The 72089-nt window shown below is 42.1% G+C and overlaps 3 protein-coding genes across 3 annotated transcripts; 1 reads left to right on the top strand and 2 right to left on the bottom strand.

Moving 5' to 3' along the window:
- Positions 1-12325: 12325 nt before the first annotated feature.
- On the bottom strand, positions 12326-32354 carry LOC146577595 (protein NLRC3-like). The gene is made up of 10 exons (XM_085268230.1): positions 32228-32354; positions 31966-32115; positions 31740-31853; positions 28436-28512; positions 26528-28319; positions 24841-25017; positions 22019-22195; positions 18648-18824; positions 16105-16278; positions 12326-15429 (listed from the first exon to the last, which is right to left on the bottom strand). Exons 1-10 carry the CDS (start codon positions 32314-32316, stop codon positions 15417-15419), a joined length of 2940 nt encoding a protein of 979 aa, XP_085124356.1. The 5' UTR covers positions 32317-32354; the 3' UTR covers positions 12326-15416.
- A 17611-nt stretch (positions 32355-49965) lies between these two features.
- Positions 49966-53887, top strand: LOC146577596 (neuroligin-2-like). Its single transcript, XM_085267682.1, has 4 exons — positions 49966-50004; positions 51639-51919; positions 52445-52753; positions 53059-53887. Exons 1-4 carry the CDS (start codon positions 49966-49968, stop codon positions 53885-53887), a joined length of 1458 nt encoding a protein of 485 aa, XP_085123808.1.
- A 5128-nt stretch (positions 53888-59015) lies between these two features.
- Positions 59016-61982, bottom strand: LOC146577597 (uncharacterized). Its single transcript, XM_085268334.1, has 6 exons — positions 61456-61982; positions 61268-61339; positions 61049-61167; positions 60885-60945; positions 60676-60770; positions 59016-60565 (listed from the first exon to the last, which is right to left on the bottom strand). Exons 1-6 carry the CDS (start codon positions 61489-61491, stop codon positions 59044-59046), a joined length of 1905 nt encoding a protein of 634 aa, XP_085124460.1. The 5' UTR covers positions 61492-61982; the 3' UTR covers positions 59016-59043.
- Between the last annotated feature and the right edge of the window lie 10107 nt (positions 61983-72089).

Raw genomic sequence — 72089 nt, forward strand, 5'->3', positions numbered from 1 at the left:
CTAATAATCTAATGTTGTTATCTACTGACCTTCTAGTGATTCAGAATTGGTCTAAAACATTCAGAATGTCCCAATGTCCTCCTGGGTCTCAGGAGGACATTGTGTCTATCTTACTTTTAAATTGCTGACTATTTCAAGAAAGCACCCAAACGACGGGGACCAGTGTTTATCATTACATATCTCCATTTTGAGTGTGGCAAGTCTATCATTCCCCTGTTATTCATAGACCTCAGTGGAGGTTTTTGTTTTTTTGTTTTTTTTACCTCTATAAAAGTTAATTGACTCTTTACAGTGACCTGCTATGGTTAATAATAACCTGCTCCGTCATGAGTGGAATCAAACCTTTTCTTCACTTTAGCATTTAACATTCCCAACCATATAATATGATACATTAATCGAACTACAGCTACTAAAAACACAATTTTCTTAATGCAAACATCAGTAACTCAAAATTAGCAACCAAAGGGTTCAGTCTGCAGTTCACACTCATGTGAAGCTACAGCCTCCCCCCTTAGTCTCTATCATCCTTCTGTTCTTGCAAAAACAAAACAAAGCAAGACAAAACATCCACCCTTCTTTTACAGGCTGGGTGAATTGTTGTGGACATTCACTAATCCTAAAGTCGGTACCGTTTTTGTCTCAATATCAAGTCAGTTAAACTTTTAGTCGTCAGTCCGTCACAGTCCAGTCACATGCATACATCCACACACATTCGTACCAGATATTGCTGATAATGGAGTCTCACGCGCAACCTATTCGAGCCTCCATCACCAGCAAGATGACGTCATCATTTTGAAGGAAACAGTTCCTTGTTTTTGGACTGGATTGACTCGCTGCAATCCTTTTAGGCTCGGGACTTCTCATTCGATCAGTGTCCCATATAAGTGAATTTCTCCCAAGCTCATTATAATCATGGAGAAAAATACTTTGCGACTGTTTTCAGTAAGAATATTTTATAGCGCTTTAAAGTTCAATCTCTCAGGCCTGGATTAAAGAGCTGATTTGTTAAATCAGGAACTCACAAAATACCAAAATATCACCACCGGTGGATCATACAGTGGGGCAAAAAAGTATTTAGTCAGCCACCGATTGTGCAAGTTCCCCCACTTAAAATGATGACAGAGGTCAGTAATTTGCACCAGAGGTACACTTCAACTGTGAGAGACAGAATGTGAAAAAAAAATCCATGAATTCACATGGTAGGATTTGTAAAGAATTTATTCGTAAATCAGGGTGGAAAATAAGTATTTGGTCAATAACAAAAATACAACTCAATACTCACCAAATACCAAACAGGTAAGGTGTAATTGAGCCATAGTGCTTGGTCTCTTTGTCCGATGTAAATCAATTGCAGTTAGAGGCTACATTAATTTTCTTTCTGTAAGCACTTATTGAAATTATCTGAGCACATTACAAGTACATATTTGCTTACTCTGTATGCTCAAATGTGACCCGTTATAGCCAACAGAAAAAAAAGCGGAGGCCCGAAAAACAGGTGGGGGTCCTCCACCACCACCACTCACAGAGGCTGAGCAGTTGGCTTCCACATTTGTGATAATGTTGGCAGCATCACATATGATCTTCACAGTGCAGAGAACACAAATTAGCATCCATTACTATAATGAAATGATTTGTTAGTTTGAAATGCTACAGGGAACTATGTACCTGTACATTAATGCTGTGGAAAGACTTCCTGTTCACATAGTCTCCTTCATTTACTGAAGGAGCAATGATTGGAATGTGAGTGCCATCTATACAGCCAATCATGCCTGGGAACCGTGAAAATAAATGTAAAATTTAAGTAGTAGTTCAAGTATCACCACATCATGAATTAAATTTTGTTCATCCTGATACCTGCAATTTTGTGGCATCCCTCTTTGATAAATCTTGTGGGTCTATGACCGGGGAACACCACAAACCAGTACAGGAGACGTTTCAGTGCAACTGTAACATTCCTGACTGCCCGACAGACGGTAGCCTTGGAAACGTGCTCAGCGTCACCAATATTATACAGAAAGCTCCCGTTTGCAAAAAACCGAAGTGCAATACAAATAATATGTACAGAACTGAGAGAATGTCCATGATGTGTCACATGAGCAATATTAGGCCTGAGGATGTTATTCAAATAACTTATAGATTGTGCTGAAAAACGGTAACGTTCACACAGGAAATCATCAGGAAATGATAAAATGTCCGAACGCGCTCTAATCACTCTCTCCCGGCGGAGAGCTCTGCAGAGAATTTGGGCTTCAACATCTACTGGCTCTTCAAGGAAGGAGCACGCCATGTCTGACACTTCCTACAGTCAGGTTTCCGACACAGAGGCGGAGAACGTCAGGGTTAGTTGAAGTAAATCTGCTAGGGAGCAGGTTAGCTTCACGGAGTGTGTCGTCATAGTAACTCACTCAGGATTAATCTAAACTCGCTTTGTGAAACCGAAAACCCAGAGTTTTCGTTAACTCAGGGTATACTTACTCAGAGTTTGCACTAAACCGGCTTCCTGAAATAGGGCCCAGATCTAAATCCAATCAAGAATCTGTGGCAAAATCTGAAAACTGCTGTTCACAAACGCTGCCCATCTAATCTGACTGAGCTGGAGCTGTTTTGCAAAGAAGAATGGGCAAAGATTTCAGTCTGTAGATGTGCAAAGCTGGTAGAGACATAAGGCAAACCGGATTATAAGGAGCACTGTCGATTTCCAGAAAAATCAAAGGACTGATTTTTAGAGTGCCTTATTTTCCGAAAAGCACAGTAATAACATAATAACAACGGCCCGCTAGCATGCTCTTGGTTGCTGAGGGCTATGCTGTGGCTGAGCTGCAAGATTAACTCTGCAAAACCAACTTTCATCAAGTAACAGGGCTCTAGAGTGCAACCAATTTGGTCGCAAATGCGAATCCGTGTAAATGAGAGCAGGTACACTGATTCCACACAAAGACGTAAACACAGAACGGACCGACGCATCAGAATCAACTTTGTCTTTCTCGGCTTTCTCACCCGACGGCTCGTAGACGGACACGCTGTCGGAGCTTAGCGATCCTGATGCGTCCGGTCCGCGCTGCGATTACGTCTTCTTGCGCTGATTCTGAGCTGCAGGTTTTGTCTCTCCAACCAAAATTCACAGAGCCAGCAGCAAAAGAAGCAGCAAACTGCGCTTCACATTTGATCAATGTCATTAATTTTGCTGTTTTGCTTCCACGACTATTAAAATCACACTCCATGCACAGCTAGCTCTCTCTCTATCTGTCTCTGTACTTCAAGAACAGTTTCCCGTCTCCAATCTCTGTTTTCTGTATTATTCATGCGCTTATTACCCACCAGTCTACCGTTGTTTTTTCCCTGCTAATATTAGCATCACACGGCACAGCTTCTGTATCACGTGGTATAAGGCTCCGCCCTTGTCATTTGTTGAGCAGGAAGAGTGAGCACTTGGTTTCATGCAGAGTACGTCCCGGATCAAAATGCGGTACAATCGTCGTCGTCTTTTTCTTTTTCTTTCTTTTAAATCGTCATTTGGAAATGAGATCGCAAATAAGTTTGAATCGAGATCGCGATTTTCTAACGATTAATCGTGCAGCCCTAATCCTATTAGTCGACTAATCGCAAAAATAATCGGTGACTAGTCGACTATCAAAATAATCGTTTGTGGCAGCCCTAATGCACACAGGGAAAAGTTAGAGAGGAAAAGAGAGAGCAGGAAATTACTCTTACTCTTAGGACGTATATGGCCCAACAGGCCTCGCGATACAGATGAGCTACATCCTCCTGGAAAGCAGCTGCCAATACAGTCTCCCCCATCTGCTGGAAGGCAGATGCTTCAAAACAGAGTGAGAAGTAAAGAGAGAGGGAAGGAACTCAAACAAATTAACACTATATTTTATCTTTAATAATCATATATATTGCTTTACCAAAACAGCTTGTTTTTGTGTTTTTTAAATTACCATCTCTCTTAAACCAACTTGAATTGAACAGTGAGCACAGCCACTAAGTTCTATGTAACAAAAATACAGGGATGGAAATAAAGAAATAAAGAACCTTGAACCTTGATGGGAGGGAGGGAGACGGTACCTGCACTGACGTTTAAAAAGAAGGAATAGGAGGAGGAGGGGTGGAGGGGTGGAGCTCTCCGACAGGGGGAAAACTGAGATTTCAGTAAAGCTCAGTCCAAAGCACTTTCCTAATGATTTCCCTGTAACATTAGTCCTCGAGGTCCCCGTCACAGCAGACTACTGTGAGTGCCACCAGACAGTTAATGAGACAAAAACGAGACGCTCTTACAGCCAGGAGGATGCTTCCAGATGACGCTTGATTAATTTGATTGATTATCTGTGAATAAGTCTTGAGCCTCTCCTCAGTTCTTTATATTTTGCCTGTACTGAGCCAGATGTTCTTCTTCTTCCTTTCTTTAGACTTTCTGAAGGTCATTTAAAGTTTTTCTTTGGACATTAACTGCTTTTTCACCCATTTTCAGTCCAGTCTTTGTACCTGATCGCTTTCAGAGCGATATTTTTGTTTTTTGGGGGGGTTAAACCACTTAACCTAACTCAAGGGGACAAACCCGAGTTGTCAAATACAATACAAAACACACAACTTAGCAAAGAACCAATTTTAAATTTTATCTTTAGGGACTTTGTTACTAGCAACCTGTCACAGAAACACACTATTTAAACGAAGCACTGAAACTTGCACATATTTATTACAGATGCACTGAAGCTAATCGAGATATTTGCTGTCAGTCTGTGGCTGCGATTAAACACTTTACTGGAAACTTTATTAACTAGTAACTTCATCAGTCATGACAGATGATAGGTTTGTAGCTTGAACCTATTCGCTGGAACGTTGAAGACAATATAATTACACAGCAAAGCAAGACACAAGGCACCAAAGTTCTCTGGTTTACTCATGCATGAGGGAGACCTGCCTAGAGCCAAGTGTCGTCCCACCACTTGACCTCCATCAGACTCTCAGCCAGGCTCCCCATAGCACTCCTTTTATTGTGGTTACATGAATATGCATAGGTTCATTAACATATGACGTCTACATACACACAAAGAGTACCTTGCCTGTGTGTGTGTGTGTGTGTGTGTACTGCTGATCAAAGGGTCAAACATCCTTGGTCAGGAAGAGGGTAGCCTCCCCCTCACCCTAGATGGTTCACCCTAGATAACACGGTGAGGAAGTCCTGCAGTTCATCTAAACAAAGAGCACTTAGACTAGAACAGACGCAACTACGTTAATCTTACCATAAAACAATAAGACACGGTACGACCTCTCATGCTCCCAGAGTGCTGTCTAATACACACAAAGTTTGCAGACTATCAAGGATCAAACCCTCTACCAATCTACAACTAATTACAAAACTCTAAGCATATATAAGTAAATATTTCTAAGCATAAATAACAATCAACAATACAAATCTAACAACAGAAGCTAATATTTCTGTGCTAACATCGTTTAAACAGTAACAGCTTTACTCCAATATAAGCTAACGTTTACACCGTAACTTTAAGCTAGCACCATAAAGACGGTAAAACGCGTAATAATATCTACAAATGCATCTTAAAGCTGTTATATTAGCACTCGGTGTATTACTAACATAACCACATTAACATTACTGACACTCGCAGACTTTTAATAGTCATTCTATAAATGCTGTCCGTTTAAATCAGTGGTGTCGAACTCCAAGCCTCGAGGGCCGGTGTCCTGCAGGTTTTAGATCTCACCCTGGGTCAACACACCTGAATCAAATGATTAGTTCATTACCAGGCCTCTGCAGAACTTCAAAACATGTTGAGGAGGTAATTTAGTGATTTAAATCAGCTGTGTTGGATCAAGGACACATCTAAAACCTGCAGGACACCGGCCCTCGAGGCTTGGAGTTCGACACCTGTGGTTTAAATGGTCTTACCTGTACACACTGCATATCCACCGGATTCCAGCCAGAGTGGATTCTGGAGTCTTCCACGCTCCTGTTAGTGATCCTCCATCTGGATGGATGATAACAACCTTCTGAACAATCTAGCAGGAGATGGCCCATATCTATGGGACTGATTTGTGCTAATAACGCCCATTGTATGGACTGATAACAGCCGAGCGGGTGAATAAAGTCACCCAGTCGCTAGCTGTGCCATTACCCAGCATACATCACTCCCTCCATAAATGCAATAAACGATACAAAAGCATCGTTCTACCTGTTTTTCAGGTAGTTGTTTACATTATATAATTTATATAATGCGTGGGGGTGGCTTACTGGGCTTAAGCCCGGGTTGTTTTGTCAGAAGCCCGGGGTCTTTTGGAGTGTAATTTTTTCATAGTTAGATGCCTGGCTGACAAGTGTATAAAACAAAAAGTACACACAATATTCGAAGCACATAGTGCACACTGTGGGAATTTAGGACTGTGCGTGAATCCCCCCTGATATTGGTATAGAATATTCTTTATTGTCATTGTCACAAGTACAATGAAATTGAAAGATGTCTCCGGTCAGTGCAACATCACGAAAGATAAATACTTAAAAACTATAATAGATATGATATAAAAGATAGAAATACATATAAAATACAGTGTTCTCATACAGTAAATACACCCAAGCAATCCAGGCCTAAGGCCCCATACAGACACTCAACATACGACCTAGTTGATATATCACTCAAACAATCAATCACTCAATCAATTTGTTAGCGCATCCAACAAAACATGTCTGAAAGCATTCCAACATCAAGGGCACAAATGACAACAGGGGCAATGAAAGTCATCTACTTTTAGTAGCATTGAGACATGATATTGCAATTGGGTAGAAATTGTGTTTGAGTCTGTTAGTCCTTGTGTATGTTGTTCTATACCGTTTACCTGAAGGCAGCAGTTCGAACATGGAGTGTCCAGGGTGTGAGGTGTCCTTTATGATGTTATGGGCTCTTTTGAGGCAGCGGGAACTGTGTAGGTCTTTCAGTTTGAGGAGAGGGCAGCCGATTGTCCTTTGGGCAGCGTTGATTACTCCCTGGAGTGCTTTCCTCTGAGCCACTGTGCAGCTAGCGTACCATATGCCTATGCAGTACGTTAGTATGCTTTCGATGGAGGCTCTGTAGAAAGACACCAGCAGTCTCTGTGTGATGTTGTTCTTCCTAAGCACTCTCAGAAAGTACAGTCTCTGTTGTGTCTTTTTCAGTAGCTCAGAGGTATTCACACTCCAGGATAGGTTTCCCTCTATGCTGACTCCCAAGAAGCGGAAGTCTGCCACCCTCTCCACATAGTCGTCGCTGATGATTAGTGGTTGGATTTCTGTCTTGTGTCTTCTGTAGTCAATTATGAGTTCTTTGGTCTTTTTCGTGTTTAGGAGAAGGTTGTTATCCTTGCACCATGAAGACAGCCGCTCCACCTCATCTCTGTAGGCAGACTCATCTCCCCCAGATATGAGCCCCACCACAGTAGTGTCATCTGCGAACTTTACAATGGTGTTGCTCTGGTGGGCGGGGGTGCAGTCGTGTGTGTAAAGCGAGTAGAGCAGTGGACTAAGCACGCAGCCCTGTGGCGACCCAGTGCTTAGATTTAGGGCTGGAGATGTGTAACGTCCCACTCTCACTCTCTGTCTGCAGTCGGTGAGGAAGCTATTGATCCACTTACAGGTGCTGTGAGGAAGCCCTAGGTCTTTTAGCTTGGCGTCCAGTTTGTATGGAAGAATGGTATTAAATGCCGAGCTATAATCCACAAAGAGCATACGCACATAGCTTCCTTGCCTCCCCAGATGTGTTAATGCTACATTGAGTGCTGTTGCTATGGCGTCCTCTGTCGATCGGTTTGCTCTGTAGGCAAACTGGTGTGGGTCAAGGCTGCTGGGTAGGGCTGCTGTGATGTGGTAACGCACAAGTTTCAAGTATGATCCGAGCTCAGGCACTAAGCGACTGAGCGAGGGGGCAGCTGCTGCCAGCAGTGAGTGCGCTGTTGGAGAAACGGAGCCAGCCATACTAAGGAGAGCTGAAGTTTGACCAGGTACCAAAGCAAATCATTCGCACCGTACAAATGATGTAAATATGACGGTGCATCACGAAAGATTGATATGAAACTGATCACTTGACCAATATTACGTTAATTGCTTTTCAAGTAAATCAACAAATGGCGAAATGAAAAGCTGAACAAGTGCTATTTTTTTAGAGAGTCTTAGCTTACGTGTGTTTATTTCATATTTTCAGGTCTTACCCTCCCCGACTAAATCGGTTTCAGTTATGTACTGAAATATAAGAATGGACATTAGAGGCTTCTTTCAAAGAAAAAACTTGTAAATGTTATTTTATATATTATGCTTTGTATGTTGTTCAGTATATTTCTATGCAAAACAAGAGGGATTTCAATACACAGCAGGATATTCACATTTGTAACCAGATATTTACATACACTTTAGGGAGAAAACATAAAACATTTTTACTGTACAACATCAATTTAGAGTAAACTTTTGTTTTAGATAAATATTGAAATATCTTTTGAATTAGTTAAATGTCAGAATAAAGAGAGACAGAGCAAACGCGCTCCTTTATGGACCCTCAAAGTGGCCCGCATACGCAAAAGCAGACGTCACACACAACGCGCTCTGTTTAGATCCAGACCAAACAGCATTGTTTGACTGATGGCCTTAATATAAAGACTTGTTTCAGACTTTACGTTGTCCAATTTTGCTTTAAGTTATTTTGTTATTTATATATGGCCTAATAATGATCCTTATTGTTGTTTTAGAGAGGAGCGGTGCTTCAAAGGATAGTTGCAGATTTCTGTCAGAATCTGCAGATTATACAGTACAAATAAAATGTTCACGTTGTCTTCCCAACAGTTTCACTAATATCTGCACGGGATGCACACGAAGCGCTCGTGTGTTCTCAATGTCTTCTCCAGCTCTGATAATTGGCATATGTTTTGTGTCAGTGAAATAAAAGACGGATTTAAGGTGACATGACCATTCAAACAGCAGTTGCTTTCTAAAACATCAGATATGTATCGGATTAAGTACCACATACGAAAGTGACCCAGATCGGATTTGAAAATATCAGATTTTGGCTGTTTTTACACCGTCATACCATGATTGGATATGGGTCGCATACGGTCAAAAAAGTCGGATTTGATGCGTTTTCGCGTGCAGTGTGAACGTAGCCAGAGCCTCCACATGTTCTCACTCTAATTTGCACCTCATGAAGGAATTTATGATTGCACTAATTTGAATGTTCGGGAGAAAATCAAACGCATTTTACTCACAGTACCCTACAAACGTCACTGCTGTTTAGTTTTCTGTCTTCATTTATGTTGGAAGTGATAGCAGAGCTGTACGTTTGAATTTGTTTCAGAAATCCCTCATTTAGATGGAAGCTAGCGAGCTAACTTCCTGCTAATTTCTAACTCTGTTAAATGTCATATATTCCGTTTCATTTTCATGGATGCCTGGATGATAAACTCAATTGTTACACATGGTAGAGCAGAACGCTGATCATTTTATTACAGATGAAAGACTTTAGACAGTTTTTCAACTCTCAGTGATGCCACAGTGATCCTGTGATTTATGGACGTGCAGCGGAGTTTGAGCCCAGACACAACTAGTGACATCAGACTTAAAGACCGGATAAAGAGTGATATGAACATATCTATAACTTACGGGAATGAAAATGTCTGGAGCACACCAACAGATACTAACTAGACAATCCTGTATACTCCAACCCAATGCCATATAATACCAATAAATTTAATGTTGGAGGGGTGTACATGATTTTTTTTTTTAAATTTTACTTCATGAGTGGCACTGGCTAATCTCTCTTGAACTTTGACCATACAGTTTTAAAAATGTTCAAATACATAAATAAAGTGAATGCAAAAAGTTGCACAAATCTGGCACTAACTTATCTCACAGTTAGCTGGTACTCTGGCTTTCATACTTAGTGCTCAGCTAAACCTTAAGGGTGTTTTCGCACCTGTCATTTGTTTACTCAGCTCATGGGTTTGTAAGCTTGTAGTGTTTTTCTATGGTTTCATTTGACATAGAAAAAACTCCAAGTGAACTAAAAATGCATGACTACAAACCGCATTAGAACATTTAATGTGCTTATTGATCAGATGTGTCTGTGGCAGCAGCGACATATTAAATACAGGAAGAAGGTTCTTTGTTCTCAAAGTTGCAATTGGATTGCATCACATTCCCACTATAAACGCTGGAGTTTGTTTTGAACCGGACAAACATCACCTTCTCCAAAGGGTCTTGGTGCAGTTGTTTTTGTGTGATTACGGCGTTCGCACTTACACAAGTTAACTGCTTCAAAGGGGGGAAAAATTTAGTTTGTTATCAATGGACTAAACACATCTAAAATTGTGTTAAAATTTCTTCAGGAGAATTTCTAAGGCACTATGTGTTTTGTGGGCAGTTTATTTACGTAACAAAAACAAGTCACATGTTCTCATTGTTCTCAACAGCTATCTGTTGGTATTGAAGCTGTGACAGTGCATTAGTCAGCCTGTCAGAGTGCATGATACGGAAGTGTAGAGCTGCCACCCAGGCAAAAGAAAAATACAAGTGTATCACGTTATAACGTGAAAGGTTTATTGTTCTAACAAGATACTTTTCCTGTTTGTACAATATACTTTTCACGTTTGAACAACATAATATCACGTTATTACAATATACATAATTATCACCTTCGTACAATATAATATTTATATTGTACGAACGTGATCCTATATTGTACGAACGTGATAATTATGCCTCTCACCCTATGACAGCTGGGATAGGCTCCAGCGCCCCCCGCGACCCCGAAAAGGATAAGCGGAAGCGAATGGATGGATGGATGGATGGTTTTAATCGTGACCGTTTGAAAGTCAGAGCTAGGTCTGCACCACCACCTGCTACATCCGCCATCTTTCACTCTTTCACTCTTGCTATTGATGCTTGATGTTTCATTCGAAGAAGATTTTAGATTCGGAAATTAGACCTATGAAGCTGTTCACAAAATGTTGTATGAATTGAGTGGACTGATGCAAATATTGAGTGGACCTTTTCTAATATTGCATCTGTTCTTTCCCATAGAAGGTCTATGGATATTAATATATTTCATAAATTAATTATGTACATTTTTTAATTAATTACTGAAATAATTAATTCATTAGTGATGTATGTATTTAATACAACCATAAAATTATTGCTAGTTTAAGTAAAATCAATTTAAGACATTAATATTAAAGGTTAAATTATGATAATGAATACATGCAACTATAACTGATGACATAAAAATTAGGATTTTTTAACATGCCAAGTGCTGACTCACTTGTCATGTTACTCTCAAATGTTTTCCCTAATAACAAGAACATAATTACACTTTAGCCACAAGAGGGCAGCAGCATTAATATAAGTCACATGTATATAAAGGTACAGTGATTATATTACAGTGATTTTGACAAAAACAAAACAGAAGCTGATGGCAGTGTGTTTTTCCATGACAGAATAATTACGCACACCCCACTTTGCAGTTATTTATTTGTAAAAAATGTTTGGAATCACTTATGATTTTCGTTCCACTTTGTGTTGGTCTTTCACGTGGAATTCCAATAAAACTGATTCATGTTTGTGCTGTAATGTGACAAAATGTGGGAAAGTTCAGGGGGGCCAAATACTTTTGCAGCCACTGTAAAGTTCACTGTCAGTAACATCATAGCACCACCCAGCTGTATAGAAACTCCGTCATGCTAGCTAGTAGCAGTACGAGTTATTGTAACTGACTGTAAAAAGTCAGCACAAGGAAAATAAACTGCACCTAAACTTGGTTTATATCTGACCCAGACAGACTGCAGGTCATAACTTCTTACCTGAAGTTCAGTTCACCTGACACTCGGACCGGCGGCCGCCTCGGGTCTCTCCTCCTCCTCCCTCATCTTCCCTCATCCACCTGCTGCCTCTGTGGAAGCTCCGCCACAGCCACCACCAAACAACTGACTTATTTTTAGAAATCAACCAGCATCCAGCCAATCCACCACCTCTCATTGTTTATACCGTTACAAAAAATAAAAAAAACATAAAAAAACATCATCGGTTCATAAAAACGAAAAATCACCATCAGTATGCCCGATGGCCAGTCCAGCTATGGTCGTGCCATCAGTTAACCCTTCAAGTGGCAGCTGTGACACGCGTGCCCAGGGTTGCCGACCCCTGCTCTAAAGCATCTGATTTGGATTCCTGAGATCAAATATATTTTCCTTTGGCTTTGTTTTCTTCTCATTTGTGGCTTTAATGTAGTGTTACATCCTGTTTGTTTGCTTCCATCTGTATACATATCCAGATTCACTGTTATGTTTCTTTTTTTTTTTTTCAATATATTTTTATTGATTTTATAATTGAGCAGTATACAACTATCACCTTCAAAAGAACACAATAGAAGGTGGACGGCAAGTCAACAAGGTGGTAATACAGCATACATAAATGTTAAGACAGAGTATATTTCACTTAAGTTTATCAGGCTAATGACTGGTTGCCAAATCTTATAAAACACACTCTCTCGGTTAGACAAGGTAAACCTGATTTTCTCCAGATGGAGTACATTTCCAAATTCTCTCAACCACATTTCAAAGGTAGGAGGTTTATCAGACTTCCAGCAGAGAAGTATCAGCTTTCTAGCCACAAGTGTGGTCATTGACACAACCTGCGTCTCTGTCTTGTCTCTTGCCCATCCCGGTTCAGACACCCCAAACAATGCTGCAAAGGGGGTACATGGGACCTCCCTGCCAATGGCCTTGGTCAGAAAATCAAACAAATGATTCCAAAAAAGCTGTAGTTTTTGGCATTGAAAGAAAAGGTGAGATAAAGTTCCTCGACCACTTGAACACTTAACACAGAGGGCTGAAACGTTCTTATATATTTTTTCCACTTTAGTGGGAGAAAAATGCAACCTATACACAACCTTAAATTAGATCAGACAATGTCTAGCATTTATAGAACTACAATATATATTCTTAATGCACTCTTGCCAGAGATCATCAGTAACATCCACCCCCAGTTCTTCCTGCCACTGCTCCCTAAAAGTATTAGATGAAGGACTGTATATCTAGTAAGGCCCTGTAAAAGCGAGACACAGCACCTCTAGTATAGGGCTCAACTGATATGAAGCTGTCAAGCACTGAGTTTCGAGGAATCAAATTGTATTGTGGAATAGATGCTTTGATGAAATGTCTTAATTGTAAAAATCTGAAAAAATGTGAATTTGGAAGATTAAATTTCACCCTCAATTGCTGAAAAGATGGAAAATGTCCATCAATGTGAATATCTTTGAGAGAACAAATCCCTCTTCCCTGCCATGTCACAAACATGATGTCCTCCAGCCCAGGCCTGAAGGCATGATTGTTACATATTGGAGCATCCAAATACATTTTAGGAGCCTTTACTGTGCCCAATAGTTGGTTCCAGACCTTAATTGAATTTTGAATCACAGGATTTCTGCCATATAGTGTATTCTTCACTTTTATCGGGCTATTAAGCAGGGCTGGAAGACAAGTTGGTCTACAAGACAGGTGTTCCATCATCAACCATGAAGGTTGTCCTTCCAAATCAGCACCTGGAGTACACCTTCGCCAAAATGAAAAAATATTTAAGTGTGCAGCCATATAATATAATCTAAAATTTGGGACCACAAGTCTTATGTTTAACAAGATGCTTTTTGGAAATTCTAGGAACCTTACCCGACCAAACAAAGGAGGATACAATAGATTCCAGCTTTTTAAAATATGACTGGGGAATGCACACTGGGATTGACTGAAAGATGTACAAAAATCTGGGCAAAACTACCATTTTGATGGCATTAATCCGCCCTACCATGGAAATTGGCAATGTGATCCAAAACTCAATATTCTTCTCCAATTGATTAACTTTTCTATCCCAATTTTGCTTTAAAAGTTGTGACACGTTACATGTGACTGTGATACCGAGACATTCAAACTTATCTAGCGCTATTCTAAATGGAGTATTATGCAGATAAGCCATGTCCACCCCATCCGACAGAGGCATAAGTTCACTTTTCGTCCAATTTATCTTATACCCTGAGAGAGAGCCAAATTCGTTAATAAGCTGCAATAGTGGACTGATCGAGGTCTTAGGTTTTGATATGAATAAGACTACGTCATCAGCATAAGTGGAGAACTTATGAGGAATACCCTGATGTATAATCGGTAGTATATCAGAACTTAGCCGTATACGAGCTGCTAAAGGTTCTAGGGCCAGGGCAAAAATAAAAGGAGAAATGGGATCTCCCTTTTCGCGTGCCCCTGTGCAATCGAAAAGGGTTTGATACATCATTATTAGTCCTTACCGAGGCCATAGGTCCTTTGTACAAAATTCTAATCCAATTGATAAAAGAATCACCAAATCCAAATTTGCATAATACAGTAAACTTATACGGCCACCCGACCTGATCAAAAGCTTTTTCAGCATCCAAAGCTATTACCACAGAATCATCTGAACACCTAGCAGAACTATATATAAGATTAAATAATCTACGCAAATTAAAATAAATGTAGCGGTTCGGGATAAACCCTGTCACTGTTATGTTTCTATTCTTACATTGCTGTGTGATCACTGTTCCCTCTGCTGACTGATGTGACCTTTTGTATCTCACACTGATACTTGTCATATTTGTATCTGCGCCTAAAAGATAAAAAGTTTTCCACGCTAAAACACAGCTCCACCTCCTGCAGTTCTCCCTCTGAACCACTAGATGTCTCTGTTATCTAAATGAAGACGTGCAGCACAGCAACCACAGCAGCGCTCAGATCACACGTGTCCTGTTATTATGTATAAAAGCATGAAACAGGTGAGACAGGTGGGATCAATATTAATGTTGTGGAAATATATGAAAAAGCAACAGAAGAGTGAAAACATTTCCTGTTTCTAGAAAGATCTTTCAGCTCACAGCTGCTCACAGACTGTATTTACAAGTGACAAACTGCAACTCTACAGTACATCTACAGTATATATCAAATATATTCTGTATTCAAATCTATTGAGTGATGTTTGAAAGTCTTTCCAGGTGAGTTTGATCCAGGAGGGTCTGAAGCCAGAGTCAGACAGAGACTGTGCAGAGACTGTAGAAGGACAGAGCAGCAGCAGAGCAGTCCAGATACACTGATGATCCTCTGTCAGATCCAGAGGGACACACAGGGATGATGCTGGACTCTACATTGTGTCTGACAGTGGAGCTGTTCTCAGAGCAGTTCACTCTGCAGCACTGACAGTCATCTGCACTTCTTCTCATTCCTCTGTCAGTCAGTGCTGGATGAAGCTCTCCTCTCCACCTCCCAGTAACATGGCCCAGTCAGAGCATCTCTACACACAAGCTGCTGCTGCTTCAACCTCTCTGGATCATCAGGACACAGCTCCTCCTCTCTCAGCACACACACCGTCCTGTTTACCATCACCAGCTCCACCTGCAGAGAGAAGAAGGAAGAGCAGAGGAGATAAACGAGTGTTTCCAGAGACTCTTCATCAGCTGTCAGTCAGTGATGCAGCACATCCAGTATAAAGAGCAGCAGGGACTTCAGTGCTGGGACTGTACTAGGACTCATTGTTGCTTCACTTTTTCTAATCTTTGGATTTTTATTGAAGTTGATGAAAATGTTTTTCCCTCCTAGTTTGAGTTTGGACTTTCATTCATTAGAAGAACCTTGGTGTGTCCACTCTGAGCTCTGTAGGAACCCCAACAACAAGCCCAACAATCCAGATGGACGGTTCCAGCTGTTAACTGGAGGAATTCCATCCAAACATCTGCTCTCACTAAATTCTTCCTCACCTACAGACTGTGTTCTTCACTGCTTTAAACTTGGAAATGAATGCAGTCATTGGTCTGCGTGCTGCTTTGTTCAGAGAGCTGATTGGCTGTTGACACTGTTTGATCAGAGCGTGTCAGTTGTTACTATGGTGACCATAAAGGTCAGAAACAGGAAGTGTTTGTGTCCAATCCTGAAGCCTGTCACCATTCTCCTCTCACAGCTTCACTGAGAAGCTGCAGCTTTACAGGAAACACTGGATCTTTGTTTCATACTGACTGTGTTTAGTACAATACTGCTGACAGCACCACCCACTCACTCCATCACTCTACTGACCCCAGAGTCTCCAGTCTGTAGTCTGGACTCTGCTGAAGATCAGACAGCTGCTTCACATCTGGATCCTTCAGCTTGTTTCCTCTCAGCTCCAGCTCTCTCAGATGGGAGGGGTTGGACTTCAGTGCTGCTGCCAGATAATCACAGCTGATCTTTGACAAACCACAGTCGACCAATCTGTATAAAGAATGAAAGATGTAAGTTTATTAGACAAAGTGTGAGCTTGAAATCATTCAGTGTTTCATCATCTGTTCAGAGCTGAAGAAGGTTCAGAATGTAGAAGTTTAGAAAATGGAAACTCCAAACAGCTGAAGCCAACAGGAAGCAGCTTCAAACAGGAAACTGTGCAGAGTTTCAGACTATATGTCCTGATGCAGCCAGTTGGATTTTGGAGATTTGAATCTCTGTTCTGTGACTAAGTCCTTGAATCATTTCTTCCAGTTGGTCCAACAAGACAGACTAAGTGTTGGACATGTGTTGTGGCTCCATTAGGGGAGCTTCTAAATGTGATGTGATGGCCCCTCTGGGTCTGTCAGGTCACAGCACTGGAGAGAGCTCAAACTGGGCACACAGTTGTTCCAGTCTGGACCAAAGACTCTATACTGGGACTGAGGGACTGCTTTGACTGCACCCACTGGGACGTTTTAACGGCTCATGTTCTCACTTAGATCATCGATTTCTACTTACATTTCTTTCTGGGAAAAATGGGGATTACTTTGAAAACAGGAAGTATTTTCCCCAATAAGCAGCCCTGGATTAGTAAATCACTCCAACATGTTCTCAGGCAGAAGAAGCTGTCTTGTTATGAGGGAGAGAAGAAAAAGATTGAGGCACAGAAACTTGTTGAAAGAGAGATAAAGCAGCTAAAATCAGGTGTAAAAGTAAAGCAGAGGATGAGCTGAATAAAGGACACTCAAGGCTGGCTTGGAAAGGAATGAAGTCCATGGTGGGGATGCAGAACAAGGAGCAAAGATGAATGTGATGCTGAATCAGCAGAAGACTTGGACTCATTTGATTCCAGCTTTGATATCATTGATTTCAATGAAGAGCTTTGTGATTGTAGCAAAGGGCTGGTAGCTCTGAGAGTCCCACTGATGAGGTGTTTGTGTGGAAATCTCTTAGTGGGACCAAAGAGAGAAAAAGCCCTGGTCCTGATGCTGTGGGAGGGAAATGATTGAAGTGTGCTGTGAGGAACTGACTGGGAGATTTTCACACATTTTCCAGTCCTCCTTGGAACAACAGGAAGTTCCCAGCATATGGAAACAAAGGTTAAGTGTCCTATGGCACTCAGTGATGATGGTGCTGTGGCCCCACCACGTCCACGTCTTTGTAAAGGAACTAACTGTCATCTGAAGCTTCAAATGGGACTAAGACTTCCTCCACTAGGTGGCAGTGTCTGATGAGAAAGTGTTAGTGGAGCTGGCCTGGAGTCAGAAACAGGAAGATGCAGGATTTGGGCTGAAATGGGGAAAAGTGGTTCGCACTAGTGCCTTAAAGCAAGAAGGTTGTAGGTTGAAGCTTGTTGGCCTTTCTGTGGAGGTTGGATGTTCTCCCACAGTCCAATGAAATGCTGCTTAGGTTCATTGGTGCTTCTAAATTGGCTGTAGGTGTGGATGTGAGAGAGTGCTTCTCTGTGTCTCTCTGTTGGCCCTGTGATGGACTGCTCACCTGTGCAGGTGGACCACGCCTCTTGCCCTATGACAGCTAGGGCACAGGCTGCAGCCCTGTGAGCCTAAGATGAATAAACAGTTAGCAAAAATGATCCATAGTTGGCCTGAAATCCCCCAGTTAGCAGTTTGGTAGATAGCTATGACATGCTAATCCCATCCAGCAGCTGTATTCTACCTGTAAGCTGATCCCTGCTGAGCCAAAGCACTTTTTCATATACAAATTACAACCTTTAATAGAAACCTATTGGTCAGCATCTTATTAGCCTGCTGTTAGCTTCATTCCACAGAAAACTGAGAGAAACTAACAGAGTTGATAAAGAATAAAGAGAAATGTGCTGATTTAAAGCCTTTGAAGTGCTTCAGATGATCTCTGTCCACTTCTGTCCACTCATTCATTCATGTAAGCTTTCTAATGCAGCTTTGATCTTCACAGTCTGCTTCATGAAACTCATTCTAACCCTGAATGTCAGAGTGTTCCTCCTTCTCTTTCCCATCATTCATGCTGGCAGTGGAGGAGATTTGGATGTTGGACTGTGTTTTGGATGATGTGTGTATGTTTGTGTTGGACTGCTGTCTGTAAAGCAAACGCACATTTTGCTTTGGATTTCAGTGTCAGACAGACTTTAAGGTGGAATGAAGAGTTGGAGAGTTTCACAGTGAATTATCCAGTGGAGGATTTTTCTTCTTCTTTGAAGGTTTGAAATGTGAACATTGTTCTGCTGCAGTCAATGGACTAAACCAGAGAAGAAGAAAACAGACTTTACCATGAAGATCCTCAGTGTGGATCAGTATAATATCAGCCTGATGTCTGCAGTTTAGTGTCAGCACAACTTTCACATCATATTCATCTCAGCACAACTAAACATGCTGACTGACCTCAGAGTTTCAAGTCCACATCCTGGACTCTCCAGGAAACCACACAGATGCTTCACTCCTGAATCCTGCAGCTTGTTGTTGCAGCTCAGGTCCAGCTCTCTCAGGTGGGAGGGGTTGGACTTCAGTGCTGCTGCCAGATAATCACAGCTGATCTCTGACAAACCACAGCCCCACAATCTGTATAAAGAATGAAAGATGTAAGTTTATTAGACAAAGTGTGAGCTTGAAATCATTCAGTGTTTCATCATCTGTTCAGAGCTGAAGAAGGTTCAGAATGTAGAAGTTTAGAAAATGGAAACTCCAAACAGCTGACAGAGTTCATACGCCTTTGTCAGGGTCAAATTCAAGCAAGACCATGTGAAAATTAAAACACATCATCCTAGGTGAACTTAAACACCTTTGTTCCCCTTTTGTTAAGACATAGAAAAGTACACCACACAAAAATACTGCAAAAGGAAACGGTCGCCTTATATACATAGTGTATAAACTCAAAATGCACATTTCACTTCAAATTAAGATTAAGGCTTTGAACAGATCACATAGTCCAGTTCAACATATAAGACTTTAAGAATGCACAAGCATCTACTTAAAATCTATTTAATTTATCATCCATGATATTATTTTGTACAATTCCAATGTATTTTGTTCATCTCCCTTAAATAAACAGGCAGTCTTAAAGTATGAAATATTCATATACAAACACATATAAATGTGTGTACTGTCTCAGTGGCTGATAGTACCCCACAGGCCTCAGTGTGAGCTTGAAGACATTTATAATGTTTAAGTAGTTTAATGTGCAGGTGCTGACGATAAACACATTTTGAATGAAAGCCGGGGAACTTTGGTAGCACAGAAACAAGTGGCTATTCTTTGTGACTATATGGATCACTCACAATACCATTATTTCACACAAAGGCACCAAATTAATACTCAAAAAAGCTGCAGCAATACACACAAATATAAACAGTACTTGGTGACAACTTTGCTTTTAGCCTTTAACCCTTCTTGACTACTTTTGATGTGGCCTCTATATTTTACCTTTAAAAACAGTTTATCTTGCCAATCTGTTATTTTCTCATTTTGACCAACTGTATCAGCACAATTTATCTAAATTCAGACAAAATTTAAAATACAAGTAGAAAGTGATATTTTGACTGTAAAAACCACACACATGTTTAACGAATCATCTTCATAACTTGAAATGCAAATAGAGATTGTACACTTTTAAAAATACGCACACGTTTTGCAAACAACAAAGTTATATGGTACTATTTACCAAAAAATGCAGCCAAGGCTCAGACGTTTTTCATATAATCATTTCAAACTATTTACAGAACAATCAGGTGTCAAACAATAGTTTGTGTCACTCTAACACATATGAGAACAGCACAGGGATAAACCTGCAGGTCTGACAGCAGGTGTGTCACTCAGCGTTTACACTGCAATCTGCCTTTGTTGGCTTTAAGGCAGCAACTGTGACGATCACTAGTAGAACTGACACACAAAACAAAACAACAGCTACACACTAAATACACAAGACAACAAACTAACTTGAGACCAAACACGGTAAACGTCACAAATCTCTCACGTATCAAAACTCTCTCTCTCTTTCGCTCACTCGCTCTCTCTTGCCGGTCACTCCTAAAACTTCCCCCTTTTGCTAAACAACCAAATGTCATGTTTCCATATCATTTTTGATTGGTCGACATGGTACATTTTCCCACCTATAGGGCTTTGGAGCGTGATGTCACGGGAGATGGGCCATGCCCCCTTCCGCCATGACAGTAGGCCAGCCAAAGGATACCATTTCAGCTATGGATCGTACGTGTTGTGTTGTCGGTTGCAACGTTAGATCACACGATCGTGAAGGCAAGAAGCTGGATAACGGGCTCTCTTTTCATCGTTTTCCATCCTGGAGGCAACGTGAGGGATCCCATGTATCCGATATTACTAAACAAAGACGTCAGGCTTGGATTGCAGCGGTGAGACGAGCGGATATCGAGTTCTCTGCAATCCCCAGCTTTTTGTTGGTTTGCTCACGGCATTTTCTTTCCGGTGAGTTCTAAATTAATTCATATCACTCTTGAAAGGCTTTTAGTGTGATTTTCAACGTGCTGAGGTCATAGATAATGAGATAAAACATGCTAATGCGTGATGCTGCAGAACCACATCATGTCGACTGAGTAGCTTATGATTTGGCATTATTGCAGGCAAACCAGCATATGAAATGGATGTAACAAATCCAGACTGGGAACCAACACTGCACATGGGGCATGACGACATACCTGTATCAGACTCGGACCGGCACTCAAGGCGTACGCAACGGAAGCGAAAAGGAGCACCCATCGGAGGTAAACAACCCCCCCCCCCCTCTAAAAACATACTAAATTGCTATCACTGTACACTAATCCGCACATAACTTCCAGATGAATCACACACCTGTCATTGGAATATTGGTGTACATTTACCTTATGTCTAATTTTATCTTACAGGCTTTCGTTATGCAGCTGCAGAGTCTGAAGGTGTGCCCCGTGCAGAAGTGATTGATGAAGATCTGACAGAAGACCAACAGCAAAATCACAATGTCATGGAGGCAGTGGACAGCAGTTGTGTTGGACAAGTGGAGGTTGAGGTAGCAGCTGCAAATGTGGATATACTGAAGAAATGTAAACCTTTTAAAATGATGACAGATTACAAACTCTCAGCTGTGTCTGTAATCAAACCTCTGTAACTTTGCTTCCCTTCAGCAGCATCAGCTCATGTTCACATGTTGATTCATGGTTTGCTTCAGTTTTTGATGGACTGCAGAATATTTTGAAGGTTATCTGCTATAAAAAGCCAGAACAGGAAAATCTGCTTCATGTGTTTCTGTTTGATCCTCAGTGACTTTGACACAAAGGCCTCTGCTGTGATGATCACACCTCTGATCAAGTCTCACAGTGTCAGCTTTGTTTTTATACATATGGATATGTGCTGATAAATGATCAGAGTTATAATATTTCCCACTGCCTGCTGTGTGCCGTGACCTTTGACCTGCTAAAGACAGTCAGCTGTGGATTATTCATTGTTGTGTCTGATACTTAGAACTGTGGGGAAGAACACTACACAGTTAATCAGGGTCCCCTCTCTCTGAATCAGGGAAGGTGGGCAGGCCGCGTGTGGGCCGCGGGCCATACGTTGAGTCTCACTGTTTGAAATGTGAACATTGTTCTGCTGCAGTCAATGGACTAAACCAGAGAAGAAGAAAACAGACTTTACCATGAAGATCCTCAGTGTGGATCAGTATAATATCAGCCTGATGTCTGCAGTTTAGTGTCAGCACAACTTTCACATCATATTCATCTCAGCACAACTAAAACATGCTGACTGACCTCAGAGTTTCAAGTCCACATCCTGGACTCTCCAGGAAACCACACAGATGCTTCACTGCTGAATCCTGCAGCTTGTTGTTGAAGCTCAGCTCCAGCTCTCTCAGATGGGAGGGGTTGGACTTCAGTGCTGCTGCCAGATAATCACAGCTGATCTCTGACAAACCACAGCCCCACAATCTGTATAAAGAATGAAAGATGTAAGTTTATTAGACAAAGTGTGAGCTTGAAATCATTCAGTGTTTCATCATCTGTTCAGAGCTGAAGAAGGTTCAGAATGTAGAAGTTTAGAAAATGGAAACTCCAAACAGCTGAAGCCAACAGGAAGCAGCTTCAAACAAACACAACAAGAGAAAAAACTCTGAATGTTTCACATTAAAGTCGTACATTTATCATAAAAACAGGACAAAGACTTGAAAAAGTCGTGTTTTTCCTTCCAGGAACCACAAGGCTTCACTTTTAAAGGTGAAGTGTGAAAGAAATGGACATATTTGAAGTCCAACACCTTTTTCCAGTCACATTATTAAAGCAGACAAACTACAAGCTCATTTTCATTCCAACAAGTCATCTTCTGACCTGGACTAACAACACTGGTCTCTATGTGCAGCTGGCTGTGAGACCAGTGCTCAGGGAGCGTCTACAAAGTGCAACACTGAAAGAACATCACACACTAGCTGTGTCCCAAAACGTCGGCTGCATCCTTCGGAGGACCCGGTATTCGCGGTCTACGTGGGCCGGGTCCTTCAAAGACTGAAAAGGCTGGAAGTGCGAGGCTGTGAAATGGGACGGTCTAGCCTTCAGATTTGCGTCACCGCTGTGTTGGTGGAGTTTAATAAACTCGGCCGTCTGCTCCTTGCTATCTAAAATATAACAGGACACTGGCGTAAATTCTCGACCGTCTCACACTTCTGTCTAATCAGTTTCCTGTTTAACGTTTATTCAGCAGTGTGAAAATCCCGGAGGAACTTTGATCTCAGCCAAACCGATTTACTCCGGAACAAATAAAACACAGAAAAAAGGCAAACAATTACATTTTTAAGTTCTCCGAGTGACTTATATATCGTGTTTCACCTGAGTAGCGAAAGAGCGGGGTCTGAAAACGATGAAGCCGGGCGTCCGCTGCTCTCGCCGGCTGGAGTGACCATTGAACCCCCCGGCTTGCTAGCGAGCGGGTGGGTAACAGACGTCTCCGAAAACGTCGGCACACTTTTGCAAATATGTGATGTCTTGATAAACCAAGCAGATATTTGAAGTTTACACAGCTACTTTCTCGCCTGAAAATATGTTAAAAGTTTATTTTGTGACCCAGAAAGATTAATAAGAGTAATTTGAAAACTTAGTAGCTGCCGCCATTGTTGGCAGCTGAAATTTGGCTGGGATATGAATTCTGGGATATGGTGGGCCACGAAGGACACACCCGACGAATCCTTCAAATTCGGGGAAATGAAGGACGCATTTGTCGGGCACATTTGAAGGAGTCGACAAATACGGACAGCCTTCATCGCCTGGCTGTGACGTAATCGGCCTTCAAATGCAGCTTCTGGAGGATGCAGCCGACGTTTTGGGACACAGCTACTAATTTGCTTCCATCATCCAACCTGAAGAGGAAACAGAGACGCCTCCCCTTCAAAGTAAAAGCTGCTCCTTTTGGACACAGTATCAAAGAAAGTCTACAGTATAACATAGAAAAGACAGAACAAAGTTTTGGTTGTTGTTAAATTGTGCAGAAATGAAACTACACTAAGCTCAATTATGTGACAGACATTTCATCCCATGTCAGTTTGGCCTCATCCTGGGCCGGATTATCCAGCACACACTCTGACCACAGGCCCAGGGGCCACGCACAGCTGGGCTCCATCCAAGAGACAGCAAACAAACCAACACAATAATAAAAAGCACCATGTGATCTTCTTACATCTTCAAGACAAACATAGGAAAAACATGAGCATATTTGTTTCCTGATAAAATGATGTGACAGGTAGAACAGAGTAAAGTGGTGGTGTTACAGCCTTTCTCCCCTCTGCTGCCGAGGCTGTTAGTCTCTCCCAAACTCAGCTACAGGACTTCCAAATGAATGAAAGCAGCAGAAGTGGCTTTACAAATGAAAGAGGAAGAGGAGAAGAAGAGGAGAGGGAGGCCACCCTGACCATCACTCCAGCTGAAAACATCACACTTCCATTAAAGTTGGTGAGGAAATGTTGAGCAGGATGAGCTGCTGGCTAATCTGGAGGCTGTAGCAGCAGCTCACAGTCACAGTGGATTTCCACTCATGAAAAAGCTCTGTCTGCTTCATTTCTCATCTCATATCAGAGACTTTAAAGCTTCACTGAAGCTGTACTGTGATGCTTCCATATTCCAGTGAGGCCTCCATAATGATTTCAGCTGTTCTGTACACACACTGTGTGCCCTGTATGGCTCAAAGTCTCTGCAGCCTGTTTTTATCTGCTATCATCAGATCTTCATCATCCTCATTCACATCCCTCACACACTCTACAGCCTCATCAGCACTGACTTCATCTTCACTGACTGATGGAGCACAACATGAACCTGTGGAGGCTGAAACACTGTCCTGTCAAACATCTCCCCGTCACCACTCCACTTCTGTCAGCCTTTAAATGAACCCTGCTCAAGTCTGTCACTTCTGTTTGGAGCCAAAAGGAAAAACTGTTGTTCAGTCGTTTGGAAAGACAACATTTCTGAAAGCACTCAAACTTCTTCACATTTGTCTTCAGACACATCCTGAACATTTAGGAACTAAAGAAAGTTTCAAACATCAAAGACATGAAATATAGAAAAACAACAACAGCCGCAGTCAGTGAACTCACCTCAGAGTCTCCAGTCGACAGTTTGGACTCTCCAGTCCAGCACACAGAAGCTTCACACCTGGATCCTGCAGGTATCTGTTTCCACTCATGTCCAGCTCTGTCAGATGGGAGGGGTTGGACTTCAGAGCTGAGGCCACAACTTCACAGTGAGACTCTGAGAGTCCACAGTTAGTCAGTCTGTGATGATAGAAAATATAAAATGTGTTATTATAAAAGCAGAAAATCTGCATTATAAACACAGACTGAATGTATATGAAGACAAAACAGAGTGAGGTCATAATCTGATGAATCTGCTCTTCACATCTGTGCTTCAGCTCCTCTTACTGTGTTTGACATGACACAACGATTGAGTCTCTCTCAGACCTGCAGACTTTTAATGAGAATCTTTGTTTGGCTTTAATCTGCAGATGAAGGAGGAAGATGGTGTCACATTTAGGCTTCCATAATGTCCACAGTCTGTCACTGAGATCTGATCCAGAGTCAGAGTGAAGACACACATTTGGACTGTTTCCTGTTTTGACTCCAGAACATTTTGAATGAGTTCAGCTCAGTGAAGAGTTCCAGCTGGAAAGATGATCTCTGTTTGCTACCTGCTGTCAGGTACGACTGTTCACGTCCACACGCAGGAAAAACCTGCTGACTGTTACCAAACGGAGCAGAAATCTCATCACTGGACAATAATGATGAATGAACTCAGAGCTGCTGATATCAGATCTGATTTCAGGGGAACTAAACACAGAAATGATTGGCTCATTTGAGCTTTCTGAGCCATTATCTGCTGGTGTGTCGCTAGTTGGCAGAAAATGATTTGTATTCCTGTTCAGGGCTTCAGTGTTTATGAGTCCAGATCCAGGTGACAGCAAGTCAAAATGATGTTACCTGTCTGTGTCCAGCAGCAGCCTGTATTCACTTTGAATATTGTTATAACCTGACATGGATCAGTTTGTCTTTGATTGGTTTGTAAATGTCACTGTTTCCATTGGACCTGAGTGACGTACAAAGACAGAGAGGGAGAGAAAGGAGAGAGAGGATGGAGACAGCAAAGAGAGAGCAAACACAAACAGGTGAGAGTGGACAGGTGACCAAGGTCAGCAACCAATCAGAGAGCTTCTGTTTGACCCACAGTCACTGATGATGACTGCACATAACCAAGCAGTGTGTTACTCTGATATCAAATATGGATCCTGCTCTTATAATAATGATCATCAGATGATATTATTGTGTTATTTTGTAGCTGAATACGATGTTTGTGTGATTATCAGTGAAAGAAGCAGTGAGGAGGATGGAGAGAGAGAGAGGACAGAGGGTGAAGTTAGAAACACTAAAAGGATTTTTCATGGATTTCATGGATGATTTGAGTGATTTCCAGCAGGACACTTAAACATGTCAGTGGACGTCCTAAAGAACATATTCACTGATATGAAACGTGTCATTGAACAGGATTAATATCAGTGGAAACATGGTGGAAACAGCTGTGACTGCATGGATGTGACACACTTCAAATCTGTTCTCCACTCTTGGATTTGGGATCCATGGAGCTGCTGCTGAGTCTGTACAATAAAGGAATGGTGTGGAAGGTTGCAGCGTACGGACACAAACACTTTCTGCTTACAATCTGATTTTATTTTCAAAATTAAACTACTAACCTACACTGATCAGTGATGTTAATGATCACATCTGGACTCACCCAGCCTTTCTGCAGTTCCTCACAGCTGGAATCAGTCTCTGTCGTCCCTGCTCTGATGTGTTGTACTTCTGCAGGTCCAACTCATCCAGAACCTCCTCTGACATCTGCAGCATGAAGGCCAGAGCTGAGCACTGGATCTCAGAGAGTTTCTTCTCTGATCTGTTCTCTGACTTCAGGAACTCTTGGATCTCCTGAAATAATGAGAGGTGGTTCATCTCCATCAGACAGTGGAAGATGTTGATGCTTCTGTCAGGAGAGATTTCATCACTGTTCATCTCCTTCAGGTTGTTGATGACTCTCTGGATGGTTCCATAACTGATCTCTGTCTGACCCAGCAGACCTACTAAGAGTCTCTGGTTGGACTCCAGACAGAGGCCATGAAGGAAGCGAACAAACAGGTCCAGGTGGCCATTTTTACTCTGGAGGGATTTCTCCATGGCTCTGTTCAGGAAATCATCCAGAGAGGACTCGTTGTATTTTTGTCCCAAGAAGTTCTTCAGCACCTTTGTCTTCCTGTTGGTGTGACAGTGGAACATGTAGACAGCAGCCAGAAACTCCTGAATGCTCAGATGAACAAAGCAGTAGACTGGTTTCTGGAAGATCACACACTCTCTTTTGAAGATCTCTGTACAAACTCCTGAGTACACCGAGGCCTCTGTCACATCCAGACCACACTGCTCCAGGTCTTCTTGGTAGAACATGATGTTTCCTTTCTCCAGATGTTCAAACGCCAGCCTCCCCAGCTTCAGAAGAACTTCCCTGTCAGCCTTCGTCAGCTCCTGTGAACTCGTCTCATGTCCCTCATGGTACTTGTTCTTCTTCCTCTTTGTCTGAACCAGCAGGAAGTGTGAGTACATGTCAGTCAGGGTCTTGGGCAGCTCTCCTCTCTGCTCTGTAGTCAACATGTGCTCCAGAACTGTAGCAGTGATCCAGCAGAAGACTGGGATACTACACATGATGTGGAGGCTCCTGGATGTCTTCATGTGGGAGATGATTCTGCTGGACAGCTCTTCATCACTGAATCTCCTCCTGAAGTACTCCTCCTTCTGGGCGTCAGTGAAGCCTCGTACTTCTGTTAGCCTGTCAACACGTGTAGGAGGGATCTGATTGGCTGCTGCGGGTCGGGAAGTTATCCAGACGAGAGCCGAGGGAAGCAGATTCCCCTGGATGAGGTTTGTCAGCAGCTGGCTGACTGATGACTTCTGTGTGACATCAGACAGCAGCTTCCTGTTGGTGAAATCCAATGAAAGTCTGCTTTCATCCAGGCCGTCAAAGATGAACAAAAGCTGAGAGACAGCCAGCTTCTCTGCTGTGACCTTCTGTAATGTTGGATGGAAAACATGGAGCAGCTCCAGAAGACTGTACTGCTCATCTCTGATCAGGTTCAGCTCCCTGAATGAAAGCAGAACCACCACACTGACATGTTGGTTCTCCAAGCCCTCTGCCCAGTCCAGAGTGAACTTCTGCACTGAGAAGGTTTTTCCAACACCAGCCACGCCGTTGGTCAGAACCACTCTGATGGGTCTCTGTTGGTCAGGTAAGGCTTTAAAGATGTCCTGGCACCTGATTGGAGCGTCATGGAGGGCGTCCATCTTGGAAGCTGTCTCCAGCTGCCTCACCTCATGTTGGGTATGAACCTCTTCACTCTGTCCCTCTGTGATGTAGAGCTCAGTGTAGATCCTGTTGAGGAGGGTTCTACTTCCTGTTTCATCACTTCCTTCAGTCACACGTTCACATCTCCTCCTCAGACTGATCTTATGTTCATCTAAAACCTCCTGCAGACCAACATCTGCTGAAAGAAAGAAAAACAATGAGACTAAAGAGAAAGAAAACTCTTCAATGTCTGAACAACACAAGAAGTCCAGTTTTCAGAAATGAGTCCATCAGCAGACAGATGTTCAGTCTTACTTTGTACACAGCTGCTCTGACTGGCTGTCTGCAGTCCAGCTCTGCTTCTGGATCTTTCTCCACACTGTGCAGAAGCTCTGATGGTGACACAGAAAAGTCACAGTGGAGATACTTCTGTCCACCTTTGATTAGACTCATTATAAAAAGGAAAACAAAGTTTGAACACAGTCATGTTTCCAGTTCACTGACTTACATTTATTCCATGGACACTCACTCTAACCTGAACCACAGCTACAACCCAACATTGTTGAGGCCTCATCTCCTCCTTTCCTGACTGTAGAGGTTAAATATGCAACAACCAACAAATAAAAGAATTTGGTTCATTTCAAAGAAATTCACACGGTGACCAAGTAAAGTAACCGTAGTAAAGGAGACAACATCCCGTTGATGGTGGGATTATTTGAAAGATTTGCTTTAGTCACGTCACCAAATGCAGTTGAACCACCCGTGGATCCATGTTTGACCATTCTACCACTCTGAGCTCTGCTTTTGAATCATTTTATTATTATCATCATTCATTTATTCATTCTTTGGAGGGGGGCTATTTCCTAATGCCGCCCTAATAAGCTGATGTTCAAGGGGAAATATAACAGAAACTCTTTCAGTGTTATTCATTAATAAATTAACAGATAAACTGTGAAGAAGAAAAAAACTGAGATTTAAAGGAGAGAGTGAGAAACTTGATCATCCATCCTCATAATACATGTTTATCAGTATCTGCTGTGACCATACTGCAGTAATAACTACAAGTCTACATTTCTGTGACTGTTGATCAATCACAGCAGGAATCTGAGCTCATCTCTGCACACAGAGCAGCTTCAGCTCTGGGATAAACTGCTCGCTTCACGTCCTTCTCAGCTCACAGACACTCATCCTGATATTTTCCTTTAACATTTGATGGTATAATTCATCTGAGTTTACACTTTATCTGCATAAATACAGAAAAACAGACCCAAACACCAGAAACCATCAGTTTCACCATGTAGAATATATTGTTGTTTCCTTGCTTTTAATTCAGAGAAAAACTCTGATTTTGATTTTCTCTGTTCTCTTTGCCACAGCCCATCCCAGCAGCAGCTGAAGCAGCTGACTGTCACAACACTGAATAACACTTTAGGAGGAACGTCTTGATCTTAATCATCCAGGAAAGTAAATCTCCAAAAGTTGATTCTGTTCATCTGGACGTAGAGTAAATGTGGTTATCCCAGCTGGACTTTTGTCAAAGCTGGGATAACCACATTTACCAGCCGCTGCTTAAGCAAAAACCTGTAGTGATCCCGTACGTGTCAGGAGTATCGGAGCAGTTGAGACAGATTTTTTCTAAACACCGGGTCTCTGTGGCTTTTAAACCCCAAAACACGCTGCGCCAAAAACTGGTCCACCCCAAGGATCAGAGTAACAGAGTAACATAGTGTACGCTGCTAAGTGCAGGAGGATTGCCAGGATTTATATATCGGGGAAACCAAACAACCTTTGGCTACAACACAGCAGAGCCACCTCGTCAGGCCAGGACTCTGCAGTCTATTTACACCTGCAGGCCAGTGGACACTCTTTCAATGATGAGGATGTAAAATCCTGGACAGGGAGGAACGCTGGTTTGAGGGCGGAGTCAAGGAGGCCATTTACGTGAAAAGGGAAAGACCATCTCTGAATGGAGGAGGGGGCCTAAGGGTACATCTGTCACCATCTTACATGCTGTGATTGCAGCCATTCCCCAACTCTCTGTGAATGGGACTCATGACCATTGATCAATGGTTGTTGATCAATGGTCATGAGTCCCATTCACAGATTCACACACAAATTTGCATAATTAAGATTAAGGAACTGACCTCCCAGCCCATTGTTCCTTCAGTGGGCAGGTTTCAGTTATTATTCAAATGTCCTGTTTATAAGATTGAAACCTGCAGTCAGCTGAGACTGAAGGAGTCACCTGGATGATGACGAAACGTTTCTCCCACAAAATGCTATGTCCAGATGAACAGAATCAACTTTTGGAGAAAGTTGAATCATTATTTCAGCTTTAAGAGGGTATTTTAACACAAACATCAGTCCTTCTACTTAAGTATGTTTGACACTTTGTTTAATCATCATTTTTAATGATCAAATATAATTATGTTTGTTATTTGTGGATTTTAAATGTCCTTGACAGAGACAGATGATGATCATTATCCTGCACTGTGGTCTCAGGTTTGGTCGAGCTAGCACAAAGAATGGCTATGTTGAACTTCCTCCTGGGATCTACACTAAGAAGTGAGTCCAACATTAGCAGGGTCTCTTTCCTTTATCTGATTCACTTTAGCATTCACAGTCACGTGAAGCTTGTTATTAACTCGATAAGTCAACCCAGGGTTTCAGCTGAGCGCTCACATGAAACACATGGTGTTGGCAGCATCTGATCAATCATATTCATGGAGACGTGTATCAGCAACAGAGCAGCTGAGTTTGCAGAAGGAAGTCAAACTAAACCACAGGAACAATATTTGGAGATTACACACATAATAAAATACTAGCAGTAACACAGCTGCTGCAGACAAATCAGTCGTGTGATCGTGTGTGAGAGGAGAAGGACTGTAAAGGAGTTTGGTGTTAAAAGCTCTGTATGAATGTGGGAGACTTTGAAGGGCTTTAAAAAGGCCAATATAAAATAAAAGGCAGCAAAACTGCTGAGTGTGAAAGTCACCAGACTTATCAGACCTCTGTGATTAAGACCTGTAAGAACACCTGTTTGTACTTGTTGGCATTATATCAAACACACACGTATATTAAGCCTTTGTTTGAACTCTGGTTGAATTTGTTACTTTCAGACTGTGAAACATCACAGAGGCTGCAGCTGCAGATCTTTTATTCACCTGGAAATTTACTTTAAATGTTAGATGGAAAATGTGTTGCTCAGTTTAACCAAAGTAAGAACAAGAATCCATAAACCTTCATAAAGACAAACATCTCCCAGAACATTGAGCTGCTGAAGTGTCACTGAAGGGAAAAACTATTTGTCCTCCTCCATCCAGCAACACCTGAAACACCTGAGTGGAAGCTCCTCCCTACACTGTGTTTGAAGCAAAGCACAAAGGAGACACCTGCTGGAGCAGCTGGAGTCCTACAGACACTCAGCCTCTTCACTACACAAACACCTCCTACAACATCCACTCTTTCCACTCTGACTGCTGTGTTTGTGGAAACACTCCAACACACACCGCTTCACATACCAACATAGAAATGTGTGTGAAAAAGAGCTGAGCTGATATTAAACATGAGGATTTATTCAAAAATACAGAGTCAGGAACAACATCTAGACACACATTACCTCTCAGCAGCAGAAGAACAGCCTTTAAAGTTTATATCAATACCCTTCGACACGTTGCTCTTTAAGGAAACACAGCTGGGTTCAGGTCCAGGAGATTCTGGCCTCTTATTGATCCTAAAAGAAAAAGAATAAATGTCACAGCTTCATGAGACAGGAAGGAAAAACTGGAAATATTAAATTAAAGACATGATGAACAATGTGAAACTCATAAAAATAATGTACTTACTCTTTGTCACATAACAGTCTTTTGTTAAAGTTTGCACCAACACCCTTCGACACGTTGCTCTTTAAGGAAACACAGCTGGGTTCAGGTCCAGGCTCTGGATTAGTTTCAGGGTTATGTCCAGCTGAGCCTGGTACGCCCCACAGCTCTGGGCTTTAAAACAACACACACAGAGGTATGAGTGTGAATAATGATGGAGCAGTGATGTGAGTGCTGAGCTGTGACATGGAGAAGAGTCATGGACAGTTAGAGATGGTCATCTCACCTCTGAGCTTTGGTCTGGCTCTCATGTTCCCCACACAGAGTGCTTTTAGAGGGAGGGACTCCCTCCTCTCTGTCCTCACACTGATCCATGCTGCTCAATTCACATCAGCTCACACACACTTTCTACCTTCACCTGCAGAGGAAACACAAATCATTCATGTGCACATCAACTGAGAGCTGCAGAGGTCGTGTCTGATGTGTTGGACTAACATCCATCTGAGACGCAGCTTTCATCAGTTCACTACAAAAAGTGTCACAGAGCCCAGTTCAGCCTCCAAATCCTCCATTACTGTAGTCCTACAAAGCAGCAGGTCAAACATGGCTGCAGAGAGCAGCTTTATGTCAGTAACCATGTCCAGGACCGAGCTGACTGCTTACAGAGTTCATACTCTAACTGCTAGCTGCTCTGCTAGCTAAGCTAACTCAGTAACAGTGACTCTGACAGCAGTTACTGTGGAACAGCGGCCGAGCTCAGGACACATTCAGTGTGTTTAGTCTGAGTCCTGGACTCTGATTCAATGGATTCAATCCAGCTCAGAGTTTCATGTGTTCATCAGAATAAAATACATGTACTAATATAACAGAAGTGATGCTCTGAATGCAGGACTGTAATGGAGGATAAATAAGGTTTTTACAGCCTGAAAGAAACATTCAGTTCATATATTTGTAGACAGTGAAGCAGTTTTTAATACTGCAGCTGTTTCCTTCACCTGTGTGTGTGTGAGCCACACCTTCATGTGCTGCTTTAGAAATATGTGGTCTGACTGCTCAGACTGAGTCTAGGAGGAAAGTTCACACGCTGGAGAAAGTTTTGTTCCTAACTTTGTCAGAGTTCGGCTCCAAAGACAAAGAAGACGGAGCTCACAGTCTGTAGATGGCCCTCAGTGTGTGTGTGAAGCCAAGAGAGCACACAGGAGTGTGTTTATGTCAGCAAATCAGTGTGTGTGAAGAGTCTGAGGGAGTGTGTGAATGAGACTCAACACTGAAACCAACAGTCCAAGAAAAGCGTCTGGATTTCTTTAAGTTTAACTTAAAGAAATCCAGACGCTTTTCTTTTTGTCTCCATAATGTCTCCATAATGCTGCAATGTTATCTGCCCCAGAAACACTGTGCAGAAGCTCTGATGGTGACACAGAAAAGTCACAGTGGAGATACTTCTGTCCACCTTTGATTAGACTCATTATAAAAAGGAAACAAAGTTTGAACACAGTCATGTTTCCAGTTCACTGACTTACATTTATTCCATGGACACTCACTCTAACCTGAAGCACAGCTACAACCCAACATTGTTGAGGCCTCATCTCCTCCTTTCCTGACTGTAGAGGTTAAATATGCAACAACCAACAAATAAAAGAATTTGGTTCATTTCAAAGAAATTCACACGGTGACCAAGTAAAGTAACCGTAGTAAAGGAGACAACATCCCGTTGATGGTGGGATTATTTGAAAGATTTGCTTTAGTCACGTCACCAAATGCAGTTGAACCACCCGTGGATCCATGTTTGACCATTCTACCACTCTGAGCTCTGCTTTTGAATCATTTTATTATTATCATCATTCATTTATTCATTCTTTGGAGGGGGGCTATTTCCTAATGCCGCCCTAACAAGCTGATGTTCAAGGGGAAATATAACAGAAACTCTTTCAGTGTTATTCATTAATAAATTAACAGATAAACTGTGAAGAAGAAAAAAACTGAGATTTAAAGGAGAGAGTGAGAAACTTGATCATCCATCCTCATAATACATGTTTATCAGTATCTGCTGTGACCATACTGCAGTAATAACTACAAGTCTACATTTCTGTGACTGTTGATCAATCACAGCAGGAATCTGAGCTCATCTCTGCACACAGAGCAGCTTCAGCTCTGGGATAAACTGCTCGCTTCACGTCCTTCTCAGCTCACAGACACTCATCCTGATATTTTCCTTTAACATTTGACGGTATAATTCATCTGAGTTTACACTTTATCTGCATAAATACAGAAAAACAGACCCAAACACCAGAAACCATCAGTTTCACGTTCAACGGGAAGTGGCTCAAACGTCACAGTTTCATAACGTCACCCTGAACTCCACTCACGGAGTTTCTGTCGCCATTGTAGTTTTTAAAGTCCCGTGATAAAGGCGGGTCTTTCTGTGAATCCGCACGCTCATTGGCTAATAGCTTGAGATTGACACATCGTTATCCAATGAGCGTGCGGGAACTTCCGACATAAAGTTGTTTCCTTTGAAAAACCAAAGTCTGATTATTTTTGCCTCCACTGACGGAGCCTGTTGTTCCCGCCACAGAGACACAGTAATGTCAGAGCGGTGTTAACACTCACCCTGCCTCAGCACAGCTCTCACTCTCCTCCTGCTCTCTCACACTAAACGGAGGCTCAGCTAAACTCACTTCCTCTCTACTTACAGGAAACCAGCGCTCAGAGGAGCCGACCGGCCTCACATTTCACCCACAGACACGAACAGCGTGGAATTATTTTATGTCATAAGAAGAAACATATTCATGTTAACACTCACCTGCCTCAGCTCCACCTTCCTCCTCCTGCTTTCACTTTCACTGCTGCTCCCTAAACACAGAGGATGCTGGGACTTGTAGTTGTTTCCTTCCGGTGCAGTCTTCCTCTTTGTTTGTTTGTGTTTGTGTTCAAGTTATTTCGATCATGTAAACATCAACAGAACACGTGAAGCCACACAGAGTTTGTATGTCGAGGTGGGTAGGAGGGTTTGAGGGTTTGGGGAGGGGTCAGAGGGAAGAGGTCTCTCAGTCTTGACAATCCACATTGATGGCATTGCATCTTTCAACGTGTTTGTGGGTCGATTTGGATGCTCCAGGTGTGAGAGCAGCCACTCAGCCTCTGCTGCAGATGTGTGTCACAAGTTCATCTAGTAGTGAGACGGTGGCGCAAGATGGCGAGTTGAGCAGTCGCACGAATTAGGAGCTCGTTGAACTTGTCCCAGAATTTACTTTGTGTTCGTTATTGTTTCCACTCGAAAGTAGTAAAATGACTGCCCCAAGTATAGTTAAACCTGCTAAATTCAAACTCGACCTCAAAAAACAAGAAACAACATCGCCATGTGATGGAAAGGAAGACAGCAGAGAAGGAACGGATCATGACTACGTAGAAAAAACCTTGAAAAAAGAGTGGACGAGCAGCTAGCTGACCTGAGTGTGCAATGCAAGCAAGCTAGTACGATGCTAGCCAGCCTAGCCAAAGCGGTTCAGTTCAACTCGGAGGAGGTGAAAGAATGTAAACAAAAGGTTAAAGAGTTGGAGAGACGAAACGAGCGGTTGACCAAAGATAACTACGATCTCAAGGAGAGAGTGTGAGAGCAAGAAAGGTACAAAATGAGGTGGTGCCTCCGGATTAAAGGATTAGAAGAGAAAAGAGATGAAGGTGTCAGATCGCTGGTTATTGGAATTCTTGGCAAGATCGCACCTGATATGATATCAAAGCTTGAAGAATCTGTGGATGTGGTGCATAGAGTTGGGAAGAAGATTGAGAACAAGGTCCGACATATCATCATTCTGTTTGCTCTGAGACACGTGAAAGAGGAGATTTGGCGTCGCACCAAAGATTCGGCTGTCTGTAAGAACGGGGGTTTCCACTTCGCTGAGGTACTGCCGCGGGAGGACTGGGAAGAGAGGAGGCGGCTGTGGCCGCAAATTGAACAAGCCAGACGGGCTGGGAAACGGGCCTTTTTCCGGGGTCCTCATGGATACATCGAAGGACGGAGGATCGTCGACGTTGAATGAAAGACTTGATGTAAGACTGTATACAGTGGAATATTATTAATGGGACAAAAGAGTTCTACTTAAAGTTAAAGGTTATTAGTCACTGAGTTGGTGACAAGTGTTACAATTTAAACTCATGTTTATATATTTTTCTTTTCTTTTTTTAAAAAAAAGTTATTTTCTTAGCATATTCTTATTATGGTTCACTCAAAAATTTCTTTTGGTTCATTAAACGTTCGGGGTTTGAAGGAAATTGTTAAGAGAAAGGCACTTTTTTTTATTTTGCAAGGGGCAAAAATGTCACTGTCTGTTTTTACAAGAGACTCACTCTGTGGATGCCGATGTTACCTTTTGGGCTAATCAGTGGGGAGACAAGATTCTTTTCAGTCGTGGATCTAACAGATCTGGAGGTGTGGCGATTTGTTTTAATAAGTTCCCAGGGGAGATTATAACATATAAAGCTGATAGTGAGGGTCATTGGTCAACTGCAGCTTGAAGAGCGAAGGTATATTTCTAATTGTTACAAATCTTTATGGACATAATAACGAAGGTCAAAATAAACGTCTATTGGAAAATCTAACAAATGTTATTTCAGAGTTTAAAGTTATGCACCCCACAGATTACATCCTAGTAGGAGGAGACTGGAACATGACCTCAGATGAATGGATGGACAGATGGCCTCCTCGCTTAGGAAGGAGGCAACAGAATAACATTATTGAGAACTTTTCTAGTGATAATAATTTTACAGACATTTGGAGAAGTTTGAATCCTGGAGTTAAGAATTATTCATGGTTTAAACCTAATGGAGAAAGCAGGTCAAGAATTGATTATTGGTTAGTGAGCGATGACATTTTGAGGTGTACTTCACCATCTAAAATCTCCAAAGCACCCCTATCTGATCACTGTTTCATTGATCTTGTCTTAGAACCAACAAGGATGAAACGTAGTAGCAGGGGATATTGGAAATTTAATGCCAGCCTTTTAAATAAGGACAAGTATTGTGATAAAATTAGACATAAAATTACAGATATAAAAAATGATGACTCAGTAGTGGGTAATATACAGAAATGGGAACTTATTAAATTCAAAATCAGAGAATTCACTATAAAATTCTGCAAAGAACTGAACAGGGAAAAACGGGAATATGAAAGTAATTTACTTCGTGAAATAACTCAGTGCTGTAGTAAAGAAAAACTAAACGTGCAAGAGAAGAATAAATTGATGGAGTTACAAACTAAATTAGACGATCTTTACCTAGAGAAAGCCCAGGGTGCCTTTATAAGATCGAGAGCCAAGTGGATTGAGGCAGGTGAAAAGAACTCATCATATTTTAGTAAGCTGGAAAAGTGCAGACAGCAGAGAAATCTAATCTCAAGCTTGTTGATAAATGGGACTGAATGTAAAGATTTCAGAAAGATTGAAAAGGAAGTCTTCACTTTTTATTCCAAATTGTACTCCTCAGAATATTCAGCAGCTGATTCTGATAGTTTCTTTGATAAGATTCATAATCTCATCCCATGTATTGACAAGCCGTTCAAAGATCTGTGTGATTCAGAGCTTAAAATTGAGGAACTGGATTTGGGGGTCATGAAAATGGCATTAAACAAGTCCCCAGGGACAGATGGACTCACTACTAATTTTTATCAATTCTTCTGGAAGGACCTAAGAACTTTATTGTTTGATGCATTAAAGGAATCGATAGAGAAAAAAGAAGTGATGCCGAGCATGAAACAAGGGCTGATAACCCTGATCCCTAAATCGGGTAAGGATAAAAGAATTTTAGACAATTTAAGACCCATCACCTTACTAAACACTGACTATAAGATCCTGTCTGGAGCTGTAGCTGAGAGGCTAAAGAAAGGCATCTCAAACATTATCAGTGAAACACAATCAGGTTTTTTGAAAGGAAGACTAATTCATAACAATATTAGGCTGGTTTTGGATCTCCTTGAATACAGTGAATTAATCCAAGAGAGAGGGTACATCCTGTTCTTGGATTTTTACAAAGCATTTGACTCAGTTGAACATACGTTCATATTAAAAACTCTGCAGTCTTTTGGTTTTGGAGAGGAATTTATCAATGTTATAGAGATGCTATATAATGACATTAACAGCTCTGTTTTGCTAGAACATGGTACATGTTCAAGGTTTGAGGTTAATAGAGGGATAAGGCAGGGATGTAGCAGCTCACCACTTCTGTTCATCATGGTTGCTGAGCTGTTGTCTATTTTGATTAAAAACAGTCACATTAAGGGGTTAACTGTGATGGGTGAACAGATAATAATCAGTCAGCTGGCAGATGATACCACCCTGTTTCTAAAAAATGAGGACCAGATTCCTTTAGCCTTGCAGGCGATCAACCATTTCTCCAAAGCTTCTGGCCTACAGCTGAATATTAATAAATGCAAAATTCTAGCTCTGCATGAGTGTCCCCTGCAAGCAATAAATAATATGCAGATCAAAAAAGAGGTGAAGTATCTGGACATTGTAATTTGCAAGGATAAGACATCAACAGAAAATAAGAATATCTGTACCAATATAGAAAAGTGTAAGTCAATTTTAAACATGTGGCTGCAAAGGGACATAACTCTGTTTGGGAGAATCTTGCTAACCAACATGGACAGTCTGTCCAGACTCATCTATCCAGCCTTTTCTCTGCCCATACCTCCAAAACTAATTAAATCTATAAATACTCTTAATTTTAGGTTCATATGGAGGAACAAATGTCATTATATAAAGAAAAATGATGTGATTAAGAATTATGAAGAGGGTGGGGCTAATGCCACTGACTTTGATGTTATGAATGGTGTACTAAAATTGAAATGGTTAAGATCTTTCATTAGGAACAAAAATTCCTTTTGGAACATTATTCCCAATGTGATTTTTGGCAAAATGGGTGGAATAGACTTTTTGTTACGTTGTGACTTTGATTGCAGTTCGTTACCTGTTAAACTCTCAGCTTTCCATCAGCAGGTCCGTCTCTACTGGAAATTAATCTATAAACATAGCTTTACTCCTCACAACACCCCTATATGGAACAACAGGTATATCCGTTTGTGTAGGAAATCTGTGTACGTGGATGAATGGAGATCTAAAGGGATTTGGGCTGTAGCTCATTTTATGGATGATAATGGGGTCTTACTAAAACATGAGACGTTTTGTGAGAAATTTGATGTAAGATGTACTGCTAAGAGATATAAATCCCCAGTGAAAGCCATCCCAGTCCCTTTGAGATCAATGATAAAAGAAGATATTGTGCACTCTAAAATTTCTCCTGGACTGAGGCAGCTCTGCATAGCTGGAGTTGAATTTGGTGACAGCAGGTTTACAAACAAAGTGATCAGGAATATTTTGATAAATGAAATTTGCCCTAATCCGGTTAAAAGAAATTATATCCTTAAAGAATTTGAGACCATGGAGGTTAAGGCGATAAGACAAAAGTCTACAGGGAGAGCAGAATTATTAGGCAAATGAGTATTTTGTCCACATCATCCTCTTCATGCATGTTGTCTTACTCCAAGCTGTATAGGCTCGAAAGCCTACTACCAATTAAGCATATTAGGTGATGTGCATCTCTGTAATGAGAAGGGGTGTGGTCTAATGACATCAACACCCTATATCAGGTGTGCATAATTATTAGGCAACGTCCTTTCCTTTGGCAAAATGGGTCAAAAGAAGGACTTGACAGGCTCAGAAAAGTCAAAAATAGTGAGATATCTTGCAGAGGGATGCAGCAGTCTCAAAATTGCAAAGCTTCTGAAGCGTGATCATCGAACAATCAAGCGTTTCATTCAAAATAGTCAACAGGGTCGCAAGAAGCGTGTGGAAAAACCAAGGCGCAAAATAACTGCCCATGAACTGAGAAAAGTCAAGCGTGCAGCTGCCAGGATGCCAGCATAGGAAAATTGGGTTGAACAGTGAGACTGCATTTGTGGGGTTTAGAAACATCCAGAGCATCGCAACAGAAAGGTAAATAAAAAAAGTAAGAGAGAGAGAGAGATAAAGAAATAAATAAACTAATAATACATAAATGAATAGAAAAATAGAAAACACACATGTAGAAATTGTCACATGTGAAATTATTTTTGGAGAGAATCAGAAGTGAGACAGTTTGAATCCACAGTTCAGCGCAAAGATGCAGGAATTAAATCTGATTATAAAAACACATCGAGGCAACGAAGACCAGCTTACACTCAATATTAATATGAACACACAACATACACGCAATGAAGACATGCTTACACTCATGAATGTGAATACATGACATAAATGCTGAATGGTGTAGATTTAACACACTTAAAGGCTGAAGCTGAGGAATAACTCAGGAAGTTGCAGGACAATAGAGCGACTTTTGTGACAAGGAAAAAGAGACTGGGAGGACCAACCAGGGATTAGAAGCTTAAAGCAGGTTTAAAATAGTGAGTTAGAAGTGGTTTCCAGCTGATTGAGCAAAAGAAGTGACGACTGTAGAAATAAAAATAAAAGAATAATAATTGAATTATGCAGCAATGTTTTGAATATGCATTTCTGTTGTCAGGGCAACCTCTCGAGATGTGACTCAATATGCAAATTAGTTGAATGAGTGGGGACAGAAAAAAAAGAAAAACTCAAGTTTCCTGTCTGAGACATGAGTGAAGTTTGCATTGAGAGAAATATATCTGTGACTGTGTGAGAAGAACTGTTTGGTAAAATATATGATAGCAGCCGCAGGACAATTAAATAAAGTCTGTGACTAAGTGCAGTCGTGCAGATTTGGAGAAGAAGTTTATAATTTAGTGATGACACATTGTTATAAAGTGTTTAGAAAGGGCTTAATGGGAATATTACTGTTGGGCAAACTGTGCGGCTTTAACAAGATTTTCTGTGTATTTAGCAGGTGAAACTCTGTCAGCTGACTTCAGACTGTCAGGAAGCTGAAGAACCTGAGGCCAACCACTGAAACATGATGTGGGCAAAATGAACAGAGGGAGGGATTTTAAAGGTGAACATTTAGGACTTACTGCAAATGTTACTATGTCAAAGTTACTGTGACTCAAACAGAGGAAATTCTGATTTTTTTCTTTCCACACCCAGCATGTTTTGGGTGTTATATGCTATTAAATACTTTTAAATAAATTAAAAAGTATTTAATAGCATATAACACCCAAAATATGCTTCGGTTCACATTTAACTCCAGAAAATCATCAATCAAAACATGGATATTACCTGACCACAGATTCGTGGTGACGTCACTGCTCTTTTAACTGTTCGGTGTCTTTGTTTGTTTGCTGGTTGTAGAAATGGTTTATATGAGCTTTGAGCTGAGAGTCAGAGGTTTCTGTGGACGCTGCTCATGTCGGCACTTATATTTCTGACCTTTTCTTATAACCGATTAAACATGATCTCCTCCCTTTTGCCCCCATTTTTGGTGGTGTAGGTACAAATGATCAGGCATGACATTCTCATAATAAATAAGATACTGCAAATAATTATTTCTGCATTTGTGCGATTGAAGTGAATTGAAAATGTGTATGAAATGACACTGTTTTAAAGATTTGGCCTAAATAATTTTGGAGTGAATGAGTCTAAACATGATGACCTAACTAGTGATATCCTGACACACACACACACACACACACACACACACACACACACACACACACACACACACACACACACACACACACACACACACACAGCATGTTATGCCAGTTTCAGCTGAAACTATGTTTCAAACCATGTTCCGGGTTTTTAGTTCACCATTTATGAGGCTTCAAGAAGAAAATAAAAGACAGATCTGAATGTTTGAAAATGTTTTGGAAAGATTCTGTAAAGATGAGATGAAAAATACTCAAAGGATAAATTTAATTGGTTTATTATTTAGATAAGTTGAAAAAAGTTAAACAAGCAAGTAAATGAAGAAACAAGGTAAAATGAAGTAATAATGAAAAAAGTTAAACAAGTAAATGAAGAAACAAGGCAGAGGAGAGAAAAGCCCAACAATCCCCTCTGAGCAAGCAGTTGGCGACAGTGGGGAGGAAAAACTGCCTTTAAACGGGCAGGAACCTCCGGCAGAACCAGGCTCAGGAGGGGACAGTCAACGGCCGGGACTGGTTGGGGGGGTTAACAGAGGTGGAGCAAGACGAGGCTACATCAGGTGAGGAAGCAGTAGCGTCTCTCCTCCGGAACAAGTGGAACCATTTTTTCTTTTTTTTCATGCACTTTTCCACGAGCGCTTTTTTCTCCAGGATGAGATTTCTCAGCTCATCGATGGTTTCTGCGTTTTGTTCTTCAAGTTTCTCACATCTTTGTTCCACCTCTTCCAATGTTGCTTGTTGTTCTTCAAGCTTGTCTTTGAGTTGTTTGGATGTTGCCTCCTGTATCAGCTTGTCCTTGTGCATGTCTGCATTTCTCTGTTGGACCTCTTTGTGCTTGTCTTCTAACTGCTCGTTTCTTTTCTGGATTTCTTGGAGCGTGAGCTGCAGGTCTTCATGTATTTTGTCTTCTTGTTGTTTTTGCGCCTGCATTTGAGTGTTTTCACGCTTCAAGTTATTGAATTCCACCAAAATCCCCTTAACGAGCTCGGAGTTGTTTCTCGCTATCTGATCGATCCTTCTCTGCATCTGTGAGCAGCGTTTCTCCAGTTTGTCCTTTTCTTCTTCCACTTTAGTTGCTTTGTCCTCCAGCTGATTACAAAACTCTTGCAGTTTTAGATTTTTAGACTCAAAGTCCTGGACGATACGTTTTCCTTCTTTCAGTCTTTCTTGCTGTTGCTCTTTCTGTTGAAGAAGGTCTTTATTTTGGCGCAGTGTTTCATCCAGGCTTTCTTTCAGCATGCGGTATTTTTCCTGCATGCTCTTCAGTTCGTGCTGCATGTCTCGTTGCTTTTTGTCCTGCTCTTCCTTCTGTTGGAGGAATTCTTTCTTTTCTTCCACAGCTTCATGGAGCTGTCTTTGGAGGAGCCGATTTTTTCGGTCCATGTATTGGAGATCCCGTTGTATCTTATCAGTCATCGTTTTCTTGTCTTGGAGCTGGTTGGTCATTTCTTTTAGTTCTGCACTCTTTTGCCTGTTTTCTTTAATGAGGTGCACAATCTGCTCTCGGGTCTGAGCAAACTTGATTCCCCAGCCCTCATTAATAATGTTTATGTCCGGCTGGCGCTGTTGTCTTTCTTCCAGCTCTTTATTTTGGGCTTCCATTCGTCTACATTTGTCCTCCAGTTGAAGTTTGTCTTCTTCAATTTGTTGCATTTTTTTCTGGAGAAGGTAGTTTTCCTTTCTACTCTCCTCTAACGCCCTTTGGAAGGATGAGGAGCCATTTGGGGAAATTGGCCGGCCACGCCAGGAAGGAGAGGCGGCGTAATTGAAGGAAATTGCCTTCCCGGGTTTCCTCCGTGGCGTGAGCGATAAGCAGAGTTCTGTCCTTTCCTTCTAAGATTCCTAATTATTTAAAGTAACACTCAGGTATGCCGTTCAGCTGGGTTAGTTACAGCGCCGGGAGCAGCTTGGGAGAACAAGAAAACAGAGACTGCTTTAGGTTGCCTTCCCAATCGACTCAAAGGTTTATTTGATACACAGCAGTTTATATAGATGAAAAAAAAGGTTCGTGTGTCAGCTTTCCCAGTTCAAACCGGTACAGACTAAATAAGGAAACGTCTTCCTGCCTTGTGAGCAAAGAAGTATCCTGTGTGTAGTTTATCAGTTCAGCTATAATTTATGATCATCCCAGCAAAATACACTCCTAGACATAAAATACAGAGTTCTTTCATTAGTGAATTCTGAAACAAACCACCTAGCCTTTAACGAGCCTTTTCCAGGAGATAAAGAAAAAGGGAGGATGGGAGTAAGGAAGTGGTCTCATCTCTGTGGTGTTTTCGACCTTGGGGTACCAGCTTGTGAGTCCTACATATTAATTCTTGGGTCACAGAGAAAGAGAAAAACAACTAGTAGTTGGGCCTTATTGAGTAACAGTTTTCCTGTATAAAACAATATCCTGTAAATGCTACTATGGTATCAAAATACCTAACAGTTCCCCTCTTTTATTATTTTTAAAAATAATAACTCAAATAGAAAGGAAAAATCACAAATGTAATAACATAATATAAAAAGCAAATCATAAAATGTAATAGTTCACAACCTAATGTTCAATATACACATCAGGAACATCATTGGTAACATCTGACACATAATCTGGGTCAATTTGTGCCAATTGCAAATACATTGAAGTAGCTGTACTAGTGGCTATATGGGTTATCATTGAAAATGTGGCTTGCAGAAATGTGAACAGGGTTGCACTTTACAATATGAAATAGTAAATAAAAATCCTAAGGTTAATGCAGTAGATATGATTAATAACCTAAATATATAAAAAAGACAGTTCTTCAGTCGTCTTCTGGCCTGGTCCCAGGTTCGAGAGACACAGAATAAGCGTCGTATGATGACAATGGGCATTTCATTTTCTCCATTATCAGGATGGAATGAGTCTGGCTTTATCAGGTTAGACATCATGTGGTACTTTTGGCTTTCTGTTCCTGCTGGATGTTTGAGTACCTTGTTGTTGTTCTTTCAGGCGTTGTGTGTTAATCAGTGATTGTGTGTGTGTACATTGGATCCGGGCGCTGGCTCGCCTGAGATGTCGTCTACCCGTGTGTGTTTATTTGCTCTAGTTCCGGGCGCTGGCTCGCCTGAGATGTCATCTACTTGATCCGACGCCTGAGATGGTCCGATTGGGCTGGTCTTAACCCTGCTGGCATGAATCCACTGAGGTTGTCCGTCTGTGAGGATGCTGGTTCTTCGTCACTGCCAGTACAGTCTGGGGGCTGGAACACGCGCGGCCTCCCAGAGAGTCCTTGGTTTTAGTGGCTTCTCCAACATGCATCTCCTTGTCTCCACTGGTGGAACTGTGGAGGGGAAAGGCTGAGAGAGACAAACTTTCTGATAGTTATTATTCAGTTTTTCTACCAGGTTGTGAACATCAGTGGACAATGCAATATACATCACCTTCTACTAGCGGTGCCCCTCTGGAAGCTGACCATGGTGTTGGAAATGGTCTTACTTCAAATGGAGATAATTTGGTTACTGCAGATTGAGTCATTCTAATCTCACACAGGACTTAAGTAAGTAATTTGACCCAGGTCATTAAAGTTTTAGCACACTTTTGAATTACTTCTGATGTGAATGAAGATCCTCTATCACTGTTAATCTGGTGAGGTATTCCGAATCTGGGTATTATTTCATTGCTCAACTTTTGATAGACTACTTCTGCAGTTTCTTTTGAGGTTGGATAAGCTTCTACTCATTTACTAAATTGATCCACTATTACCAGTAAGTACTTGATGCTTCCTTGTGCTGGCATATGTGTGAAATCAATTTGTAATGTATGAAATGGAAAATCTGGTTGTGGTAAATGCTGATGTTTCGCTTTTGAGCTACCTACATTAGTTCGCGCACATGTTAGACAGGTTGCTAATATGCTTTTTACTGCATGTGATGTTTTCTCAATTACAAATCTTGATTTTATTGCCCCTATTACCCCTCTTTGTCCGACATGACCCACACAGTGAAAATGTCGGGCAAGGACTGGCACCAGGGAATATGGGAGGGCAATCAAACCCTTAAGATTTCGTATAAGCCATCTCTGTCATCTAAGGTACAGTCATTATTCTCCCAATAGGTGTAATCACATGCAGAGGCTTGCTCTTGTATGAATTTTAAATCAACATTTGTTTCTAAATAGTCTGGGAGTGTAACAAGTGGCAGCTGTAGGGGCACAGATAATACTTCCTGCGGCGGTGGGAGCTGTGATGCAGCTGCAGCCTTGGCTGTCACGTCTGCTAAGGCATTACCTGTTGCTTCGTCTGTGTCAGCTGTACTGTGTCCTTTCGTTTTTACAACTGCAACGGCCGATGGCAGCTGTATAGCCTGAAAAAGTCTTTGAACAAAATCACAATTTAGCAATTTATTTTCCATCAGCAGATCTAAATCCTCTCTGTCTCCACAATGTGCCAAAGTCATGCACAACGCCAAATGCATAGCGACTGTCTGTGTAAATCGTCACATGCTTATCCAAATGTAGCTCACAGGCGCGTATTAAAGCCATGAGCTCTGCTTTTTGTGCTGAGTGAAATGGTAATGAGTGAGCCTCTAGTATGATGTCAGGCACTGTTACCACTGAATAGCCACAAAGAAATGAGTTGTCATTCGGCCTTGAACAGGACCCGTCCACATAAACCGTGGCTGAGTCTGAGATAGGTGTTTGCTCTAAATCTGGACGTGGTGCTGTGGATTCCTGTATACGTGTCATGCAGTCATGAACGTCAAGCTTGTCTGAGCCATCCTGTCGGTCAGAAGAACACAGCATAGGATCAATAAATGTGCTGGCGAATCAGGTGTGCTGCTCGCTTTTATAGTGAGATTTGCATATGTTGTGTAGTTATGTTTGCTATAATGGTCGTGACCTGGTGATTGGTGTGTAGAATAGTGTCATGTGAGAGTGTGAGCTTCTCGCAGTCCCTTATCATGATAGAGCAAGCTGCTACTGCCCTCAGGCAGGCCGGCATTCCTGAACAATTCAGGCAGCACCTTTGAGTGGCGGAGGTCAGCACTCCCTGTAATGCATTGAAAGAGACAGTCATTTCTGTGGATCACAGTATTCGAGGAGGCTTGTCTTTTTTGCAGCATTCACGCAGAATGTGGTCATGAAAAGAACAGTCTGGTATCCACTGTCTGCAATAGTTCACCATGCCTAAGAAGGACGACATGTCCTTCTGTGTAGTGGGACGAGGGACAGAGGTCACAGCTTTGACCCTGTCTGCAGTCATGGAACGTTTTCCGTGAGACAGTGTGAATCCCAAATATTGAACAGAAGTCTGACAGTACTGCATTTTCTTTGCTGATGCTTTGTGGCCAGTCTTTTGGAGGTGCTGGAGAAGCATGTGTGTAGCAGTTTGACACAGTTTTTCACTTTCAGCACAGAGGAGGAGGTCATCCACATGTGGATCAGGGTGCAGCCCTGGAGGAGTGAAGCACCATTGAGAAAGCAGCAGAGCTGTCTATCATGCCTTGGGGCAAACGAGTCCAAGTGTACTGCTTATTTCTATGTGTGAATGCAAATAACGGCTGTGTGTCACAGGTACTGAGAAAAAGGAGCGGAGCATAAATCCACCACGGTAAAATGTGTATGCAATGCATGTCAATATGCTGTGAACATCTGAAACGAGAGGTGGCAGAGGAATGTTGACTGCATTAATTTGCCTTAAGTCTTGTATGAAACGCCATACGCCAGGTTTGTTAGGCTTTGGCACAGGATTGACAGGAGTATTATATGGAGATACTGTAGGCTTTATTACTCCTGTAGTCAATAAATCTCCTATCATGACATCTAGGGCTGCGGCTTTTTCCGTGGAAATGGGATGCTGCTTGACATATACTGCTTGTTGTGTTTTAATAGGTGTACGTGATAAAGTGTACAGTCAATAAATCCTATATCATTCTCACTTTTAGACCACAATGTCATATTCTGGTATTCAGCTGGCAACGTAAGTGCAGAAATAGTACAGTGGATAGGGTAGGTTAGATCTATGTGACGACATATTTCGTAACCTATGTCTGAGTTATGTAACAAAATCACTGTTTGACCTTCACTTGTGTGAGCAGTTATCATGTTGTTGAACAGTGTGAGAGAAACAAAAGTGTGGCTCCCAGTCATGGGATTACCTGTTAGTGGCGTCTGTACACGTTTTTTTTGGCACAGTGTGTGACATAGAGTACCGGACAAAAAGGATGTTGAGTTCATTCTCTGCTGAGGGTCCAGCTGACACAGAGGATGTTCCTTCTCCATCATGTCGGTACATAGGGCAGAGAAAACATAAGCTGTTATCAGTGTCAGCAAACATTTCACCCTTTGTGTTAAATGAAATACATAAATTCATTTTTGCTTTGGGTGTCTGCGGCTGCTGGAAAACTGAGCTAAATTTGCACCTCTAGCTTGTCCAACAGTGCATAAAGCGTTTTATGAATACTAGGATGGATTCATCAGGCTTCTGTTTACACATAGTTACTGCATTTAAGTCAATTTTGTCTCTGGACATTGTTAGCAGGAATTTCTTTAGATTCTTAAAGAAATCGGCGACTTTGTCATTATTTACCCTCCTTTTGTCCATAGCGGTAACATTTGATGCATCACGTCGCGGCATTCTATCATATATTTTCTACAGGACTTTTTAAGCAGACTACTTTTCTTATCACAAATGATATTCAACATTTCTACTGACCTGTTTTCTGGCGATAATCGTTCGGGATAAGGCTCCGAAAAGAAATTAGAATGCATTGAACTTCTTAAGTTGTAAACAAAGTCAGTCACATAAGCACTCCCGCATGTTCTGGATACGTGATCATGGACGTCTTCACCGATTCGCGGACGTAGGTTACACGTAACCGGAAATGGGAGTTGTACTGAGCCGTTATTTGAGACTTTATTTTGTATTTTATTAATTTTTGGTTTTACAGGTACTTTAGATTTTTTATCGGACCTGTCTGTGGTCTTTGAATTATTCTGACCCATGTTCAGTGATTTCCAGAGGGGTTTACACGCTAGGAGGATTTAGGTTAGTATTTTCGCTGCGGCACAGCTGAGGTCACTTTAAATTTATTGCTAGCAATTTTTTGTTTGTGTGAGCAACTCTCACTTAGCGAGCAACTTCTCGCTTAACGAGCAACTTCTCGTAAAACAACAGGCAACTTCCTGTGTCTTTCTGCTTTTAATTTACTGCTTTTAACCCTTGTATGGTAATCGGGTCTGTGAGACCCGTTTTCAGTTTTCTTTCGTTTTTTTTTTTTTTTTTTTAACAAAATTAAATTTAATTATTTACTAGCTTTCTGTGAGTGAGCAACTTCTCACTTTTTAACGTACGTTTCAAGATAACAGACAACTCCCTGTGTCACTCTTTGGTGAGCAACTTCTCACTTAACGAGAAGTATTTAAGACAACAGGCAACTTTCTGTGTCACTTTTCTAAGTGAGCAACTTCTCACTTTTTAACGTACGTTTAATTAAACAATTAATTATTATTATTTTTTTAAACAAAATTAAAATATTCAAGACAACAGGCAACTTCCTGTGTCCACCAACACCACACAAGGGTTAATTTACTTTATTCGGGGACTGAGGAAGTCGTCAGTGTATCTCTCTGGATCACTAAGTGAAACTTCGTCAGCATATCCCGTTTCTTTATGGATCAATCACTGAGAGAGGTATAATAGGTCTTTATATAAATATGAAAGACGCATATTTACCTTCTGTCAGGGATCCCACTTCTGACACCAAAATTGAAGGAAATTGCCTTCCCGGGTTTCCTCCGTGGCGTGAGCGATAAGCAGAGTTCTGTCCTTTCCTTCTAAGATTCCTAATTATTTAAAGTAACACTCAGGTATGCCGTTCAGCTGGGTTAGTTACAGCGCCGGGAGCAGCTTGGGAGAACAAGAAAACAGAGACTGCTTTAGGTTGCCTTCCCAATCGACTCAAAGGTTTATTTGATACACAGCAGTTTATATAGATGAAAAAAAAGGTTCGTGTGTCAGCTTTCCCAGTTCAAACCGGTACAGACTAAATAAGGAAACGTCTTCCTGCCTTGTGAGCAAAGAAGTATCCTGTGTGTAGTTTATCAGTTCAGCTATAATTTATGATCATCCCAGCAAAATACACTCCTAGACATAAAATACAGAGTTCTTTCATTAGTGAATTCTGAAACAAACCACCTAGCCTTTAACGAGCCTTTTCCAGGAGATAAAGAAAAAGGGAGGATGGGAGTAAGGAAGTGGTCTCATCTCTGTGGTGTTTTCGACCTTGGGGTACCAGCTTGTGAGTCCTACATATTAATTCTTGGGTCACAGAGAAAGAGAAAAACAACTAGTAGTTGGGCCTTATTGAGTAACAGTTTTCCTGTATAAAACAATATCCTGTAAATGCTACTATGGTATCAAAATACCTAACAGTAATCTTTTTGAATTGGTTGTTTTTTCCTTGGAAACATGTTGGAGTTTCTATACGATGACTTTGAAGAGCTTGTGGTGAACGTTTTGTAGGCTGCAAACACAGATGCTGCTGAAACGAACTAAAACTTGCTGTTTCTCACCCCTACTTAAGGAAAAACATCAAAGGACTTAAGATTCTTAAGATCTATGACATCATCACTCCCTAAGCCAATGAGATTGTCACAAGACATTTTGGAATGGGGTATTTTTTTTTAAATTGTTTTCAAACTTAACTTAAAATTTCAGTGTTTCCTGGTTGTGGACTATTGGTTAGTCCAGCCGATTAAGAAATTAATTGTCACAAACATCACTAATATTATATAACAGACGACAGAAAACACGAGTTTTTTTTCTACTCAATAGAGGTATAATAAAAGTTTTTTTAATTATCCTACTTTTTATAAAAGAGAACATTTATTAAAGATTATGTATTTAATTAAAAAACTCTGTTCATCTAAAGCAGGGGTCAGCAACCTTTAAGACCCAAAGAGCCAAAGAGCCATAATTGGCCTATCTGGGGTTGAAAGGCTCGATAAATGCATGGCGTTTCGCCGGGTACACCGGCTTCCGCGAGTGTGACGCTTATTTTGAGCGATGAAAAAATAAGAAAATATAATTTTATTTGTATATTGCAAAATCACAATAATCTTCCAATTTAGAACTACAAGTTAAAAAAAGAACTAACATAAATAAAATACACTTCAGCTAATTTATTTTCACAAACCACGCGGAGCCGCACTATAAGGACTAAAGAGCCGCAGGTTGCCGACCCCTGATCTAAAGGGTTTAACAAAAAGGGGGAGCTTCCTGCTGGAAATTGAAATGTCCCCATGTCCCCACTGGGCGATCGTGGCTCAAGAGTTAGGAGTTCGCCTTGTAATCGAGCCCCGGCTTGGACAGTCTCGGTCGTTGTGTCCTTGGGCAAGACACTTCACCCGGCAAGACACTTCACCCGTTGCCTACTGGTGGTGGTCAGAGGGCCTGGTGGCGCCCCAGGGTGGCTGTAGCTACATCACCAGTGTGTGAATGTGTGCGTGAATGGGTGGATGACTGAACGTGGGTGCTTAACTAGTTAAAAAAACAAACAAACATCTGTCTCTTATTTTTTATGTCACACAGGAAAGAAGCTTCAATGTCTGATGAGAAGACATTAATTTGTTGGTGTTTGTGGTGTTTGGTGCAGTTTTCTTGTTCTCTGGCTTGTTGTTTATTTACAGTGGAGATGAAGATCTCTAACAAGTTGATTTGTTCACATTTGCGCATTTTTAAGAGGAATGTGTTTTTTGAGTTTGTACACTATATGCATGTAAGGCAACCGTTTCCTTTTTCTGTATTTTTGTGTGCTGCTCTTTTAACAAAAGGGGAACAAAAGACATTTAAATCGACCTCAGATGATTTGTTTAAATTTTTACAAGGTCTTACTGAGGTGATGCAAAGTGAAACATGCTTCTTTTTTGGTAATGTGCTGGAAAAGCTTGAAAATTGACCTTGAATGTGCTTAAAAAGTGCTTGAATTTGACCCTAAAAATGTGTATGAACCCTGCATATATTGCAGTATTTACAGTTTATAGTAGGAATTTCATGGCAACAGCTAATCTTTATTTTGTTCACTGGGAAATGAAATGCTGCCAATTCACAAAGCTGTGCTTCAGCTGCACTTCCTGTTGTAGACTTGTGATGCACACAGGCTCTGTTCCAGCACTCAGCATGTTCTTCCTTATTTGCTCCACCAGGGGGAGCTCCTAAACTATGACATCTTGATAGGAGTGAACCAGGGAGAGGGGCTGAAGTTTGTGGACGACAGTGAGGACAACGACGGCATCTCAGCTGCGGCGTTCGACTACACCATCTCCAACTTTGTTGACAACCTCTACGGCTACCCAGAGGGTGAGGACGCCACCTCTGTACACTGCCACTTTTTCAGTTATTCCATTTTACAGCCTCCTCTCACGTAACTGCATTTTGCAGCATCATCAGGTTTTGTCTCATTAGGAGCCGCGTTTGTTGATTTGTTCGTTTTTTTCTGTTTGCTGTATTCATTAAAATAAACGGATAATCGTCAAAATGACAAATGTGGACAATTATCAAAGCTTACATTACAATTCTGACAGCTTGAGTTCACATGAATTTTCAAAAGAATATAAAAAGCTGTGAAAGTGCTTTAAGCGTTTAAAACATGCGAGTAAAGAATGGAATCAGTAACATGTGAGCCCAGTGAAGTGCATCAAACAAGACAAGCGTGCTAAAGAGAGCCACTCATCCACATCACGGCGTGTCTGCGCCTTAACCTTTGAGGCTCTGTGGGCAGTAATGCTATCATCCCCCAGGTAGTCGGCTCCCAATCTCAGTGTCGGTGTTTCTGACAGATCGGCCTGCGAACCCCTCACAGCCGGACCACAGTCACAGTACAGACATGTTTGGATAATGCAGTCATGCTTCCTCTCTGCTGCCTGTCACTCCTTCTGTTATCAGAAAGACTTTTTTTCCTCTCTAGATTTCTCACTCACTTCCTGTTTACGGACCACCAGTGGGTGGCACCAGCTGTGGCCACTGCCAAACTCCATGCTGAGTTTCAGTCCCCAGTTTACTTTTACACGTTCTACCACCACTGCCAAACCGAGACGCGGCCCGAGTGGGCCGACGCCGCGCACGGAGACGAGATACCTTACGTGTTCGGCGTACCGATGATCGGTGCCACGGACCTGCTCCCGTGCAACTTCTCCAAGAACGATGTGATGCTGAGCGCTGTGGTCATGACTTACTGGACTAACTTCGCAAAGACTGGGTAGGCCTCATGTCACAGTAGTGTAAACTGTACACGTTACTGTATGTTCTCTGACAGCCTTCTAGTCATGTTGAATACTTGAATCTAGGTTGCTAGTTTAATTCCCGTGTGGCTTTGAAGAATTGAACATACTGGTTCACCAAAAGCATCCAGATCCCAGAGCAGCCGGTTGGTCTTAGATAGTTTAAAGGTTGCACAGAGAATGGGCCTCCTGTCTGTATTCAGTGTATTGATGCCACATGTTACTTATAATGGAGACTGAATATAACTTTGAACTGAAACGTTTAACCTTTATGCTCCACCAGGGACCCCAACCTGCCCGTCCCTCAGGACACCAAGTTCATTCATACCAAGCCCAACCGCTTCGAGGAGGTCATCTGGACCAAGTTCAACTGGAAGGACAAGCAGTACCTTCACATCGGTTTGAAACCTCGTGTCAGAGACAACTACAGAGCTAACAAAGTGGCCTTTTGGCTGGAATTAGTCCCTCATCTTCACAGCCTGCACGACGTGCTCTTTCCCACCACTACGCGCTCCCCCGCAGGCCGTGACCCCGGCACCATGAGGCCCAGAAACAACGTTCCTCGAACCACTCGTCATCCTTACCCTACCTTCCCATCAGATCCTGAGCCCGAGGGCTCAGAGCGCCCGCCCCAGGACCTCTTTCCCAGACACACCCGCGACTACTCCACCGAACTGAGCGTGACAGTTGCAGTTGGAGCGTCGCTCTTCTTCCTCAACATCCTGGCCTTCGCTGCCCTTTACTACAAGCGTGACAAGCGGCACGAGATGCGCCGGCACCGGCTGTCCCCTCAGCGGGGCGGCCCCGCCAACGACCTGGCTCACAGCCAGGAGGAGGAGATCATGTCCCTGCAGATGAAGGACTGGGAGCACGACGCTCACCACGACATGGAGCCCCTGCGACCCCACGACATCCTGCGGCCCGCCTGCCCTCCCGACTACACCCTGGCGCTGCGCCGCGCCCCCGACAACGTGCCGCTGATGACGCCATACATCATCACCGTGATCCCCAGCACCATCACCAGCATGCAGCCTCTTCACGCCTTCAACACATTCCCCTCCACCGGCCACAACAACACCCTGCCCCACCCCCACTCCACCACCAGGGTATAGTAGGGACAGGCCCGACACAGCGCCACCTAGGGACCAGGAACACTGGCTCTGCTTCCGCTCTGGAAGGGAGGCCTCTAGACCTGGGCCTTCGTTCTGTCCTCTTATTCTCTTCTTTCTCCAAAAGCAACTACACCTGCTGCGTCATGTGCTGTGAAACTTGGCAGCTCCCTCCACTGGTGGCATGTGGAGGTGCAACTGAAGTGTCCAGCAGCAGATGAGCAGTTTGGGGTGGGTGACTCAGATCTTTCAAAGATACTGTTTTCAAAGACGGTCTGCTGTTTCCAGGCTCAAGACCTCCAACATTTGTCAAAGGGACGAATGCTCTCTCGCTCCTCGCTGTTTTCTCTTTTTTACGTTGGCGTCATCTCTTTTTCCATCTCCTGTGTGTTATGTGCACATTATGCTTCTCTTTTCTACATCCGTGTTTTATTACTGCTCTCTTCCTCTCATTTGACACGCCTCCCTCCTGCTCTTCTCTAAAAATTCCCGATCTGCTGAGCAGTCTGGAGGGGGGAGGCGTACACTAAACATATAACTATGAAAACACTGATATCTTTCATTCTACCAGCATTTTTAGGTGCCAAGTAAGTACTGCTGTGTTTCATTTCTCATCGAGGGAGAAGAAAAACCAAAGAAAAATAGAGTATCGCTATTTACCGTCAACTAACAGAGTTCTGTCATGTTCTCATGACAAAGTGCCAAACTGGCCTCAGTCGTGATTTTCTTTCTTCCATCTTCTCTCTTTTTGTTGTTTTGTTTGAAGCATTTGTTTAATTGTTGTTTTTTATTGTGTGGAAAGAATTTTTCTGAAAATATAGATATAGAGAAATGATATTATATATAGTTCTATATAAAATGTGTACAAAGGAGAAAGTATATAAAAGGGTTTTCTCAGTGGGGGATCTATGCATGAATTATTTTTAAAGACGCGGGGAAAAGGACACTGTACCTGTCGATGCACGTTTCCCAAAATCTAAACGAGTCATATCGCTCCATGTTTGCTACTTTTGGTTTTTGGTTTTCTCCCGCAGAGTAAGAGCATCGCAGGAGCATCGCAGGAGCATCGCAGGAGCATCGCAGGAGCATCGCAGGAGCTCCTGAAGTCAAACGACGCCTCCCAGCACTCATTTATTAAAACGGAGTCGATGCCAAAAGTCTTAAACGTTAGAATCAAAGCAACAGCTGTGAACTCAGTCATGGTGTCATGTGCAGCCTCCATCTTACTGTCACTACTTTTTCATTTTAGGGTACGTGAGGTAAAGCGTCCGTCGATGTAGCTTGATTGTACAAAATTATTTTTCTACGTTATTAACAAAACAGAGCAGAGACTGATGCTGCTCCTGTCTGACCCGCTTATGTCTGCCACATGTGTATTCTGACTTCATATCATCACTGCTCCCTCCCTCCTCCTCTCTCCATCCTACACCGCCTTTGTTATTTAACACTGACCCCCCCCCCCCCCCCCCAAACTGATAATCAGACAAATTCCCAAACAGCTGACTTCACTGTGTCGACACCGTTCCTGACTATTTCTGACCTCAGTTCAGCTCTGCTATTATCCTCACATTAAGGGTTCGTTCACCTGCCTGCAGATGATCTGTGAGCTCGTCGGTTGTAAATTAAACTCTAAGCACACTGAGGGTAACCGGGAGGCGTTCAGGGCCTGCAGTGCAGAGCTGCAACATGAAAAAAAGGGATGGGGGCTCAGATCTCCTGAACAGGGTGGAAACAACACGGTGGGTTTGTGCTGTTTGTGATTCCTGCTCCGTCACTCTGGTGGAGACCACTGCAGCTCAGCAGCGCTCCCTGCTGATCCTCTGATGAAGATGTCAACAGTATGTAAACTGAGCTGATGTGCTGCTGTTTGAGCCCACGTGGTAGCGTACGTCCAGTATGGGAGAACTTAGTCACCGGTGCTGTCTTTGCTTGTGCTCTAGCTTTAGCCTGTTTGATTGTTTGTTTTCTATTTTATTACTGCCTAAAAGGGGAGGTGGGGGAAACACATGCCTGACTTCTCCTGTCAGAGGTTTTGTAAGCTCAGTGGAAGGGAAACGTGCACAATGTAAATCATAAAACAACTGAGTGGGGCTGTGCTGCAGGTGGATCAGTGCTGTGGACAGTAGCTGTGGAAAAGAGACTGGACAAAGACTCTCAGCCTTAAATACAGGACAGAGGATGATCCGATCATCTTTCAGCTAACAGTGTCGAGCAGAAGGACGGCCGGCTGATGCGTCCGTACGAACCCTTTTGTACTCACTCCTGTGTATAAGGAGGTGGCGAGGGGTTGTGTAGTTAACCTCAGCACCACACAGCTACAGCAGAGGAGAGAACACAAACGAGTCCTTTCATTCGGCTCTGTTCTTTCTCCTTGTCTGTTTTATAAGCTAACACTAGAGGGCGCCATTGTGGCACATTCAGCGCTCACTCTGAGGTCACTGGACAGAGAAGAAAATACCAAACTGGGAGACGGATGGAGTCGAAACATCTGGAAGAAGATCAGAGCTGTACATTTTTAAGTGTAAGAAAAAAAACAGACAAAATATTTGTAAATATTAAGTTTCTTGTTTATTTTGTTTTGTTTTGTTTTTTTTTTGGAGTGAATGAATGATATGCTTATTTTGTGATGACAAAAGACAACAGGTGCAGTTTGTAATGAGAAGAAAAAATGGCCGTTAGCTTGAGGTTTCAAATGAGTTCATCCTTACCACCGATCAGTTTTGTCTTTGTTTTTTCGACATTTATTTGATTTTTGTCATAACGTTGATCGTTATCATGTGACCATCCGGTAGCAGGAAGGTCGCTGTAGCAGAAGTCATCTCCACTGAAGCCCCCTCACAGCAGAGGGCCAGTCATGCTGTTTATTAGGATTTGCTAGTTTTCAGTGAGAGAAAACATTTTCATCAAGTTTTAAATCGTTTCATTGCTCTTTTCTCTGCGATTGTCATAAAGTCGTCGTCCTCTTTTCAAGCCTTAGCTCGCTTTTATTTTGAAACATGAGTCTTGTGATCAGAGATGAATCTGTGCTGCATGATGTGCGTAACATCAGAGCGATAAAAGCCAGCTTTTCCTTTCAGTGATTCGCAGTAAGGACATAAATGACCTAAACTGAGACAGAAAAAAAGTGCAGTCAGTTAAATGTTAGCTCACCTGTAGCAGTGTTTACATGTAGCCATGTTTGACAGACTCCAGGGCTTTGATACCATAAGATGCCTCATATCCTCACAGACTCATGAGATCACACAGGTGGTCTGACCTGCTCGTGTCACACTGTGCTGTCTGTCTGTCCGTTGTTTTTCTCCTGCAGTGATGTTATGTAGCAGAAAAACAGTTGGATGCTCGAAAAGTGCAGAGCGATGGGTGACGTGTGGAGAACATCACAGTCTGTGTGCGTTCAACAGCTGTTAGAGCCACACTTTGTCCTTTCTGTTGTATAATAGGATCCAGTCCGTCGCAGTACGCCAGCATTTACTGCTGTATCGCACCAGAAGCTCAGGAGGGATTAATCCAACAAAACATCGGCTTAGCTTTATACGGGCTAGCGCCGCCCTGCAATCAATGTGCAGGTGGGTTCCCAATTAACCCAATCACCTGATACAAGGAGCGAGTGCAGCGGAAAGAGAGCGAGGGTGGTAGAGCGAGAGAGAATGAGAGAAGAAAAAATGGAAGGCGAGTAGCCCATCTGGCTACATCGGCATGTTGGGTTCTTGTTCCGTCTCCTTTTCAGATTCTTCTGAGGAGGTATCAGTGGCCTGCTGGACAAATGAAACCTCTCCTCCATCAGAATCTGCTTCGTCCATTTTCTGAAGCAAAGCCAAAGCCTGTTGCGCGGAGAGGTTCTTCCTGCGTGGCAGTGATACGGAGGCCATCCTGATGTGCGTTCTCAGAAATGCGAACAAGAAATGATTCTCCCGTCTGGGTCGGTCTGCTTTTATGCACAGCACTGTGCTGTAGTCAAGCAATGCCACTCCCTCACATACACAGTGACAATGGAACAATGGAAGATCTGTGCTGAGACTCAAGGAAGGTGTGAATGTGTGTCTTTTATATTTGCAGGTCAGTCAATGTGTGGGATATTTTGTATAGATACGGCAGGCATTTCTGAAAGTCGTAACACAGAGGTTTGGCCTGACTTGGATCTGAGCAACTCTGAGTGTGCAAATGCAAATGTGCCAGGCCTCAAGGATAATGGGTGGTTTGCACAACAAAAGCTGGAGGAGAAATGAGCTGACGACCTGTGAAAATCTCAGCAGGGGTGATTAACACCTCGGGACTTGCACCAGAAAATAAAAAAGCCAGTAATTCTAGGGGGTGTTGGGTTTAGGGAAGTTACGCAAATTTGTGCAGGTTTAGTAAATCTAGTGATAAATACGTGGTAGAAATCCCAAAAGGGTGATTCTGTTCACCTGGACGTAGCATTTTCAACGGGAGAAACGCCTCCTGAACTGAATTGTCTCAGTTGATGGCCATGCGGTTGGCCTCCTGAACTGTTTCTTTGGACTGTTTTTCCTCCTCTTCTGAGTTTTCCTTCCTGGAGCTCCAGCACCCACCCAGGTTTGGTGGAAATGTTCTAATTTTAAGAGTTTCATTGCAAAAGAATAAACTGCTGATGTCCGCAGAAGTTTTTAACTTTGGTTGAAAGGACAAACTATGAAAAATAATAGACCTTTGAGGATTTGAGCATATGGCAAACATTATGCAAAGTTCCTCTTAATTGTAAAACACAAATCTGAGGATGTTGGAAGACATGTGTGGTTCTCATCAGCTTTGTGGCATGTAGATGCTCCTTTTATTAATATTCCTAAGTCTGGAAGAATACTCATAAACACTGAGGTCCTGCTATGTGCCAATGTGTATCTGGGCCATTACTAAACAAAGATGTGAAGCAATGTTAATAATTGTTGGTAACTTTTTTTTCATTTCCAGGTTTCAGTTACTGCTGTTGATATGTTAAGAGTAAGAATAAGTTCAGATTCTCTTAAAGATAACAACACTAATATGTTAACAATTGTTGGACTTGTGGAGGTATTTTGAGAACCCTTATAAACATCTGAAGGAAAAATATTCTTTAATCATAGATGCAGACTCATAGAAAAAATATTGATTAATCATTTTATTTGATTTTGTAGAGTTAGAACAAACAGATTGGATTCTCAAAATCAGTCAGTTTCTTGGGGTCTGAAGCAACAACAGAACAGGGCTCTGAATTTTTGGCAGAAGCCCTTTTTTTTCTTCTTTTTCTCCTTTTTCTCCTTGATTTTAATGTTGTCAGACTTCTCTGAATTATTAGTAAAAGAGACAACTGGCTCAGACATGGATAGACATACAGAAGGGAGTTCCTCACTAGGAAGATCATCAGACGTTGCCAGACTTTCAGAAGCAGGCTCTTTAGTAGGAAGAACATCAGCCTTTGATGAACTTTCAATGAGAGGTTCTTTAGTAGGATGAACATCTGGAACATCTGACTTTGGCAGACTTCCACGAGCGGGTTCTCCAGTGGGAAGAATATCAGCCATTGTTGAACTTTCAAAAAGAGGTTCGGAAGTAGGAAGAACATCTGACTTCAGAACACTTTCCCAAGCAGGTTCTTGAGGTTCTTTAGGAGGAACAACATCTGGCTTCAGCAGATTTTTACAAGCAGGCTCTTTAGTCGGAAGAACATCAGCCTTTGTTGAACTTTCAAAAGGAGGTTCGGAAGTAAGAAGAACATCTGACTTTAGAACACGTTCAGGAGCAGGTTCGTGTGGTTCTTTAGTAGGAAGAACACCTGACTTCAGAACACTTCCACAAGCAGGTTCTTGTGGTTCTTTAGTAGGGAGAATATCTGACTTCAGAACACGTTCACGATCAGGTCCTTTTGGTTCTTTAGTAGGAACAACATCTGACTTCAGCAGATTTTCATGAGCAGGTTCTTTAGCTGGAAGAACATTGGCCTTTGTGGAACTTTCAAAAAGAGGTTCAGAAGTAGGAAGAACATCTGACTTCAGAACACGTTCACGATCAGGTCCTTTTGGTTCTTTAGTAGGAACAACATCTGACTTCAGCAGATTTTCATGAGCAGATTCTTTAGCTGGAAGAACATCAGCCTTTGTTGAACTTTTGGAAGGAGGTTCGTGAGTGGAAAAAATATCAGCAATTCGTGAACTTTCAACTGGAGGTTGGGAAGTGGGAAGAACATCTGACTTCAGCAGACCTTCAGGATGAGGTTCTTTAGTTGGAAGAACATCAGACACTACTGGACTTTCACAAGGGGGCTGGAAGATCTGGCATATGCTCGTCTTTGCTACATCAGAAATTGCCCTGAGTAGTCCTGGTGCAAAGTTTGCAATGTGGCTCAGCAGAATCTTTTCTGAATATTTCTCTCTGACTTCAGACAGGATACTTTGCACCATGTCATCTCTGATGGACCTTGAGAAGATGGCCTGGTTTTCCGTTGTTAGGAGAGATTTGGACACTCGATCCAAAGTGGCCTTTGTCACACTGGTGGAGAGGATGCTCAATTTTTGGGAGGACATGTTCAGTAGGGGGTAAGAAGGAAGCTTCCAGAAGCCATGCAGGACACGGGGAACCACCTCTATCACCACGTCTGTTGCAGTGAACAGTTTGGAGGTTTGTGCGTCCTGCTGCCTCTCTTTAAGGAGGTCAATGTACTTCCTGACATTGCTGAGGAGCTTAGGTGTTCTGCAGAATAAAGTTATAAGAATGATCTTTTACACCTATTTAAAAAAATAACAGAAATTTTGAAATACTGTAGCTGGACTGTTAATGATTTTATGTCAGAGGTGACTCACTGAAATTTAGGAGGTATGGCCTCTGGAAATTCCAGCAGCATCTGGGCTTGAAACTCGATGTCCCTCATTTTATTTATTGTGTTCACTGCCCACACCTGAAACAGAAAGCATGTTTACATTGCAGTTTTGTTGAGAGGTTATGTGATTGTAGTAAAAAAAAAAAAAAGATCTCCAAATGACTAAAACTCTTGTGAGTTTTCTAGTCTTACCAGTTTCAGAAGAGGTTTGGCTTCTGTTTCTTCCAAACCCTCCAATTCAAACTCCCAAAGTCTTCAAAAGAAAACAAAAGAGAGGTTTTCTCTCAGCATTTACACTTCAGCACAAACAGTTTCAGGTGTGAGGTGGATGGTCTGTAGGTGTCACAGTAACTCACTGCTCTCTGACTGTCTCTTTGCTCCTCTCCACCAAAAGATCTCCCATATCTTCTGCAGTGAGGCTTGATGGTATTTGGTTTTCCTTCTGAAGTCTGAGGAATTCCATCATCATTGCAATCTAAAAATAAAAGGAGACATTTAATCAGCATCAGTCCCAGGTCTTCAGAAATCACCTGACATTTTATCTCAGTTTTGTTTTGGATGGATCTGGGTCTTACCTGAGCCCTGTAACCTGGTAGATACCAGCAGATCTCCACAGCTGTGTTATATATGGGTGTGTTGAACAGCACCTGTCAAAGAAATAAGAAATTACTCATTGTAACTTAAATTGATTCTCAGTTTGTCAGCTTTTTAAAACTACATCAAATTCTTCAAAAATGCAGTAAAAACAAAAAGTGTCACATACCCTGATGGGTTTGTAGATCCCTTTACTGGCTTCCATTAAAACGCTGCTGTTCTATCACAGTTGGGGAAGAGAAACTTTCCAAAACTCTTCAAAACTTGTGTAAGATCAAATGTAGATATGAAAATACTCCTGACTTGATGGTTTTTCTTGCACAGATGAGCTCTTTTTCAAGTCTGATGCAGATTTAAAAATACACAATTCTAAAACAGTCACCATGGAAACATTTGATCCCTGCTTTATGTCATTAAATTAAAAGAAAACACTCTATTTTACACCACATTACACTATATGTTGTTCATTATATAAGTAAATAAGGGTAGGCTACAGCCGTCCTTAGGTCACTCCTGTGAAAAGATGCATACAAACTGGTGAATCAGAAAAGAAAGAAAGCCAACCTGCAGCATTATGTCCTTTTATGTTATTTCAATTCACTTCAGTTTTATTGATACAGCACCAAATCACAACAACAGTCGGCTCAAGGTGCTTTACTTTGTAAGGTAGACTCTAAAATAATATACACAAGGAGAAAAACCCAACAATCATATGACCCCCTATGAGCAAGCACATTGGCGACAGTGGAAAAAACTCCCTTTTAACAGGGAGGAAGCGCCGGCAGTAACAGGCTCAGTGAGGGGCGGCCATCTGCCAGGAGTGGTTGGGGTGAGAGAACGAAGATGGGACAAGAGGCATGCTGTGGAAGAGAGACAGAGATTAATAACAAGTGTGATTCAATGCAGAGAGGTCTATTAACACATAGTGAGGGAGAAAGTCTCTGTCTGCTTTTCCTAATGCTGAGGTGAGGAGGACTATTAGCCAATATAAAGGCGACACTGGCGACCCGAGTGTGGAAACAAATGGTTTGCACAAGAAGCGGTCACTGAGCGATCAAAGCTTATTTACCACACATAAAAAATCAAGGCAGAGTAGAAGCGGGTGGATCGATTTTTAATGAATTTTAAGATTATGTTTGTTTTTCTTATTCTTGAAAAAAAAGATCATTTACCCTCGCATTTGTTTCCCTTTTTATACACTACTACTTATGTGTTTTTTCTTATTTATGTCTATATTGTTTAGTTAAACAGATGACAGTTTTCCCCTTTTTACTACTTTTTGAACTCTATGCTGATGTTTAAAGATTTTATTATTACTAAATAATGTTTTTAACAATGAGGTGAAAATAAATACCAGATGAAACGATATTCTCTTCTGTTATCTTTTATTATTTGTTACTTGAATCAGTATCCGCGCTGCACACAATCAAAGTTATTTTCAAAACATGCAGAAACAGGTCTTATTTTGTTAACAAAATGACAAACCATTGCATCGTTACAAACAAGGTTATCACTGTACATATTAATTAGTCTTGAATAAGACGCTCCTTTTTGGACATGATATAGAAAAAACACACAGTGTTGTCCGCGGGTTACCGAAAAGTCCTTCTGAACCTGTCTCCCAGAATACAATATCCGAGCGGTGTTTTTAAAAGAAAAACTTTTATCTCGGGTGAAAACTTATCAGGTGAGTTACCGAAGCTGTCAAAAAAGTGCCCTTGCTTGTCTTTTGTGATATTGAACGCCAACCAGTGCTTCCCAGGTAAGTCTGATGGATCTGTATTCACAATGCCCATGCATGGATATCTGATGGGCTTTGTTGGCAGCTGGTCACATGCTAAGACGCCTAGAAGATGAGCCCTGTTACTAATCCTTTTAACAATGCTGGTTAGTTCTATTGTATTCATTTTGAATCTTTAGTAGTCGTCCAGCAGCACTTGTCTCATATTAGATATTTGGATGACTGAATCAAATACAGAGTAACACACCAGGTTCATTGTTCGGGGTAGCGGATTTCTGAAACGGGTTTCCAGCCTCACGCTCCCTGTTTGAACTAATGATACGTTCCCTGAATGTCCTTCATCAGCTTCCAGATTGAAACAGGAATTGTTTGGCCAGATACGACTGTCCATCAGCGTATAAACACATGAGTTCTATATCACAGTTTTAAAATTAAATGGATTACGTGTAAAAGAACCAGGATAAGCTTCGTTATCCACGAAGGCGATGATGTCAAATTTAGGCAACCTGCCCATAAATAAATTAGTTGATATTCTTGCCCCAGCAGGTGTGGAGAAGGTCTTTAAAGAAACTCTGCCTACAGCATATTTTGCATTTACATGATGCAGCGCCTTGCCGTGTGCCAGCCTGACACTTGGTGAGACACTGATTCTTTTCACAAATAAGCTGGCAGGGACGATTTTAACTTTACACGCGGTGTTAGCTCCAGTCATGAGAGCAAATTCGTCTTTAGAGCGCACAAATTTCAGCGACAGATCGATTCCATTAAGTAATAATTTTTCTTGAAAAAACAGGTCTGCGTGTACTGGAGCAATCAATTCAACAATACTGCTATTCGCTGTATAAGTACCTCTGGTCACCAGACCCTGGCTCTCCCCTTCTATACATGTATCATTCATGTGCGAGGCTGTGTCTGTACAGAATAAAGCGCTGCTGAACTGTGTGTCTAAAGTCTGCTTATTATAATTGATAAGACATTCTATTATGCCTCTGTATGGATACGTGTTGGATGATTGGCTAATCAAGCGATCCCCCAAATTTACATCTACCTGACTAAATAAGGTGCAACCTGGATAATTAACAAGTCCCACGTTTGTGTCACGGGGTGGAGAGGGACAAGTTACCTAAGATATTTTTATTGTGCATGTTTGGTTTTGTTTTTACTTTCTTTAATATTTTAATATTGTATAGTGTTCTATTCTTGGTTTTATTGCATGTTTTATGGTATTCATCGGTGACTTGTCCTGGAAAGTCTCCGCCCCTCCTTGATTATGAACCCGACACACCTGTGAGGTCCCGGGGCCAATAAGAGTGATGGGAGACGAGAGAGAGGAGATTGATGGTGGAGTGAGGACTGAGAGAGTGAACGGTATCAGGCGGTGGCGGTGCCACAAGCCCAGACGGGCTGGTGCCGGTTGGTGTGCCACAGGAAAGCGGTGGCAACCGGAACAGAAACATCGATAGGGCGGCGAGACGCCGCCGGGTTTTCCCTTCTTCTAAGGCGGCTAGAGTTGGCTAATGCAGGCACCAGCGCGCAGAGGCACCAGCGCGCAGAGAGCACCAGCGGAAGCCACGAGACGGCTGTGCCGATTTCCAGTTTTAAAGAAGCGGCGGGCGGAGTTGAGAGGTCTGCCCACCCGGGCATATCGGGGCGTGAGTGCGAGAGGGAGGCGAGGACTCCGCTGGTTCCTTTGGTTATACCACCTGCTGGATTTCTTAGCTCCCTGGGACTTTTAGGTCGTGGCGCAGGCCACAGGACTTTTAATGTTATGCTTTATTGATTTTTACTGTGTTACCCCTTGGCCAAGGTTGTTTTAATTCATTTTACATTTTTAACTATTTAAATATAATAAATTATATTTTTAATCTTACAGTTTAAATTGTGTGCTTTCCCTTGGCGGCTCCACTGCTCTGCCCGTTTTGAGGAAGGTTTCCTTCCTTTAAAAAAAAAAAAAAACACAAAACACTGTGGAAATAAAATCAGCCTTTCCGCTCCGTTACATAATCATCCCTGCCTAAGTTTGTGCCGTCAGCATCTGTGATTCTTACTCGTGTGTAGATATAGGAATCGTTTAGATCCAGGTAATCCTCTCCGGACGATGAGATTTAAACTCGATTGGACCGCCGTCTGTGATTGCAGAAACTGGTGGAATTTCAATAAAGGTCGTTTTCTCTATGGACGTTTGTGTGTATGGGACAGTAAAAAGATCGAGCTCTGTTTTTAGACATTCTCTGATTGGTTGTGTAACAGAGCCATTTAGAAGATGTCACATGCTGTAGTTTTTGAACGACTGGTTCTGGGTCTTTTCACTCCGCGTGGTTGTCTCCGTTTGGTGGCTTTCCTGGCAGGTTTTGTCGTTTTACGCTTTTTATGCGGCGGCGTATCACGCATGCGTGCAGTGGGAGGGGTCTTAGAAGGTTTGGGTGTATACACATACAAGCTGTTGCCATCCTGCTCAGTAGATGTTGGCTTGGTTATGTTGGATATCACATCAGACACTATGCCTGATGCTGCTGTTTTTAGGTGGGGTTTGACTATGCTGACTCCTTTTTTAAACAATGGTACAGCAATTCTAAACAGGCTGCTGAACAAACCTCCCAGACCTGCGCCACATTGCGTGCTGGTCCCAATATAACCATTCAATTCTCCACCAGCCTGATTTAAATAATATCTTACAGATTTTGCTTCATCTGTGTTGTAGACAGACATCCTTATTTTTTACAAATGGTGTCTTATGGGTCGGAAGTGGAGCTTGACAAACACCTTCCCGTATAAAAAGGGTATGTGTTGATTTTGATCGTCTATCAAATCAATTTCTATGTCATCGATTAAGGATTTCGAGACTGGTGTGTAGTGTGGGCTGTCAAATTGAAGAATGGTTCCCCGACGGTCTGCTCTTAATAGCCGCGCATGGGCGTCACCCACAAGCTGGTAATCAACGATATCTGCATAAATAAAAATGTTCTATTTTCCGCCGTATACGTCTGCAGGATGTGGTGCGTATGTGTTTTTATAATGAAGTACAAACGGGTCTTCTGATTTGAATCCTAAGATTCCTGCCAGTCTCCCTCTAAATGTGAGAACTGTGCCCCTAGGGCCCATAACACTAACATAGTTACTAACTTCACTGTATTGTGTTTTAATGTCGGTGTTATGTTTTAATGTTTTATTATCTGCGCCACAGATGCATAATGCCCCACAGACAGCTCAATCACGGTTATGGACAATGCTCCATTTGTGACTGGATCATAAATTTCCACTCGCGAATCTGATTGTGGAAAAGACAACCATAGTCTTGGGTATTGAAATTCTATAACACCGACCTCATACGGTTCATTTAAAACAATAGGTGTTATAACCTCAGGATAAAAATGCTCGGAAACTCAAGTGCCAAGTGCCTCTTTTTTTCTGCCAAGTATTTTCTCTATTTTAAACCTTTTGTTTTTGTCAGTAGTCACCTGCTGTATCTCAGGTTCGTAAATTACACCTTTCACTGCAGCTCTTGTGAGATCCTCCAGTTTGTATACGGGAGGGTCTCTTCCTAAACGCTCCTTTATGGTAAAGTACTCGTCTGTGTAGGTCTGATGGTAACCCTTTCAGAATATGCCTCGTAGTTTAGATATTCTCTCTGTATCGCCCACATTAAATTTAAAAGTCACCGGTTTTTGGGGTTTCATTTTGTACAGGGTGTTAAAGACTGCTTTCTCATTATCTTTGCACACCTCGGTGGGGTCATTTTGATAGAGCTGTGATAAGACAGGTTATAGGACTGTACAAGATCTTGGATCACATTAACATATCTTGGCGAGTTAACTGATGTTAAGTATTTCCACATTTTCCCCTTTAAGGTGCGGTTAAAACGCTCTACCACACATGATTTCATTTCACTAAAGGTTGAAAAATGTGTGATGTTATGCTGCTCCATTAGTTTTTTTAAATGTTTATTATAAAATTCCTTCCCTAAATCTGTTTGGAGTTTTTCAGGCACACGGCCCTCTCTCAGAATATCACCAAAAGCCTCAGCAACAGCCTGTCCTGTCTTGGTTTCAAGGCACCTAACCCATGCATACTTAGAAAACACATCTATGCATGTCAATAAGTACCTAACATTATCATCATCCGCAGAATATTCACGCATGTCAACCAAATCAGCTTGAAACTGTTTGTCAATCCCGTTAACCAAAACTCTATTTCTGTATCCTTGCATTTCTGTATCCTTGCATTTCTGTGTCCTCTATCCTTGCAGGTTTATGAAGAGTATATGTGTCATCTCCTTTTAAAAACGCTCCACGTCAGGTAATGACGGCTTTAAGCCTGTTGCCTCACTGACAGCGATACGGAGCTTCTTTACACTTCCTAAACCCCCTGGGTGTGCAGGGTTGTGATATATTTTTCTCAGCGTGTTTTCCATAATCACTTTGACCAAACACAAATGACCAGAAAAAAGTGTTAGCATACGTTTTTATTTCATTTTCTGTGTAGTGCACAGTAAGGTTTTTATAACAGATGTACATTAAATCTTGTGTCTCCCAGACCAGTAGTTTCCAATCATGTGGAGCAGCGCTGATTTAACTCCGCGGGTGTGATGATTGGTATTTAGCAGGTATCCGACATTCTCATCAGTGGTGCAAACAATGTGCGGCACTGATCTCAGTTCACACAGAAGACGCTCTGCAGTGCTGATGATTTGTGCTTCAGCCTCACTGACACTGTATGAGCAAACAAACAGACGGATGGCCGGGATGAATCGGGGCGTCCGGAGCTTTTCCATCACCTCATCATAGCAGGTCTCGAAGAAAAACACAGGCAGCTCAAACAGGCAACTGTGTTGTAACTGGCTGGGGTGACCGGATTGGCATCCATAACATATCTCCTGCACATACTCATTCAGTGCCGTCGACAGCAGGTGGAAGGTTGCGAGTTTAATGTTGAGTTCCGTTTCCTCAGACGGGTGTGATCCTGCAGAGTCCTGTGAGCATCCTGGAGAGGGGGGCGGAGTCGGTGGGGTCTGGTGTTAGAGTGAATTGTTAAATGTTTGTCATTTTTATGTTTACCATTTGTACATTGTTTTAACTCTGATGAAAGAAATTCCACTGTCCTTCCCCCCAGATTCTCAAGGATCAAGGTGGGGGGCTGTAGTCTTTTATCACAGACACATCCTTGTGCGTTTATGACCCTTTGGTCAGCAGGAGGTCTGACACACACACACACACACACTTACAGAAGTTCACACATATACATACAATGCCTTGTCTGGGCGTGGCTTTGTTCTGACGTGTTTTGTGTGAACGGTCTCTCAATAAAGGCAGCAGGAGGAGGAGGATCTAGAGGTCATTTTCATGGTGGCCTCCCTTGCGCAAATAATCGATCGATCGACTGTCTTGTTTTCTTCATGATGAATAAGTCTCTAGAATTCGCGGGGCTTGTGGAAACACAGATCCAACATCTGGATTAGCAGTGCTGGAGGGGGAGACTCTGAGCAGTCCACAACATGGCAGATGTTGTCTGTAAAAGAAATCCACACATTGCATTTTTTAAAAAATATCGGGTATAATGCCAACGTCTCTCACACAGAGACAACCTACCATTTGTTTTTTTTTTGTTTTTTTCTGTCCTCAGGGTTTTTGGCCTCAACATGGCAGAAGGTAAACCAATCTTCGGGCCATGTGCGAGCCGATCATATATACAAGACGCGTCCTAATATTCTCATAAGAAGAGTTGTTTGTATGTGCTAAAAAAACAAGCCTCAGAATGAAAACAAAATGAGGCTAATTAGTTCTTTGCCTTATATAGTGTACAAAGGTTGCAGCCTTGTTCTATCATGGAAATGTTAGTAGACTCCTATGACTCACAGAACATTTGAGCCGACCTGGTTTTCCATTTTAGGATGAAACCTCTTCTCACCCACACTCTGCTATTCATCTCTGTTTTTATGTTGCGGCTTTTGAGCCGGGTCGTAACACTGAAGATTACAAAGATCAACATTAAGACCAGTCTGTGCATTCAAAGCAGTGACAGAAAAGAGTGTGGGGCATTAACCCCCACTCACTGAAATGGCATCCAAGATGCCTTCATAACTTTAAGAAAAGGAAAGAAAAAAGGCAATAAAATGTAACTCTAGGAATCACTCATTTCATCCACCTTTGCCACCATTTTCCACATTAATTAGAAGATGAAATGAATCGATTAGCTCAAAGAAATTCCACTGCAGACGAGTGTTTTGGTGGTTAACCCTTGGTAAGTCCTAAAAAAAAAAAAAAAAAAAAAAAAAGTACCCCTTATGAAGACCTAGAGCCAAAAATCGACCACGCCATAAAAAGTGCTATAAAAAGATTATACATTAATATTTTTCCACTTTAAATTAGCCAATATTTTAGACCTACTTCTCCTTGAAATATTCATATAAAGTTTTAATTATATTTCGCGATTTTAACCTTTTATATCCCGGTTTTGTCACATGAGCACACTGCCTTTTTTGGCAAAAAAAATGAAAAAATTAAATATTTTCCATAAAATACATTTGAAAGTTATATTTTATTGTACTTTTAATTAGGCCTTTGGATGGTCTAAAAATTACTACTGACCTTCATTTTGATCGGCCGTTAGTTTTTTTTGCAGGAGAACGTTTTTCACTCTTGCCCCAATAAATGCATATTACCTTGTTGCCATCTAAAATCAAATAAAAAGCATTATGTAAATAAAAATACAAGATCAGTTTGAACCAAATAAACATTTATTTTTCAACAATGAACAAGAACATGTATATGGTAAATGTAATTATGTATATTGTTGTTGGGAATGGGGAAATGTATGAGAGAGAAAGAGAGTGTCAGAAAGTGAGAAAGCAGTGAGAGGGTGGGGGGCGTGTGTGTGGCTGGGGGGTAAATGTCTTGCTCAGGTAGAGCAGTGGCTGCAGACAAATTTGCTGTGGGCTCGGCAGCTGAATTTTCCACATTTGCTGCATGTGTTTCCCACTCGCCTCCTTTTCCCAACACAGAGCTCACAGAGCTTCCTGCCCTTGGGATTTGTCACTCCAGAGGGGCCTGCAGCAGCACCATCCTGCGCATCTCTTACTAACTCAGCAGCGGCTGATGAGCGGGGAAGACGCTGTCTTTGTGACAAATGGGGCGTGATCAGGCCTTCTCCCACCTCTTCAATGAACATCCTCCTCCTGTGTGGCTTCTGCTGATGCCAGGCCTGATCCACGGAGGTCCACAGCATGAAGGCGTTGTAGAGGGAGACGTCTATGATGTGATGAAAAAGGGCCATTGGCCATCGATTGGTCCGTCTCCTGCAGGAGTAGGTGCCGACAACCTAACAAAAAATAAACATAACAAAAAAAAAACAACATAAAACCTCTGTATATTTTACACAAGAATATATGAAGAAAAATGAATAAAGGTGTGCGTAACTGATGCGTAATGACACCCACCTTATCAAGGTTGTCGACACCTCCTTTGCATCGATTGTAGTCTGTGATGATCGCTGGCTTTTTTCTCTCGTCATCGCTGACCTCCGGCCTGCGATGTTTCGTGCTCAATAAAAGCACATTCCTGCCCCGTCGGGGAATGTACGACACTAGGGTCTGTTTCGCTGAAAAGGCAAAGATCGAGGAGTAGACGGCTCTCCCTCTCATCTGGCGCAAAACGGGTGGGATTCCTTTTTTGTTCTGGCGGATTGTGCCGACCAGAGCCATTTTATTTTTGAGGAGTTCCTCTGCCAGTTCAGATGAGGTGAAAAAAAATTGTCGACTGTGACGACATGCCCATGGAGCCCGTCAGTCATCTGCTGGACGACCCTCATCCCCTGGTTTACCTCGGCCGGTTCGCCCGCTGCTCTCCCGGTGTAAACCTGCAGCCGCCAGGCGTATGATGTCTTGACATCGCATGCTGCCCAGACCTTTATGCCGCATTTCGCAGGCTTTTTGGGGATATACTGGCGGAAACTGCACCTTCCCTTGAACGGTACCAGCTGCTCATCCACCATAAGGTCCCGGTCTGGACTAAACATCCCCAGGCGGTGTGCCCACATGTCCCATATCTGCCGAATGGGAGCCAATTTGTCCGCACGTCGTGCAGGTCGGGTGAGTTTGTCATCAAATCGGAGCGCTCTGGTTATGTGACAAAATCTTTTCTCAGCCACTGAGGCACGGAAAATCTTCCTTCCCGTTTTCTCACTCCAAAGGCTGGCGATGGCCTCGTGCTTTGACCGGTATACACCGGACAAAATTAGCAGCCCCACATAAGCGAGCATTTCGTTGCTATCTAAATCTCTCCAGAATGAGATGTAGCGTCTGCCCTGAAGGTTTGTCATTGCAACTATATGCTGTATAATCCCATCAGTTATGTACAACCTGAAGCTGGAGAGTGGGTCCGTAATTCGGGCTACGGCGTAGTGGGTCGATCCCGGAATAAGCCCCGTGGGTGCTGCGACGTAGCGCAGCGTCTCGGCGTTTGTTGCGGACCATTTCTTCCCATCTTTGGAGGTCCACGCCGCTGCTTCCTCCGGCGTCCTCCCCTCGTTCTCATCTTCAGAAGAAAAATCAGAGGACGACTCCTGGTGATCAGTGTCGAGAGACGAATCATCCGTGTCACCCCCGGAATCAGAGTCACTCTCGGCAGATGAAGAGGAGAGATCCTCGCTGTCAGAGCGCATCAGGATGTCCACTACTTCCTCGGTACCGTGCCATCGTGAAAATGCCTACTCCCGCGCTACGGCTTATTCTTATAACCTCTCCTGCCTGCACCTGCATAAACAAGCTGAGGTTGGCGACAAAATAAAGTCTAATTTGTTTTTTATTCTTGTTTTCATGTTAGATTTGTTTGCATTGCAGGGTGTACTTCAAAGAGGGAAGGCTTTTATCTAAACTTAGAATGAGACAGACACAATTTTTTTTTCTTTTAGGCAGAGAGACCTTTATTTTATTTATTTTTAAATATAAAGGTCAAAATGCACCCTCTAACAGCCCTAAGGGCAGAAAATGGTCCCGAACGAGCAGCGGGCCAAGCTGCTGCTGCACTCGGGGAATGAGTCTGCCTTTCCCGGGTGTATGTCTCGAGCAG

This window comes from Mchenga conophoros, linkage group LG3 (assembly GCF_057382185.1).
Source record: "Mchenga conophoros isolate Kocher_MC1m ecotype Shallow Benthic linkage group LG3, M_conophoros_male_GT1.1, whole genome shotgun sequence".
Lineage (NCBI taxonomy): Eukaryota > Metazoa > Chordata > Actinopteri > Cichliformes > Cichlidae > Mchenga > Mchenga conophoros.

What these genes read in the sequence shown, in the direction of transcription:
- LOC146577595 (XM_085268230.1), bottom strand. Translation starts at nt 32,316, where the DNA reads ATGGATCAGTGTGAGGACAGAGAGGAGGGAGTCCCTCCCTCTAAAAGC. An exon ending in AGACTGTTATGTGACAAAGA is followed by an intron (nt 31,854 to 31,965) that starts GTAAGTACATTA and finishes TTTTTCTTTTAG; the next exon opens with GATCAATAAGAGGCCAGAAT. An exon ending in TGTGGACTTGAAACTCTGAG is followed by an intron (nt 18,825 to 22,018) that starts GTCAGTCAGCAT and finishes TTCTTTATACAG; the next exon opens with ATTGTGGGGCTGTGGTTTGT.
- LOC146577597 (XM_085268334.1), bottom strand. Translation starts at nt 61,491, where the DNA reads ATGGAAGCCAGTAAAGGGATCTACAAACCCATCAGG. An exon ending in CCAAACCTCTTCTGAAACTG is followed by an intron (nt 60,771 to 60,884) that starts GTAAGACTAGAA and finishes TTTCTGTTTCAG; the next exon opens with GTGTGGGCAGTGAACACAAT. An exon ending in GCCATACCTCCTAAATTTCA is followed by an intron (nt 60,566 to 60,675) that starts GTGAGTCACCTC and finishes TTTATTCTGCAG; the next exon opens with AACACCTAAGCTCCTCAGCA.
- LOC146577596 (XM_085267682.1), top strand. Translation starts at nt 49,966, where the DNA reads ATGTTGGAGTTTCTATACGATGACTTTGAAGAGCTTGTG. An exon ending in ATGACTTTGAAGAGCTTGTG is followed by an intron (nt 50,005 to 51,638) that starts GTGAACGTTTTG and finishes TTCCTGTTGTAG; the next exon opens with ACTTGTGATGCACACAGGCT. An exon ending in ACTAACTTCGCAAAGACTGG is followed by an intron (nt 52,754 to 53,058) that starts GTAGGCCTCATG and finishes ATGCTCCACCAG; the next exon opens with GGACCCCAACCTGCCCGTCC.